The sequence below is a fragment of the Anabrus simplex genome, chromosome 12, assembly GCF_040414725.1.
Source record: "Anabrus simplex isolate iqAnaSimp1 chromosome 12, ASM4041472v1, whole genome shotgun sequence".
Lineage (NCBI taxonomy): Eukaryota > Metazoa > Arthropoda > Insecta > Orthoptera > Tettigoniidae > Anabrus > Anabrus simplex.
The window spans coordinates 44,777,948-44,838,895 of record NC_090276.1 but is presented as its reverse complement, the minus strand read 5'-3'; the positions used below and the strand labels follow the sequence as shown (position 1 = coordinate 44,838,895).

Here is a 60,948-nt window from a genome sequence, read left to right as displayed (position 1 = left end):
TGAGGAGTGGTGGTGGTGGTGATTATTGTTTTAAGAGGAAGTACAACTAGGCAACCATCCTCTATATAACACTAATCAGAGAGAAAATATGGAAGGGGTCCGACACTTCGAAAAATGAAGATATCGGCCAAAGAAAGACAAGGGCCACGAAGGGCGTGAAAATGAAAGACACCCTAGCCCTCGCAAACCTAATAGCGTCGGGGTCGGAAAAGAACAAGAGTTGACCAAGGGAGGTCGGATAGGCACAAGTAAGTGGAAGGAATGCCAGCACTCAGTTAAGGGCCCCGTGGTCGCCAACCCACACTCCAAAGTTCAGAGCCCCTGGGGCTCCTTTTAGTCGCCTCTTACGACAGGCAGGGGATACCGTGGGTGTTATTCTACCGCTCCCACCCACAGGGGGAAGACCCCTGGGGCAAATTCAGTCGCCTCTTACGACAGGCAGGGGTTACCGTGGGTGTTATTCTACCGCCCCCACCCACAGGGGGGTGCTTATCATAAATGGACATTCGTCAAGGAAACTTTTAACCATTGGCCCTCTAAGCAACCAGGAATCGAGGAAGAAGTTCGTCACTTACAAATTCCACTGGAACTGGAGTATATCGCTTACGTTTGTGCCAAACTTAGACGCCCTTTTGAGAAGGGTGCCATCCTATAAAAAAAGAAAGAGAAGAGAGAGGTTCCGTTTTCCGTCCCACGAGTGCCTGGGATAAGAGAGTCGACCTTCCACGCAGCCCTGACGTGCCAAAGGCAAGGTTATATCCTCCAGAGGGCGCCCGGTATCTGGAGGGGGTCGCTAACAACTACCCTCCCAGTAGCCATGTATCACCTCGCCACGACCCGAAACTTGTGATTGAGGGAGGATAAAACCTCCGTTCTAACCTAATCTACCCGAGGCAGAGAGTGGTGGTGATTATTGTTTTAAAAGGAAGTACAACTAGGCAACCATCCTCTATATAACACTAATAAGTGAGAAAAAATGGTAGGGGCCCGACACTTCGAAAAATGAAGATATCGGGCAAAGAAAGACAAGGACCACGAAGGGCGTGAAAATGAAAGACTCCCTAGCCCTCGCAAACCTAATAGCGTCGGGGTCGGAAAAGAACAAGAGTTGACCAAGAGAGGTGGTGGTGGTGGTTGTGATTATTGTTTTAAGAGGAAGTACAACTAGGCAACCATCCTCTATATAACACTAATCAGAGGGAAAAAATGGAAGGGGTCCGACACTTCGATATTCAACCTCGACCCCATGTATTCCCCGAGGCTGTGTGTCCCTGTCGGGTGGTGATACTGTCTTGTCCCTCACCAAGCTTTCTAATTAAACGGTAGACCTGCCTGCTGGGGTCATATCTTCCAAGGGGGCATGGCTAGAGGACTTATCCCGGTGCCCGTGGCTCTCCAAGAAGAGGTCTGGTGATCCAGGGATCACACCCCGATACTCCCCTTCGCGCCCATGCTTCTGTGGGGTGGTGTGTTCCCTGTTTGGTGGCGATCTTGTCTAGCAATAGACGATCGGTCTGCCTGCGGCCTTCCTGAGAAGTATTCAGCTCCCGTAGCTTCCTCAGCTGTAAGAGAGCCGCTGCGGCTGTGGTTCTACTGGTCCTGGCCCCCTCCTCAAAGGGACTTACCTCACCCCCTTCCCCCAAGACAGGGATCAGTGGATCGAGTAGCTGAGACCCTGTACTCCAAATCAAGTTTTCGCCTCCCCACTCTCCTTCCTATCCTATCACCCCCCACCTTCTTCTTCTTCTCCTTCGGCCCAAATTTCCGCTTCTCACCTCTCACAGATTTCAAGCAACATTGGGCGTGGTCACCAACTAACTAGGTGACCACCATCGCACTGGCTTCTGCCGTCATGAATTAACCTGCCCATTCCCTCTGGATAATCATGAAACCTGCGTTCACTATCACTAGTGTTCCCAGGCCTCCTTTTCTCACCCTTTGGGGTGCAGGTCATATTCTGACCAGTTATGACTCCAATCCACAGTACCACCTACCCCTAATACCATTCTGCTCCACCCTCAACTTGTCGAAAGTAGCACTTAAGACCGAAGGGATTTAATGCTCAAATGGACTTGGGCCCTGCCCAAATATGTCCGTTGAGACGCGTGGTCTACTTACCTGGTTGAAAATGGAAAACCACTCTGGAAATGTTTCAGCCCAACATTTTATGGATCCACATTTATTTGTCCTAGGGCACACCTCCAGGAGACAATTTTAGGCTAACGAGTTATCCCACTCAATCTGTTTGTTATTGTCTTTTCCCTTGAGATGCATCTGAAAGAAGTTCTAGTGTAGGCTACCGCAAAATGAAAGCCTAAAATAACAACGAAGTATTGTACAATAACGTGAGACTTCCAGTTTAGGTGGTAAAGGTAGCACTGTTTGAGGATACATCAGTAAGAAATAAAACAAAATTTATATAAAAAAGTAACATTTAATACAAAGGTATACGAAGCAAACATAACAATAACAAAAATATATACAAAACAGTTCTGGTTGTAACAAGGTATGACGATGGTGATGAATACGATGATACGATGATGATGGTGATATGTTAATAATACTTGTTCTCTTATATTCTAGAGGATGATTTGGTGTAGAAGGTATTGAACACATTATTTGATTTTATCAGGTGACAGGAGGTTATAAAATTATAATCCTCTCTAATTATACTGAGTGTCTATGGCGGTATTAAGAGGAATTTCATCTCGGATATTACTGTTCTCCATCTAAATGGGAGCCATTTGAATGTCGTGGCGGAAAAGGGGGCCTGAAAATGGCGGTCAGGTGCTGAAGTTCATGGAACAACTTCATGGTTGCATTGAGGAATTGTGGTTTCACAACGGCGGTTGCCTTACAGTGTTTCATTCTTAGTGGACTGAAAAGAATGGAGAATGAACATCAATGACTGTGTTGTGATAGGATGGGAGAAATAGTATAGTTCGAATCGTTCGAGCTTTCAAGAGAATACTTTTCGGGGCAGTATATCTTGTATGCTTGTCAAGGGAACATTCAACGTGGAGACATTCTGAATGCAGTGTATAAGGAAATAAGAATATCCTATTTCGGAGGCAATCGTGTTTTCTTATCAGTTCTGTTGCCTCAGATATGTACTCTGGAGAATCTTTCTGTCAAAATGACTTGGCACGAGGAACGATCAAACAGAGAATGATCATGAATGAGGCGATCGAGTTCATGATTATGGTGGATTTACGTTCTACAGTAACGAGTGGTGTTAGAAGCAAGGGATCATTTCTTGTCATAACCTCCATGGTGACCACCGCCGCCGCCATATCCACCTCCACTTCCACTTGAACTAAATCCGTGACCACCTCCGTATCCACCACCTCCTCCATGCCCTCCGTCGTATCCTCCTCCGTGTCCACCGCCGAAGTCACCGCCTCCAAATCCTCCCCCATGTCCTCCGTCGTATCCTCCTCCGTGGCCGCCGCCGTAGTCACCTCCTCCGAAACCTCCTCCATGGCCACCTCCATATCCACCTACGCCATGGCCGCCTCCGAATCCACCGCCTCCATATCCACCTCCGCCATGGCCGCCTCCGAATCCTCCACCGTGGCCTCCTCCCAAACCTCCTCCGAAGCCGCCTCCGTGGCCTCCTCCACCGTATCCACCTCCGTGTCCACCACCGCCTCCATATCCACCTAAGTCACCTCCAGAGCTTGAGAAATCACCTCCGCTGTAGCTCGTGAAGTCTCCACCTCCTCCACCTCCATGACCACCACCATGGTGGCTTGGCTCGTGGTAGATAATCTTCTTCTGATGATGCACCTCGTTGATCAATTGCGGGATATGCACTCTGATGTGGACACTGAAACAAGAATGCACGTTGATCAGTATTTTTTTTATTATTTACTTATCTTATGACATACACTCAGATTAATAAAGAAATACGAATAAAACTTTAATACGGTATTCTATGAAAGTTACGGTCTGTGAGGTGAAAAATTACGAATCTACGCCGAGCATTTCCAGCCACTGTTGGCCTTCGTCAGATCCATTGAATGTTCTCTTGTCATACTCAAACGTAATGTGCCAAACAGTTCGGTTCAGGTGGTGGTGATTATTGTTTTAAGAGGAAGTACAACTTGGCAACCATCCTCTGTATAACACTAATCAGAGGGAAAAATGAAAGGGATCCGACATTTCGAAAAATGAATTTAGTGGTGGTGGTGATTATTGTTTTAAGAGGAAGTACAACTAGGCAACCATCCTCTATATAACACTAATCAGAGGGGAAAATGGAAGGGATCCGACACTTCGAAAAATGAATTTATCGGTCAAAGAAAGACAAGGGCCACGAAGGGCGTGAAAATGAAGGACTCCCTAGCCCTCGTAAACCTAATAGCGTCGGGGTCGGAAAAGAACAAGAGCTGACCAAGGGAGGTCGGATAGGATAGATAAAAGTGAGGAGCCTGGCACAAGTAAGTGGAAGAAATGCCAGGACTCAGCTGAGTGCCCCGTGGTCGCCAATCCACGATCCAAAGTTCAGAGCCCTGGGGCCCCTTTTAGTCGCCTCCTACGACAGGCAGGGAATACCGTGCGTATTATTCTACCGCCCCCACCCACAGGGGGTCAGAGCCCCTGGGGCTCCAATTATTCACTTCTTACGACAGTCAGGGGATACCGTGGGTGTTATTATACCGCCCCGCCCACACAGGGATTACCCCTTTTGGTCGCCTCGTGCGACATAAACTTTCATCAACTTCCATCACAGGAAGTATACTTGTTCATTTATTATATTGGTGCTCATGAATACAACATTTATAAGAAAGCATTCAGCTGCTTACCAGGCTATACTATTTAAGGCTACATTTTGAATTTACTCCACACCATAGTGAGATGAATGGACACTGTCGATCTATAGCCTGTTTTTGTTTCTGCTCTTGAGAGCATCACCTTACTTTCACTGACGTCCTTGTACATTAATGTCATTACAGAGCCGGTGGTAGAAGCTCTTCTTGTAGGTTGATTCTTGTCCCCACAAATTGTTACAACTTTCAGTAATAAACACACATACCTAGTCTCGTTCTGTCATTGGAGCTTTCACTGGTCTTAGTTAAAGCAGGTACTTTTCTTAAACTTTAACTTCAGAATCTGTTCTACTTATTGACGTCTATGCTCACTTTTCTATGTCTTCTCATTTTTTCCAAGTAACCGAACCCAACAGACCTTGACTTTCGGCACATCAGAGAACTTCCATTAGACAAACTTTGCGACGGCCGTGCGGTTAGGAGCGCGCAGCTGTGAGCTTGCATCCGGCCGCTCCATTCCCATTCCTAGGCCTTTCCTATCCTATCGTCGTCATAAGACTCAGCTGAGGTGGTGGTGGTGATTATTGTTTTAAGAGGAAGTACAACTGGGCAACCATCCTCTATATAACACTAATCAGAGGGAAAAAATGGAAGGGATCCGACACTTCGAAAAATGAAGATATCGGCCAAAGGAAGACAAGGGCCACGAAGGGCGTGAAAATGAAAGACTCCCTAGCCCTCGCAAACCTAATAGCGTCGGGGTCGGAAAAGAACAAGAGTTGACCAAGTGAGGTCGGATAGGATAGATGAAAGTGAGGAGCCTGGCACAAGTAAGTGGAAGCAATGCCAGGACTCGGCTAAGGGCCCCGTAGTCGCCAACCCACGCTCCAAAGTTCAGAGTGGTGGTGGTGATTATTGTTTTAAGAGGAAGTACAACTGGGCAACCATCCTCTATATAACACTAATCAGAGAGAAAAAAATGGAAGGGGTCCGACACTTCGAAAAATGAAGGTATCGACCAAAGGAAGACAAGGGCCACGAAGGGCGTGAAAATGAAAGACTCCCTAGCCCTAGCAAACCTAATAGCGTCGGGGTCGGAAAAGAACAAGAGTTGACCAAGGTAGGTCGGATAGGATAGATGAAAGTGAGGAGCCAGGCACAAGTAAGTGGAAGCAATGCCAGGACTCAGATAGGGGCCCCGTGGTCGCCAACCCACGCTCCAAAGTTCAGAGCCCCTGAGGCCCTTTCTACTCGCCTCTTACGACAGGCAGGGGATACCGTAGGCGTTATTCTACCGCCCCCACCGACAGGGTGATAGTATCGGTGACGCAACACCTCTATAAACTCTAGCATTGATTACGCGTTACATTAAATATCAATAAAATTACGCTGCAAGCAAAACATTGTTTCGGTGGCACTGAATAGGGTGAAAAATAACAAAGAGACAATTTAACTTCATAACAAATTACTCTCATGTTAAAGAAGATGGATAATATTACTTACTGTTCGTGTCCGCCTAGTGACGCGTAGCTAATACCCAGTAGCGCCGCTAGGAGCGCACAAGTCCTCTGAAACAAATGATGATCATAATTAACAGTCTGTAAAAACAAGAAGCTATGATATTTATTTATTTATTTATTTATTTATTTATTTATTTATTTATTTATTTATTTATTTATTTATTTATTTATTTATTTATTTCTCACTATAGGATTTCTAATCCCAATTACAGTGGCAAATGTTTACAAGTGCTTTTTTAATGCTTCGAATCACTCTAATAACCTAATATCTGAACTATTCTAATATTATATTTACATCGAGAAAGAAATAATATTACATATCTAATCCTTACAAGAAACAAGTATATAAAAACATAATTTCGTATCTAAACTAGTCTAATAACCAAGTACATGAACTATTCTAATATTATATTTACAATGAGAAAGGGACAGTATTTCACACTTAATCAATAATGGACTACCGCAGGGATCCGTCCTATCCCCTCTGTTATTCAACTTGTATACTCATGATCTACCCGAAACTCTGTCTCGCAAATTCATCTATGCAGATGATATAAATCTTCACTACCAGATTCATCAGTTGACACTTAGTTTCTCTGGAGCATATATCACATTAATGGCCTTTGTCTACTAAGTCCACTGCTGCCCAGTCAGATTTTCTACAGATATTGCAGTGCCAAGTGGTCAGCCTAACGACATACTCAAATGCATTACTTAGTTTTCTTGACCGAGTCCACTGTCTCTTATATCAGCCAGCTGCTGAGCTTAACTCACTAAACTGAACCACATGAACCCACAATAGAGTCATAAAAACCCTGGACGAGCCAGAAACCAAACCCGGAGCGACCAGGTAAGAGGCTGAAACGCGTCTGCGACACAACGGGGGATAAAGTACCCTTACATGCCAACGAAATGCCGGCCGCATATTCTAAGGTGGTGGTGGTGATTATTGTTTTAAGAGGAAGTACAACTAGGCAACCATCCTCTATATAACACTAATCAGAGGGAAAAATAGAAGGGATCCGACACTTCGAAAAATGAAGGTATCGGCCAAAGGAAGACAAGGGCCGCGAAGGGCATGAAAATGAAAGACTCCCTAGCCCTCGCAAACCTAATAGCGTCGGGGTCGGAAAAGAACAAGAGTTGACCAAGGGAGGTCGGATAGGATAGATGAAAGTAAGGAGCCTGGCACAAGTAAGTGGAAGCAATGCCAGGACTCAGCTGGGGGCCCCGTGGTCGCCAACCCACGCTCCAACGTTCAGAGCCCCTGGGGCCATTCGAGGTCCATTCAGCCTATGTGAGGACAATTGAGGAGCTATCTGACTGTGAGATAGTGGCCCTGGTCCAGAAAGCCAGGAATAATGGCCAGTAGGATTCGAGCTCGCCCTGGTTCAAACTACTCTCTTATAAACCAACGTTGTCATTAAGTTGAGGTGGATGTACTCTGAGTTCTCACCCTGAAGGTGAATAGCTTTCCTAACAATTACGCCATTAATTGTCATAGAAAACCTGGTTATACTTAAAATGAGACGTGAGGTAGTTTCTCGTCGCTTTCCTTGCCAAAGGTGAAGGTTCTAGATGTTTCCCAAAACAATTCCCTGCAGAACATTCTGCCGTTCTTCCCAGATATTCATAAATTTGGAGGACGAAGCTAGTTGAATTTTGCACGCAGTGTATCTCCACCTTTTGTTTTACAGTGAAAGGTAAAAAGAAAGTCTTGATTTCAGCGAGGAGATTACTCCGGACAGGAACCCTTGACCTCTCAAGTGACCAGATGGAAGTGAAGTGAAAGTGAAGTTAGATAAGAGAGCAGGGAAGTCCAATAAAAGAGAAATTGTAGTGATGTTATTGTTGTCCTCTGAAGAACACGATAACATCCTCCTACCAACATCACTTGTTTTTCATCACTTTCACGAACACTGACCAGTCACGTACTTATTTCTGGTTCTCAGCTGGTTCTCTCAGCAAGAGTTAATAATCTGGGCCACTCGTGGGTTCCCACTTAATCACACCTTAAAGGCATAAGCAGAGGAGAATGTTGTTTTGCTGTCATTATTCCAGGTCGATCGAACGAGGCGAGATTCCAATGGAGAATAGCCAAACCCGTTTAATCTAGTATGTAGAGTGTGTGTATTTTAAACTGACTGAAATTAAAAAAAATGCTGTTAGATATTTTTGTGAAGGGAATTCATAGTCTTAGAAATGACATTAAATTGCAACAGGTTGTCAGGTAGATAAACAATTACATGCCATTCTTTGACCACCTGATGATGCAGCGAGACGCGTATTGGAGTACATCCTTTAATAAAGCTTCAGTGTTTGTTATTTCATAAAGAATTAATTCACTGTCAGGGAAAAGGATTATATAAAAAAAGGTTATGTTTTAAAATATTACTTTCTCTCATCACGGATGTCTTCCCTGAAATGAGTAACTATAGCCATATATACCTAATCTTTTCCTCAAGAGAAGGACAGACGGAAAGAAATGACGGTTATAAAGTTATCAGGACACAATACTGTATAAATTCTTAGGTATCTCTAGAGAAAAGCATTGCTGTTATTTACAAAGAAATGTAATTCCTCTTGCTCAGTATTCTAGATGGTTACACCCTACCGTTGGTGCAGATTATTAGCTAGCACTGAGTTTATTTCATTGCATTTTGTGTCTGAGGTTAGGAACTGCTGAGTCGATATGAGCACAAACATTAGGGCCTACATTTCTCTTTATCTTTATTTCTCTTGAGTGCTGAAAGAAATATGACGTTACCAGCATCACTTGAATGTCTATAACTTTCATGTAGTTAAAGTCAAGGATAAGAGGTGGTGGTGGTGGTGATTATTGTTTTAAGAGGAAGTACAACTAGGCAACCATCCTCTATATAACACTAATCAGTGGGAAAAATGGAAGGGATCCGACACTTCGAAAAATGAAGATATCGGTCAAAGAAAGACAAGGGCCACGAAGGGCGTGAAAATGAAAGACTCCCTAGCCCTCGCAAACCTAATAGCGTCGGGGTCGGAAAAGAGCAAGAGGATAGATGAAAGTGAGGAGCCTGGCACAAGTAAGTGGAAACAGTGCCGGGACTCAGCTGAGCCCCCGTGGTCGCCAACCCACGCTCCAAAGTTCAGAGCCCCTGGGGCCTCAAGAATAAGACAGACAGGTTTGATGAATGTATAAAACTTGCTACAACTCATACCACTTCTCATGGTAGTCCCATCTTGTATAAACTATATCACACCAGAGATCAATGTCCATATTAACTAGACATGCATTACTTAACCCTTTGCTGGCGAGACCTAGTGTTTACAGTGCTCTATGTGTTCTGGTATGGACTAGATCTTAGTTTCATAATTGACTTTTACAGTATGAAAAAGTGACTGAGGTATGAGAGTAGCTAGTAACGTCATTCCTTACGCAGTGCGTCCCTGTGATGAATGGTGTCAAAATGTCGCTCATATAGTCGGTTGCAGCGTGCATCTCAATAGGCTTGGCTAACTGATATGCAATAGTACCTTCTGGCACGATAAGGAAAGCAACGGGAAACTCTATCATTCCTCATTTCCCTAGTACCAGCATTCGGGCTGAGGATTGAACATAAATACATGCATTATTTAATAAAATTTAGGCCTACTTTACGTCGCACCGACACAGATACTGTAGGTCTTATTGCGACGATGGGAAAGGAAAGAGCTAGGAGTGGGAAGGGACATCCCCAGCACTGGCCTGGTGTGAAAATCGAAAACCACGGAAAACCATTTTCAGGATCAACAGTGGGGTTCGTGGTGGTGGTGGTGGTGGTGGTGGTGGTGGTGGTGGTGGTGGTGGTGGTGATTATTGTTTTAAGAGTAAGTACAACTTGGGTTCGAACCCACTATATCCCGAATTCAAGCTCAAAGCTGTGCGCCCCTAACCGCGTGGCCAACTCGCTCGGTATTATTACTTAATGACCTGAGCTAATTATCCTCTGATTCTCGACTGGGATTTAACTTGTAGCATAGTAGCCACTAGTCAAGTTGCCTAGCGTTCGATAACCATCTCTCCCACGAATTCCAAGATTGAATGTAATTGGTTTTACGTCCTTCTGATATGTTTTGCGAAGGCAACGACGTGCCAGAAATTTATCCCGCAGCAGATCTCTTACATGCCGATAAATCTACTGAGAGAAGGTTTTCTTTATAGTGCCTCGAGAAAACCCTGAGAGTAGAAGTCTGTTACCGAGTAAGATTGATTAAATTCGGGAGATGGTGGGTGTGAAACCCTAAAGAGTTTTGCCGTGGTTTCCTACTTTCACACAAGGCTAAAGCTGATTCTGTATCTTTAAAGGCTCGGGCGCTTCTATCGCAGACCCAACCCTTTCCTATTCCATCTTCACTTCTCCAGAAACTTGTGTGATTTAGTGCGAGTTTAAAACACTAGAAAAAAGTGTTAACAGTCCACGCTTAGCTAGAATGACTTGAATTTCTGATGGATTCCGATGTAGTGCATTATATATAGACTACTATTGTATCGTTCACTGTTACACTCTTAGTTTACAACAGGTTCCCGCACTGTTCCAGAAATCAAATGAACACCCATAGTGACTGAGGCACTTGGTTACCGTGTTTCGAACAAAACACTATTATTCTTTATGTTGTCCAAGTCTCCCTTCACCTGTGTGGAGTCGACATTGAATGACAGTGACATAACAAGAGCATTCAATAGAAATATCCGTGTTAGAATGCTTCATCATTACCACGTAATTCTTTATACTAGTCGTTGCTCCACAAACCTTTCATCCAGTCCCTTTTGTGTCGTAACTATTACGGTTCGTAAATCTACCATTACGACTATAAGACATCAGACTGTTGGTCATTCATTATATCTGAGTTATAAGAAGTATTACTGTGATGCTGCTCCAACAAATAACAACATTACTGTCTTATAGCTTTGTGATCTACTGAGTATCAGGTGACCATGACACTATAAATAGGGATGGTTTAGACCAAGAAAGTACATTTGTGAGTTACGGAACCAAATCGGTGAATATCGTGCATATTTTACAAATATTAATCCCCAGACAGGTGGTGGTGATTATTGTTTTAAGAGGAAGTACAACTAGGCAACCATCCTCTATATAACACTAATCAGAGGGAAAAAATAGAAGGGATCCGACACTTCGAAAAATGAAGGTATCGGCCAAAGGAAGACAAGGGCCACGAAGGGCGTGAAAGTGAAAGAGTGGTGGTGGTGGTGATTACTGTTTTAAGAGGAAGTACAACTAGGCAACCATCCTCTATATAACACTAATCAGAGGGAAAGGCGGAAGGGGTCCGACACTTCGAAAAATGAAGATATCGGCCAAAGGAAGACAAGGGCCACGAAGGGCGTGAAAGTGAAAGACTCCCTAGCCCTCGCAAACCTAATAGCGTCGGGGTCGGAAAAGAAAAAGAGTTGACCAAGAGAGGTCGGATAGGATAGATGAAAGTGAGGAGCCTGGCACAAGTAAGTGGAAACAATGCCAGGACTCAGCTAAGGGCCCCGTGGTCGCCAACCCACGCTCCAAAGTTCAGAGCCCATGGGGCCCCTTTTAATCGCCTCTTGCGACAGGCAGGGGATACCGTGTGTGTTATTCTACCGCCCCCACCCCCAGGAGGAAATCCCCAGACATTCTCTAATTAGATACATTTCGTTATTATAATTTTACTTACGACCAGTATTATATTCTATCGAAGAAAATAGCAAACATTCTTCGCTGTAGGTCATTAAAACCCTTCGAAGAAGCCAAAAGCTTCCACTATTCTTAAGCTCGGCTCTACGTAAGGAAAGTAGTTTAGTTAGGCCTGTGTCCCAGGAAATAATTTGATAATTATTTCTGTTATTCTGAAAAAAAAAATAGCTGCGGCCTATGGCTTTGTAGAATTAATAGTCTTATTCTTCATTTTCTCGAAATCTTGACAAGGTAATGCGAGTCACCTTCATTGCATTGGGTAGGCAGTGCCCATTGAGAATTTATCAACGAAACGAAAAATGTGTAGACGTATGGATGTATTCCGAATGACTATACTTTATATCTTTAGATCTTCAAGAAGTGATGGTGGTGGTGATTTTTGTTCTAAAAGGAAGTACAACTAGGTAATCCTCTTCTCTGAACAAATTTAATCGCGACAAAAGTTAAATTTATTTATTTATTCAACGGAGAAATTTGAAAAATCAATTAAAAATAAAGCCAAAGTATATTATTAAGCCGAAAAGGTCAAAAAAGTATCAAAAGGGAACGCAACATGATTGATTAAGCATTCACTTTCCACGCTAGAGATCACGAGTTCGAAAACAAGATACAGTTGTTTGACATTTGATAGCGCTTAAGTTCCAAAGACTTGTCTCAGTACTGACACGTTGAAGCTTCCATTTTCAGGTCCAAATTATTCTAAGACTCGTATCTCTTAAGCAGATGGATGGATAACAGACACGTTTTAACATATCCTTTTGGGGAGTACCGCAGGTTTAAATTAAATCCAAATACATGCATAAACTTCACCCCCATTCTTAAAAGATGCTTCCCCCACATATAGTTGGCGGTACGTCAGGATGGGCAGTTGGCCGTAAAACTGGAACAAGGCTACATGTACGACACAAACTGCATTTATGACACGGCTAGTGGGTGGTGGTGGTGGTAGTGGTGATTACTGTTTAAGAGAAAGTAAACTAGGCAACCATCCTCTTTAATTATAACACATATCAGGGAAACAAAATGGAAGGGATCCGACACTTCGAAAAATGAAGGTATCGGCAAAAGAAAGAAAAGGGCGACGAAGGGTGGTGGTAAGATCGTGGGATGTGGCTGCAGTGACAAGGCCTAGCCTTTAGATAATGGATGGATGATAATCTTCCGTACACTGCGTTATGTTAATATTGTAAGATATTTTCCCGTATGGTTTGTTGTTGGATTTTATGGTCTATACGTGACAGATTCCTCAGATTCCTAGTGAAGAAAAGAACCAGCTCATCAGACTTTAATACAACTGAAATTTCTAGCCAATGTCGTCGGGATTCGATCCTGGAACTATCCTGTTTAGGTGGTGGTGGTGGTGGTGGTGGTGGTGGTGATTATTGTTTTAAGAGGAAGTACAAGTGGGCAACCATCCTCTATATTAACACTAATCAGAGGGGAAAAATGGAAGGGATCCGACACTTCGAACAATGAAGATATCGGCCAAAGGAAGACAAGGGCCACGAAGGGCGTGAAAATGAAGGACTCCCTAGCCCTCGCAAACCTAATAACGTCGGGGCCGGTAAAGAACAAGAGTTGACCAAGGGAGGTCGGAAAGGATAGATAAAAGTGAGGAGCCTGGCACAAATAAGTGGATACAATACCAGGACTCAGCTGAGGGCCCCGTGGTCGCCAACCCACGCTCCAAAGTTCAGAGCCCCTGGGGCCAATTCAAGCATCTGAGCTCTGTATTAAGTAATACACATTAATTAAACTGTGTTTATCCTGATGAAAATAAATGTTGGACCTTAATATTCATCCTAAATTGGAATATATATATCTCTAAAAGGTTCTTGTGTTATGCCTTCCAATTTTGAAAGAGGTTGCATTATAAATATGACGTGAATTTAAGTGTGGATGCTTCCTTTTTGATCCCAGTTTGTAAATTGAAATTCTCACCTGGATCTATGAAGTTTGGAATTCCCTAACCTAAACCATTTTAAAGTTTGTCTTCGTTAAGATATCGTTTTGTTTATTAAATTTCACTATTAAATTTAGGAAATGGGTTAAATTGTCATCAAGTAAAAATTACGGACATCACAAAATTCTTTCCTGTGTGAATACAAAATTGGTGATTACTTACCGTGAAAGCAAGTACCATATTGCTGCGGTGGAGTTGTTGTGTCTTGCACTGGCTATCCATGGCCGGCTACACCAGTATTTATAGCGAGAGGGGGGAAACGAAAAGTGTTTCCCACACTAACCCTGACACTGAAACTAGTCTTCCCCCTCTCTCTTACGCGCACCCAGACACAACCATCCTTTCTTTCCTCTTTCACACGCGCTTTCATCCTGCGGGCAAATTACTCACTCAGTGCACATTCACCGCCTTAGCAGGTCATTATCAAAAGAAAATAACAGTCTAGACAAAAATATTTCATTCATTTCGGTGTTACATTCTCACCTTGTAGCAACTGCATTCCATTTCAACTTCCGTCCACTACTTGTGATTAGAAGACATCTGCAATCAATCTAAAGTTCTGGTGAATGTAAGTGTTACTTTTCATGATAGGCTGTCAAGTTCAAATATTTTTATAGAAGTTCATTTCGAAATACAGCCTTAAACACAAATTGATTTACTTTCTCGTTTTTAAAATTTATATTCCTTTTAAAACTAATCTGCTTCACAACTTATTTGACTAGCAAAATTTCTAGTAGATCTTCCTTTAGATATTTGTATTTTAGTGAGGAATGACGTATCGTATGACGGTGGTGATGGTGGGGGTGGTGGTGGTGATTATTGTTTTAAGAGAAAGTACAACTAGGCAACCGTCCTCTATATAACACTAATCAGAGGGAAAATATGGAAGGGGTCCGACACTTCGAAAAATGAAGATATCGGCCAAAGAAAGACAAGGGCCACGAAGGGCATGAAAATGAAAGACTCCCTAGCCCTCGCAAACCTAATAGCGTCGGGGTCGGAAAAGAACAAGAGTTGACCAAGGGAGGTCGGACAGGATAGATGAAAGTGAGGAGCCTGGCACAAGTAAGTGGAAGCAATGCCAGGACTCAGCTTAGGGCCTCGTGGTCGCCAACCCACGCTTCAAAGTTCAGAGCCCCTGAGGTGGTGGTGGTGGTGATTATTGTTTTAAGAGGAAGTACAACTAGGCAACCATCCTCTATATAACACTAATCAGAGTGAAAATATGGAAGGGGTCCGACACTTCGAAAAATGAAGATATCGGCCAAAGGAAGACAAGGGCCACGAAGGGCGTGAAAATGAAAGACTCCCTAGCCCTCGCAAACCTAATAGCGTCGGGGTCGGAAAAGAACAAGAGTTGACCAAGAGAGGTCGGATAGGATAGATGAAAGTGAGGAGCCTGACACAAGTAAGTGGAAGCAATGCCAGGACTCGACTAAGGGCCCCGTGGTCGCCAACCCACGCTCCAAAGTTCAGAGCCCCTGGGGCCTCTTTTAGTCGCCTCTTACGACAGGCAGAGGATACCGTGGGTGTTATTCTACCACCCCCACCCACAGGGGGAAGAGCCCCTGAGGCCAGTCGCCTGTTACGACAGGCAGGGGATACCGTGTGTTATTCTATCGCCCCAACACAAAGGGGGTGGTGGTGGTGGTGGTGATTATTGTTTTAAGAGGAAGTACAATTGGGCAACCATACTCTATATAACACTAATAGGAGATAAAAAATTGAAGGGGTCCGACACTACGAAAAATGAAGTGGTGGTGATTATTGTTTTAAGAGGAAGTGGTGGTGATTGGTGATATTTGTTTTAAGAGGAAGTACAACTAGGCAACCATCCTCTATATAACGCTAATCAGAGAGAAAAATGGAAGGTGGTGGTGGTGATTATTGTTTTAAGAGGAAGTACAACTAGGCAACCATCCTCTATATAACACTAATCAGAGGGAAAAAAGAAGGGATCCGAACTTCGAAAAATGAAGATTTCGGTCAAAGAAAGACAAGGGCCACGAAGGGCGTGAAAATGAAAGACTCCCTAGCCCTCGCAAACCTAATAGCGTCGGGGTCGGAAAAGAACAAGAGTTGACCAAGGGAGGTCGGATAGGAGGTGGTGGTGGTGATTATTGTTTTAAGAGGAAGTACAACTAGGCAACCATCCTCTATATAACACTAATCACAGGGAAAATATGGAAGGGGTCCGACACTTCGAAAAATGAAGATACCGGCCAGAGGAAGACAAGGGCCACGAAGGGCGTGAAAATGAAAGACTCCCTAGCCCTCGCAAACCTAATAGCGTCGGGGTCGGAAAAGAACAAGAGTTGACCAAGGAAGGTCCTATAGGATAGATGAAAGCGAGGAGCCTGGCACAAGTAAGTGGAAGCAATACCAGGACTCAGCTGAGGGCCCCGTGGTCGCCAATCCACGCTCCAAAGTTCAGACACCCTGGGGCCCCTATTAGTCGCCTCTTACGACAGGCAGGGGATATCGTGGGTGTTATTCTACCGCCCCCACCCACAGGGGGAAAGGTCGGATAGAATAGATGAAAGTGAGGAGTGGTGGTGGTGGTGGTGATTATTGTTTTAAGAGGAAGTACAACTAGGCAATCATCCTCTATATAACATTAATCAGAGAGAAAAATGGAAGGGATCCAGCACTTCGAAAAATGAAGATATCGGCCAAAGAAAGACAAGGGCCACGAAGGGCGTGAAAATGAAAGACTCCCTAGCCCTCGCAAACCTAATAGCGTCGGGGTCGGAAAAGAACAAGAGTTGACCAAGAGAGGTCGGATAGGATAGATGAAAGTGAGGAGCCTGGCACTAGTAAGTGGAAGCAATGCCAGGACTCAGCTAAGGGCCCCGTGGTCGCCAACCAACGCTCCAAAGTTTAGAGCCCCTGGAGCCCCTTTAAGTCGCCTCTTACGACAGGCAGGGGATACCGTGGGTGTTATTCTACCGCCCCCACCCACAGGGGGACGAAAAATGAAGGTCTCGACCAAAGAAAGACAAGGGCGTGAAAATGAAAGACTCCCTAGGCCACGCAAGCCTAATAGCGTCGGGGTCAGAAGAGAACAAGAGTGACCAAGAGAGGTCGGATATGATAGATGAAAGTGAGGAGCCAGGCACAAGGAAGTGGAAGCAATGTTGGTGGTGGTGATTATTGTTTTAAGAGGAAGTACAACTAGGCAACCATCCTCTATATAACACTAATCAAAGAGAAAAATGGAAGGGGTCCGACACTTCGAAAAATGAAGGTATCGGCCAAAGGAAGACAAGGGCCACGAAGGGCGTGAAAATGAAAGACTCCCTAGCCCTCGCAAACTAATAGCGTCGGGGTCGGAAAAGAACAAGAGTTGACCAAGGGAGGTCAGATAGGATAGTTGAAAGTGAGGAGCCTGGCACAAGTAAGTGGAAGTAATGCCAGGACTCAGCTAAGGGCCCCGTGGTCGCCAACCCACGCTCCAAAGTTCAGAGCCCCTGGGGCCCCTTTTAGTCGCCTCTTACGGCAGGCAGGGTATACCGTGGGTGTTATTCTACCGCCCCCACCCACAGGGGGTAGGATAGGATAGATGGAAGTTATGAACCTGCCACAAGTAAATGAAAGCAAAGCCAGGAGTCTGCTAAGGGCCCCGTGCTCACCAGTGCACGCTCCCATCTTGAGAGTCCTTGGGCCCCATTTAGTCACTTCTTTCATCGGGTATCGTGGATATTATTATATAGCCATTATCCACATGGGGAAAATAAAAGTATCTGTATGGCCGCATCCATGAACAGAGGTAACAAGGTAGATATTTTCTTATATTCTCCGAAAGTACTAGAAAGTGAATAAGATGGATGAGTTAGCTGAGAGGCTGCTTTGAGAGAACACTTGGCAAGACCTTCTGCTCCACGCGGGCTGGTCGAGTATACTTCACAGCGTGACAACTGATAAATGGAAGATTTCTCTACAAGTACTCCTGTTGTCTGTGGGAGAGAAATGCATGTTGTAACTGCCGCGTGACATGGCCGGTGAACTCGCCGTTATGATTCATGTTTGGCTTTTTATAACTGGTCTAGGTTTGAAAAGGAAATTTTCAAAGGATTCCGTTTCAAATTTCAGAGCACCTTCGTGTCTACGGATTTGTTTCTTCCTTCTACCGTCTACCACTGCGCTCCTTCAGTAGTTGAGGTCAGTTATTATTAGTTGCCAATAAGCAGTGGTGGTGGTGATTATTGTTTAGAGAGGTGGTGGTGGTGGTGATAATTGTTTTAAGAGGAAGTACAACAAGGCAACCATCCTCTATATAACACTAATCAGAGGGAAAATCGAAGAGATCCGACAGGTGGTGGTGGTGGTGGTGGTGATTATTGTTTTAAGAGGAAGTACAACTAGGCAACCATCCTCTATATAACACTAATCAGAGAGAAAATCGAAGAGATCCGACAGGTGGTGGTGGTGGTGATTATTGTTTTAAGAGGAAGTACAACTAGGCAACCATCCTCCATATAACACTAATCAGAGGGAAAAATTGAAGGGATCCGATACTTCGAAAAATGAAGATATCGGTCAAAGAAAGACAAGGGCCACGAAGGGCGTGAAAATGAAAGACTCCCTAGCCCTCGCAAACCTAATAGCGTCGGGGTCGGAAATGAACAAGTGTTGACCAAGGTAGGACAGATAGGATAGATGAAAGTGAGGAGCCTAGCACAAGTAAGTGGAAGCAATGCCAAGACACAGCTAAGAGCCCCGTGGGCGCCAATCCACGCTCCAAAGTTCAGAGCTCCTGGGGCCCCTTTTAGTTGCCTCTTACGACAGGCAGGGGATACCGTGGGTGTTATTCTACCGCCCCCACCCACAGGGGGAGGGGGTACAGACAGGGGATACCGTGGGTGTTATTCTACCGCCTCCACCCACAGGGGTGGTGGTGGTGATTATTGTTTTAAGAGGAAGTACAACTAGGCAACCATCCTCTATATAACACTAATCAGAGGGAAAAATGGAAGGGATCCGACACTTCGAAAAATGAAGATATCGGTCAAAGAAAGACAAGGGCCACGAAGGGCGTGAAAATGAAAGACTCCCTAGCCCTCGCAAACCTAATAGCGTCGGGGTCGGAAATGAACAAGTGTTGACCAAGGTAGGACAGATAGGATAGATGAAAGTGAGGAGCCTGGCACAAGTAAGTGGAAGCAATGCCAGGACTCAGCTGAGGGCCCCGTGGTCGCCAACCCACGCTCCAAAGTTCAGAGCCCATGGGACCCCTTTTAGTCGCCTCTTACGACAGGCAGGGGATACCGTGAGTGTTATTCTACCGCCCCCACCCACAGGGGGACCACCCACAGGGGGAGGTGGTGGTGGTGATTATTGTTTTAAGAGGAAGTACAACTAGGCAACCATCCTCCATATAACACTAATCGGACGGAAAATATGGAAGGGGTCCGACACTTCGAAAAATGAAGATATCGGCCAAAGGAAGACAAGGGCCACGAAGGGCGTGAAGATGAAAGATGGTGGTGGTGGTGGTGGTGATTATTGTTTTAAGAGGAAGTACAACTAGGCAACCATCCTCTATATAACACTAATCAGAGGGAAAATGGAAGGGATCCGACACTTCGAAAAATGAAGATATCGGTCAAAGAAAGACAAGGGCCACGAAGGGCGTGAAAATGAAAGACTCCCTAGCCCTCGCAAACGTAATAGCGTCGGGGTCGGAAAAGAACAAGAGTTGACCAAGGGAGGCCGGATAGGATAGATGAAAGTGAGGAGTCTGGCACATGTAAGTGGAAGCAATGCCAGGACTCAGCTGAGGGCCCCGTGGTCGCCAACCCACGCTCCAAAGTTCAGAGCCCCTGGGGCCCCTTTTAGTCGCCTCTTACGACAGGCAGGGGATACCGTGGGTGTTATTCTAGCGCCCCCACCCACAGGGGGAGGGGGTACAGACAGGGGATACCGTGGGTGTTATTCTATCGCCCCCACCCACAGGGGGATAACGGACGTCATCGTTCTTCCTGAACTCCCCTACTCCTCCTGCTTTATGGGCCCTAATGTTGTCTCTCTTTATCCTTCCTCATTCTAGCTTGGCGAGTTCCCGCTTCGAGGTGTTTTTTCTGATGTTCACCGTTTCTGACGCGTATTTAACCTTAAATGTTCATCTTTACTCTCCGTTTTTAGCCCGGGATATTGACGTATAAAACTGTGGTCTGGACTTGAAGATTTGTTACAACACATGCAGTGGCCTTAATTTAAAGAAACGGATATAGAGGGACTTGGAAAAAGTACCATTAACATTTGGTACAAAGGAAATGGAACGAGAGAAATGTGACTGGGAGAGGCGAGGCGAAACAGAGATATTTGCTGGTGTGAGACTAATGTTCCTACTGTCTCCACTAACGCTGTGAGAAATGCACAGTCCGTAAACAACTTCCTCCCTTCTTTCAAGTTGATAGGTTTTCAGGAACAACAGAGCTGAAATTGGACAGATATATGTGAGTAGCCTGGCACAAGTAAGTGGAAGCAATGCCAGGACACAGCTGAGGGGCCCGTGGTCGCCAAACCACGCTCCGAAGTTCAGATGGTGGTGGTGGTGATTATTGTTTTAAGGGGAAGTACAACTGGGCAACCATCCTCTATATAACACTAATCAGAAGGAAAAATGGAAGGGATCAGACACTTCGAAAAATGAAGATATCTGCCAAAGGAAGACAAGGGCCACGAAGGGCGTGAAAATGAAAGACTCCCTAGCCCTCGCAAACCTAATAGCGTCGGGGTCGGAAAAGAACAAGTGTTGACCAAGAGAGGTCAGATAGGATAGGTGAAAGTGAGGAGCCTGGCACAAGTGGAAGCAATGCCAGGACTCAGCTGAGGGCCCCGTGGTCGCCAAACCACGCTCCAAAGTTCATAGCCTCTGAGGTGGTGGTGGTGATTATTGTTTTAAGAGGAAGTACAACTAGGCAACCATCCTCTATATAACACTAATCAGAGGGAAAAAATGGAAGGGATCCGATACTTCGAAAAATGAAGATATCGGCCAGAGGAAGACAAGGGCCACGAAGGGCATGAAAATGAAAGACTCCCTAGCCCTCGCAAACCTAATAGCGTCGGGGTCGGAAAAGAACAAGAGTTGACCAAGAGAGGTCGGACAGGATAGATGAAAGTTAGGAGCCTGGCACAAGTAAGTGGAAGCAATGCCAAGACTCAGCTAAGGGCCCCGTGGTCGCCAACCCACGCTCTAAAGTTCAGAGCCCCTGGGGCCCCTTTTAGTCGCCTCTTACGACAGGCAGGGGATACCGTGGGTGTTATTCTACCGCCCCCACCCACAGGGGGAGGGTAAGATTCTGAGAGGTGGTGGTGGTGGTGATTACTGTTTTAAGAGGAAGTACAACTAGGCAACCATCCTCTATATAACACTAATCAGAGAGAAAAATGGAAGGGAACCGACACTTCGACAAATGTAGATATCGGCCAAAAGAAGAGAAGGGCCACGAAGGGCGTGAAAATGAAAGACTCCCTAGCCCTCGCAAACCTAATAGCGTCGGGGTCGGAAAAGAACAAGAGTTGACCGAGGTGGTGGTGGTGGTGATTATTGTTTTAAGAGGAAGTACAACTAGGCAACCATCCTCTCTATAACACTAATCAGAGGGAAGAATGGAAGGGGTCCGACACTTCGAAAAATGAAGATATCGGCCAAAGGAAGGCAAGGGCCACGAAGGGCGTGAAAATGAGACTCCCTAGCCCTCGCAAACCTAATAGCGTCGGGGTCGGAAAAGAACAAGAGTTGACCAAGGTAGGTCGGATAGGATAGATGAAAGTGAGGAGCCTGGCACAAGTAAGTGGAAGCAATGCCAGTACTCAGCTATGGGCCCCGTGGTCGCCAACCCACGCTCCAAAGTTCATAGCCGCTGGGCTCCCTTTTAGTTGCCTCTTACGACAAGTGGTCGTGGTGATTATTGTTTTAAGAGGAAGTACAACTAGGCAACCATCCTCTGCATAACACTAATCAGAGGGAAAAACGGAAGTGATCCGACACTTCGAAAAATGAAGATATCGGCCAAAGGAAGGCAAGGGCCACGAAGGGCGTGAAAATGAAAGACTCCCTAGCCCTCGCAAACCTAATAGCGTCGGGGTCGGAAAAGAACAAGAGTTGACCAAGGTAGGTCGGATAGGATAGATGAAAGTGAGGAGCCTGGCACAAGTAAGTGGAAGCAATGCCAGGACTCAGCTAAGGGCCCCGTGGTTGTCAACCCACGCTCCAAAGTTCAGAGCCCCTGAGGTGGTGGTGGTGATTATTGATTTTAGAGGAAGTACAACTGGGCAACCATCCTCTATATAACACTAATCAGAGGGAAAAAATGGAAGGGGTCCGACACTTCGAAAAATGAAGATATCGGCCAAAGGAAGACAAGGGCCACGAAGGGCGTGAAAATGAAATACTCCCTAGCCCTCGCAACCTAATAGCGTCAGGTGGTGGTGGTGATTATTGTTTTAAGAGGAAGTACAACTAGGCAACCATCCTCTATCTAACACTAATCAGAGGGAAAATTGGAAGGGATCCGACACTTCGAAAAATGAAGATGTCGGCCAAAGGAAGAGAAGGGCCACGAAGGGCGTGAAAATGAAAGACTCCCTAGCCCTCGCAAACCTAATAGCGTCATGGTCGGAAAAGAACAAGAGTTGACCAAGAGAGGTCGGATAGGATAGATGAAAGTGAGGAGCCTGGCACAAGTAAGTGGAAGCAATGCCAGGACTCAGCTGAGGGCCCCGTGGTCGCCAACCCACGCTCCAAAGTTCAGAGCCCCTGGGGCCCCTTTTAGTCGCCTCTGACGACAGGCAGGGGATACCGTGGGTGTTATTCTACCGCCCCCACCCACAAGGGGTGGAAGCATTGGGGTGGGGGCTGGAACCAATGGCAGTTCTTCAGCTAAGGGCTCCGTGGTCGGCAACCTACGCTCCAAAGTACGTAGCCCCTCCGGTCGCTGGTAGTCAACTCTCCCGACAGACAGGAGACACCGTGGGTGATACTGTACCGGCCCCAACCAATAGAACAAGAGTTTACCAAGGGAATACGGTAATAAATTGTGATAGTCTACGGTGATGTCCGCGTTAGAAACTCCTTCACTTTATAATCAGGTCAAGGACGTTTCTACCATCGACAGATGCATTCAATGGCTAATTTATGTTATACTTGCGTACGTTGGCTAAAATCCAAGTTCCATTCTTCAGCAGGTTCAACAAGTCAGTGGTCCTGCAGCGGAACGTAGATTTCTATCTCCATCTCTCCGGTCTGAAGATATTGTTAACAAGTGTGGAATGTGTTACGATCTAGATAGAAAAATTAATTCCTTTCTCTTTGAGATGACCGCATTGGGGTGATTTCAGTTTTGACACGAGATGCATCTCGGCAGCCATTCTGCATTAATGCTAACCAGTGGGAAAATTGGAAGAGTTCCGACATGTTGAAAAATGAAGGTATCGGTAAAACAAAGGGAGTGGTGGTGTTTATTATTATCATTTATAGAGGAAGTACAACTAGACCATGAAGGCCGTGTAAGTTACTGACAAAAACCCCATTGTAGGGGGTCACAGGTGGTGGTGGTGGTGATCATTGTTTTAAGAGGAAGTACAACTAGGCAACCATCCTCTATGTAACATTAATCAGAGGGAAAATATGGAAGGGGTCCGACACTTCGAAAAATGAAGATATCAGCCAAAGGAAGACAAGGGCCACGAAGGGCGTGAAAATGAAAGACTCCCTAGCCCTCGCAAACCTAATAGCGTTGGGGTCGGAAAAGAACAAAAGTTGACCAAGAGAGGTCGGATAAGATAGATGAAAGTGAGGAGCCTAGCACAAGTAAGTGGAGGCAATGCCAGGACTCAGCTGAAGGCCCCGTGGTCGCCAACCCACGCTCCAAAGTTCAGAGCCCCTGGGGCCCCTTTTAGTCGCCTCTTACGACAGGCAGGGGATACCGTGGGTGTTATTCTACCGCCCCCACCCACAGGGGATGTAGGGGGTCACAGCTTGATTCGTGAACTAGAATCAATTTATAGGAATGCAGCCCTATTTGCTATTTGTGATTTTCAGAAAAAAGTAATGTTAGGAAAATTTTGCAAAGTTTGGGCTGGAAGAATTGGATGCAATGAGACGAGCTGCTGGACTAAGCGGTATGTTCCGAGCTGTCTGCGGAGAGTGGTGGTGGTGGTGGTGATTATTGTTTTAAGACGAAGTACAACTGGGCAACCGTCCTCTATATAGGCCTAACACTAATCAGAGAGAAAAAATGGAAGGGGTCCGACACTTCGAAAAATGAAGGTAGCGGCCAAAGGAAGTCAAGGGCCACGAAGGGCGTGAAAATGAAAGACTGCCTAGCCCTCGCAAACCTAATAGCGTCGGGGTCGGAAAAGAACAAGTGTTGACCAAGAGAGGTCAGATAGGATAGAGGAAAGTAAGGAGCCTGGCAGAAGTAAGTGGAAGCAATGCCAGGACTCAGCTAAAGGCCCCGTGGTAGCAAACGCAAGCTCCAAAGTTGAGAACCCCTGGGGCCCCTCAGTCGCCTCTTACGGCAAGCAGGGGATATCGTGCGTGTTGTACTATAGCTCCCACCGGTATGGGATTTTGTATTGTGTTATGATATAAACAAAATAAGTGAAGTTTGAAGAAAAGAAATTTGGTACGCCTGAAATAACTTCAGGGACAATAAGTGGAGACAGCGACACTCTTGAACACGTCGTCGTGAAACACCAAATAATATGTTGAACTGAGAGAATAGTACAGCGTATTGACACAGTACGTCACCAGCATTCGTTCCCTTCACTCAGATTTGGCGCAATCCACTCGGACAGACGAGCGTCCATCACGTGTTTGCTTTCGAGATAGGTACCTACGGGAAGTTGTTTCCACTGACTGTTTCAAGTACCGCACCATTAGAGGGAAACGTTCAGCCGTATCACCGAGTCATTCTTTGCTTTCGCTGTGTCTGCCGAGTATTTCCTGTAGAAAGTGGTGACACAGCACAACATATGGCTTAGTCCTGGCTCTTTATGTGGAATGTCATTCAATTGATGCAATGCTTTATTACGTCTTTGTTCGGCAACGAAGCCTTCTTCTGTGTGAACGGTTGTGGGTTGTGGTAGGGGTGAGTTCTGTTTAAAAAAAATACAGACAGGTAACCATCATCTCCGACCAAATTAAGGGGAAACAATAATTTAAGAAAGCAATATCAACAGGAGAATAAGGAAATTACAAAATTATTTCATTAAGCAGAAATGGAAATATTATTATTATGGTGGTGGTGATGGTGATTATTGTTTCAAGAGGAGGTACAACTTGGCAACCATCCTCTGTATAACACTAATCTGCGAGGTGCTGGTGGTGACGATTATTGTTTTAAGAGGAAGTACAACTGGGCAACCATACTCTATATAACACTATTTTGAAGGAAAAATGGAAGGGGTCCGACACTTCGAAAAATGAAGATATCGGCCAAAGGAAGACAAGGGCCACGAAGGGCGTGAAAATGAAAGACTCCCTAGGCCTCCATACGTAATACCGTTGGGGTGGTGGTGGTGGTGGTGATTATTGTTTTAAGAGGAAGTACAACTGGGCAACCATACTCTATATAACACTAATTTGAAGGAAAAACGGAAGGGTGGTGGTGGTGATTATTGTTTTAAGAGGAAGTACAACTGGGCAACCATCCTCTATATAACACTAATCAGAGAGAAAAAATGGAAGGGTCCGACACTTCGAAAAATGAAGGTATCGGCCAAAGGAAGACAAGGGCCACGAAGGGCGTCAAAATGAAAGACTCCCTAGCCCTCGGGAACCTAATAGCGTCGAGGTGGTGGTGGTGGTGGTGGTGGTGGTGGTGATTTAGTGTTTTAAGAGGAAGTACAACTAGGCAACCATCCTCTATATAACACTAATCAGAGTGAAAAAACGGAAGGGGTCCGACACTTCGAAAAATGAAGGTATCGACCAAAGGAAGACAAGGGCCACGAAGGGCGTGAAAATGAAAGACTCCCTAGCCCTCGCAAACCTAATAGCGTCGGGGTCGGAAAAAAAAAAAAACAAGAGTTGACCAAGGGAGGTCGGACAGGATAGATTAAAGTGAGGAGCCTGGCACAAGCAAGTGGAAGCAATGCCAGGACTCAGCTGAAGGCCCCGTGGTCGCCAACCCACGCTCCAAAGTTCAGAGCCCCTGGGGCCCCTTTTAGTCGCCTCTTACGACAGGCAGGGGATACCGTGGGTGTTATTCTAGCGCCCCCACCCACAGGGGGAGAAGGGGTCCGACTCTTCGAAAAATGAAGGTATCGGCCAAAGGAAGACAAGGGCCACGAAGGGCGTGAAAATGAAAGGCTCCCTAGCCCTCGCAAACCTAATAGCGTCGGGGTCGGAAAAGAACAAGAGTTGACCAAGAGAGGTCGGATATGATAGATGAAAGTGAGGAGCCTGTCACAAGTAAGTGGAAGCAATGCCAGGACTCGGCTAAGGGCTCCGTGGTCGCCAACCCACGCTCCAAAGTTCAGAGCCCCTGGGGCCCCTTTTAGTCGCCTCTTACGACAGGCAGGCGATGCCGTGGGTGTTATTCTCCCGCCCCCACCCACAGGGGGAACAGAGCCGTGGGGCCCCTTTTAGTCGCCTCTTACGACAGGCAGGGATTAACCGTTGGGGTCGGAAAAGAACAGGACTTGACCACGAGAGGTCGGATTGGATAGATGAAAGTGAGGAGCCTGGCACAAGGAAGCGGAAGAAATGCCAGGACTCAGCTAAGGGCCCCGTGGTCGCCAACCCGCTCCAAAGTTCAGAGCCCGTAGGGCAGTTGTTAGCGAGTGGTGGTGGTGGTGGTGGTCATTATTGTTTTAAGAGGAGGTACAACTAGGCAACCATCCTCTATATAACACTAATCAGAGGGAAAAAATGGAAGGGACCGACACTTCGAAAAATGAAGATATCGGCCAAAGGAAGACAAGGGCCACGAAGGGCGTGAAAATGAAAGACTGCCTAGCCCTCGCAAACCTAATAGCGTCGGGGTCGGAAAAGAACAAGACTTGACCACGAGAGGTCGGATTGGATAGATGAAAGTGAGGAGCCTGACACAAGTAAGTGGAAGCAATGCCAGGACTCAGCTGAGGGCCCCGTCGTTGCCAACCCACGCTCCAAAGTTCAGAGCCCCTGAGGCCCCTTTTAGTCGCCTCTTACGACAGGCAGGGGATACCGTGGGTGTTATTCTACCGCCCCCACCCACAGGGTGAAGTTGTTAGCGACCCCCTCCAGATACAGGGCGCCCTCTGGAATATATCGCCTTGCCTTCGGTACTACTCCTAGGCTCTGCCGAAGTTCGACTTCATATTTTCGGAGTACTCGTGGGACCAAAAACCTAACCTCTCTCTTCTCTTCCTTTTCAAAGGGTGGCACCCTTCAAAAAAGAGCGTCCATGATAGGTAAAAAACGTAAGCGGTATACACAGGGTGAGGACACTGAGGCACCTTTTAGTCGCCTCTTACGACAGACGGAGAATACCGAGCGTGTTACTCTACCGTCCGCACCCACTCCGGAAACACCAGCAAGGACAATCCATGTTTACAAATTAAAAGCTCCTGGATCACCCATTAGTCACCTATTACGTCAGACAGGAAATACCGTTTGTGTATTCTGCTAACCCGAATCAATCAGGGATTTGCAGACAAACAAGTGAGCTCTGGGGTATAATTATTACCATTTATTAATTATGAGATATACAGAATGGGACGTTGACCTTGAAGTTAGGCTCCTTAAAACAACAATCAGCACCGTCAACATTATCTGCAGAATTAATAGAAATCGAACAAGTAATAGTGTAATGTATTTTATCATTGATTACATGAAAATATGCTGCTTGTAGGTAATATTATGATATTAATATATATATATTTCAGTTTAATGATTAAATTTAACGTACTTCGATCATAATGTTTCGAGTTAAGTTTCTTAATATTAATAAGCCCCTTAAACTTTTTCCTATAATACTCGAATATTCGTATACTCCAGCCTTGTTCCTATATTCTCTTTTTGAACATGATTAGGCAGTTTGATTTGCAACTTTCACACTGCTACATTTAATGTTTCCTCTCCATACTCGTCACCAGCAATTGTCGGTACTTACAATCACACAGCATTCCTTGTTCCGTGGTGGTGATTGTGGTGATTATTGTTTTAAGAGGAAGTACAACTAGGCAACCATCCCCTATATAACACTAATCCGAGAGAAAAAATGGAAGGGGTCCGACACTTCGAAAAATGAAGGTATCGGCCAAAGGAAGACAAGGGCCAGGTGGTGGTGGTGATTATTGTTTTAAGAGGAAGTACAACTAGGCAATAACTACGCAACCATCCTCTATATAACACTAAGCGGTGGTGGTGGTGATTATTGTTTTGAGACGAAGTACAACTGGGCAACCATCCTCTATATAACACTAATCAGAGGGAAAAATGGAAGGGATCCGACACTTCGAAAAATGAAGGCATCGGCCAAAGGAAGACAAGGGCCACGAAGGGCGTGAAAATGAAAGACTCCCTAGCCCTCGCAAACCTAATAGCGTCGGGGTCGGAAAGAACAAGAGATGACCAAGGGAGGTCGGATAGGATAGATGAAAGTGAGGAGCCTGACACAAGTAAGTGGAAGCAATGCCAGGACTCAGCTAAGGGCCCCGTGGTCGCCGACCCACGCTCTAAAGTTCAGAGCCCCTGAGGTGGTGGTGGTGGTGATTATTGTTTTAAGAGGAAGTACAACTAGGCAACCATCCTCTATATAACACTAATCAGAGGAAAAAAGGGAAGGGATCCGACACTTCGAAAAATGAAGATATCGGTCAAAGAAAGACAAGGGCCACGAAGGGCGTGAAAATGAAAAACTCCCTAGCCCTCGCAAACCTAATAGCGTCGGGGTCGGAAAAGAACAAGAGTTGACCAAGCGAGGTCGGATAGGATAGATGAAAGTGAGGAGCCTGGCACAAGTAAGTGGAAGCAATGCCAGGACTCAGCTGAGGGCCTCGTGGTCGCCAACCCACGCTCCAAACTTCAGAGCCCCTGAGGTGGTTGGTTGGTTGGTGATTATTGTTTTAAGAGGAAGTACAACTAGGCAACCATCCTCTAATTAACACTAATCAGAGAGAAAAAATGGAAGGGGTCCGACACTTCGAAAAATGAAGGTACCGGCCAAAGGAAGACAAGGGCCACGAAGGGCGTGAAAATGAAAGACTCCCTAGCCCTCGCAAACCTAATAGCGTCGGGGTCGGAAAAGAACAAGAGTTGACCAAGGGAGGTCGGATAGGATAGATGAAAGTGAGGAGCCTGGCTCAAGTAAGTGGAAGCAATGCCAGGACTCAGCTGGGGGCCCCGTGGTCGCCAACCCACGCTCCAAAGTTCAGAGCCCCTGGGGCCAGCCCCTGAGGCCCCTTTTAGTCGCCTCTTACGACAGGCAGGGGATACCGTGGGTGTTATTCTACCGCCCCCACCCACAGGGGGTTCAGAGCCCCTGAGGCCCCTCTTAGTCGCCTCTTACGACAGGCAGGGGATACCGTGGGTGTTATTCTACCTCCCCCACCCACAGGGAGGTATATAACACTAATCAGAGGAAAAAATGGAAGGGATCCGACACTTCGAAAAATGTACATCTCGACCAAAGGAAGACAAGGGCCACAAAGGGCGTGAAAGATAAAGTCCCCCTAGCTCTCGCAAACCAAAGAGCGTCGGAGTCGAAATAAAACAAGAGTTGACCAAGGAAGGTCGGATAGGAGAGTTGGAAGTGAGGAGCCTGGCACAAGTTAGTGGAAGTAATGCGAGGACTCAGCTAAGGGCTCCGTGGTTGTCAACCCACGTTCCATAGTTCAGAAACCCTGGGGCCCTTTTATTCGCCTCTTATGACAGGCAGGGAATTTCGTGGGTGTTATTATAAAGACCCCACCCACAAGGGGGCCCTCCTCAAGAATGCCCACTTGAGAATTTTCCAGTAATAATAATAATAATAATAATAATAATAATAATAATAATAATAATAATAGTAATAATACCATGTGTTCGTGGCACGAAGCCAACGAGAGTGCATTTCACTTCGTTGCGAGTTCGGTCTACGTGCATCTTCTTCATCGACCTACATCTGGGCTCAATTATCTGCGACTGATGGATCAAGATTGCAGGATACACATTCCGATAGCTGTAAAAGTACAGATTTCTTGGCAGTGACATTCCTTAACACTGATTGTTTCGCACGACTGGTGTTCAGACATCGAGAAAATCTTAGATGGTGGTGATTATTGTTTTAAGATGAAGTACAACTAGCAACCATCCTCTATATAACACTAATCAGAGGGAAAAATGGAAGGTGGTGGTGGTGGTGGTGATTATTGTTTTAAGAGGAAGTACAAATAGGCAACCTTCCTCTATATAACAGTAATCAGAGGGAAAAATGGAAGGGATCCGACACTTCGAAAAATGAATGTATCGGCCAAAGGAAGACAAGGGCCACGAAGGGCGTGAAAATGAAAGACTCCCTAGGCCTCCATACGTAATACCGTCGGGGTCTGAAAAGAACAAGAGTTGACCAAGGGAGGTCGGATAGGATAGATGAAAGTGAGGAGCCTGGCACAAGCAAGTGGAAGCAATGCCAGGACTCAGCTAAGGGCCCCGTGGTCGCCAACCCACGCTCCAAAGTTCAGAGCCCCTGGGGCCCCTTTTAGTCGCCTCTTACGACAGGCAGGGGATACCGTGGGTGTTATTCTACCCCCCCCACCCACAGGGGGAGAAAAAAAATGGAAGGTATCCGACACTTCAAAATATGAAGATATCGGTCAAAGAATGATAAGGGTCACGAAGGGCGTGAAAATTATGGACTCCCTAGCCCTCGCAAACATAATAGCGTCGGGGTCGGAAAAGAACAAGAGTTGACCAAGGGAGGTCGGATAGAATAGAAGAAAGTGAGGAGCCTGGCACAAGTAAGTGGAAGCAATGCTAGGACTCAGCTGAGGGCCCCGTGGTCGCCAACCCACGCTCCAAAATTCAGAGCCCCTGAGGCCCCTTTTAGTCGCCTCTTACGACAGGCAGGGGATACCGTGGGTGTTACTGTACTTCTCCCATCCACAGGGGGGTCAGTTCTGCGACTCCCTGCACGAAGACACGAGCATGACAGGTATTCACTACATTGGTATCTAGTAATAATTTGACTAGTACAGATCGTGTATTCATTCTATTTATAGAGCACTGTCTGTCTGTTAGGTCTTCAGCCCAGAGGCTGGTTGGATCCTCAAATAGCACCAGCAAAGGCTATGCAGTTATAGGGAAACAGCAAAAAATCAATGGCAGAGCCCAAATAAGGCGCACTAAGCAAGATGAGGAGTGAGATAGTTTGCCATTGCTTTCCTCACTGGGCCAGAATGTACAACTGCAGCACGACTGACCCTATGAGCAACACCTTCCCTAACACTGAGACACTGTTTGTGTTCCGAAAGTCATTATGCAGCCTTACAAATACCCCCAGCAACTTGCATATTGTCACAGCCATGGATGAGACTGGGACCTCAGTGGAAGCTACACTTTGCTCTGGCCTGTACCAAGAGACAAATACAAAAGTACTGCATTGGTCAAGAAATGGCAACAGGCGGAGAGCACATATTTACATAGCTCCAATTCTTGTATATTACACATAGCTATATATTTTCCTATAATACGTTGTATAGAATACATTAATTTTTAGATTTAGTATATTCTTCATTAGCTGAAGTACGTATATCGGGATAAAACCTTGGTGATGGTGGTGGTGATTATTTTTAAAGAGCACGTGGTCGTGTTTGTGATTATTGTTTCAAGAGAGGTGATGGTGGTGATTATTGTTTTAAGAGGAAGTACAACTAGGCAATCATCCTCTATATAACACTAATCAGAGGAAAAAAATGGAAGGGATACGACACTTCGAGAAATGAAGATATCGACCAAAGAAACACAAGGGCCACGAAGGGCGTGAAAGTGAAAGACTACCTAGCCCTCGCAAACCTAATAGCGTCGGGGTAGGAAAAGAACAAGAGTTGACCAAGGGAGGTCGTATAGAATAGGTTAAGTTGAGGAGCCTGGCACAAGTAAGTCGATGCAATGCGTGGACTCAGCTAAGAGCCCCGTGTTCGCCACCCTCACTCCATAGTTCGGAGCCTCTGGGGCCCTCTTACGCCTCTTACGACAGGCAGGGTACACCGTGGGTATTATTCTACTGTCCCCACCCACGGGGGGGGGGGGGGTGATCAATGCTCAGTTTCATATAGTGGAAGGAAGATTCTGCCAGACATCTTGAGGAAATGCACCGACGGTAATATTCGTGGTATATTTCGCAGGGCAGCAATGTGAGAGTGGCCGGTTTGAGCCAAGAAAGAGGAGTTGGAGAAACTCACCGTTTATGTTTCGATAATTTGGAGACAACCTAGGGTCCATGAGATGGACTGAGAACCTTTTATTTCAGTGCAGGACGGAATTTCGTGAAGCAGGACGAGACCCAGTGGCATTTTGAAGAAACTGTCTGTAGAAGTTCAGCGGATGCAGCATGGCGGTCTGTGATACTTTCAAAGTGAGGTTGAGATTCTTGAACCGATATTCAGTAACCAAGGAAGTGCCTTCGTTTCTACGAAATAGGCCTACTCACTTCTTCGGATTTATTAAATCTCCATGTGGAAGCAAAATGTATTGATTTACGGTGCTCTTTCATCATCTTGAGTTAGGCGAAGCTGATGTTATAGTCTCACAACTGGTATTCAATGAAACTCTGGTAGGTCTGAAGTGCATTTCCAACTCCAAATGCCATATACAGAATCTGGAATAAACCAGAGGGAGTTGTGACGGCTAAGTTTTGGGTAACTTATGATAGGCTCTCACAAGATCAATAATGCTAAAAATGGAACATTTTCCACGGCGTACTGATTATCTACTTGTGGCAAGCTATGGCTTAACTTTCTTCTTTCATTCCGAATCATAGCGTCCGGTTGGTGACAATCTTATGTCCACACAACACAACGCAGCATCTTTATTGCTATTGTGTTCTGAGGCGTCCATTACCACGCCGTGGTCACTAATGCGGAGTTGTAGTCGCTACACAATCACTACTCAACTCTATTGCACATCAGCACAACATGTCTTACACGGATACAGCACTCATTGTGGGATTTTACACACTTCAAACAATAAGTAATGCAATAAGAACGAATACAAAGCAAAACCTTAGTGGATAACGTAGCGATATGTCTAGTCTCTGCTTTGCTTGTGCAAGGAACTCACAACGCACAAGACGTTGCCATGGTAGTACACAAACATAGTCCAAGTAGTTGGCATGAAGCTGGTAGCCGACATTTTGGTCATCTGTGGGAGAAGTGCTGCAGCCCAGTCTCAACATAAAATTTCACAGGAAAGAATAATTAATACACAGGAATTTCCATTTGTGTAAATGATAGCACAGTCGCCGTAAGGGTTATCTGTGTAACCGCACTTATATGAAGAACAAAAGCGGTTCTTCCCAAGCCACACCTGATACGTTTGAGCCTACTCCAGACACACCCAGGTAGATTGAAGCCACCAAGTTTTACTATCATTCCACAAACAATGGAAAACATAGTGTTGATTTGTCTCCTCAGTGCCATCCCTGGAAGTCTAGAGGACCTGAACTCAGCTATTCCTGAAGCTGTGTATTGCATCAAGAGTTTGGATGTACGTATCTAATCTTTCAGTTGTGTGAAACCATTTTTGATGTATTTATTGATCTATATTATTTTCTGTTTATGTTGTATTAAATCATACGCTAAATAAATAAATAAATAAATAAATAAATAAATAAATAAATAAATAAATAAATAAATAAATGGCTCCGGGAATGAACCTGGGGGGAGTCCATGTGACTCCGGACAAAAGGGAGTGAAATGCGTCGTTGCCAGCCATCTGCAACATAACATATTGGATTCAGCAAGAGAATCCAACTTAGCCTCTTTCACCCCAACTCCAGCACGTAACCTGCACGAGGTGTCCCTGCTAAACTGAGCAACCCAATGGAGGTTGGGTAACCAATCCCAGCGGAAACTGGGTCAGTGAACCGATCAGTGCTGGGGGCTTCAGGGCTTACAACCCTGATAGTTAACAACTCGTTACCTTCGGGTGACCTAACCTAATCACTTGTGTGATAGACTGTATCAAACATGAAGTACAAATTTAATGAACATAATACCTCAGGTGGTAGACAATCCACAAGTAGGTCATCGGATTCTGGGGAACCTACACCTTCATGTGACCCAGTCGGATCTAAACGAAACTTGAAACGAAATATTACATATCTAACCACAATCAATATAAACTCCTTGATCAAGACCGGAAAGCTTAAGCATACACTTGATGTATAGTAATCGCCACGTAACGAAATACCCCAGAAAGTAAATATCGCCGCCCGATGCTCTTCTTTTCTCTTTTTTGTAATGGCTGATCACTGCTGCCAACCTGCCTGGTTACATATTAAAATCACCAGACATAACCAAACAAACTAACCTCAATGTAAACACCGATAATAAATGTTTCCCTACCCTAGTAAATGATAAAAGTTAAGATGAAATAAATCAAGATATTCATAATTAAGTCGGTTTCCACGCTCAATGAGAAATTTAGGAAATAAACACCCTTTCTCACTCAAATTAATGTTACATATATCTGTCTTTATTTTGATATGCAGTAGGCGTACTATAACCATATTCTTGAAAATAGGGGCGTGTTAAACGATGCAATTTGTTTAATAAGTCTTTGCAGTGTGATTTTCGAAAGTCCAATGACTTCCCTTTCTTTTGCGTGAACATTTCCTTCTCTCTTCAATACCGGTAACCCGTAGCCTAAGGAGAGAGATTGGGCATATTTTCAGCCTGCAGGCTGGTTATATCTTCACGGTTATCAGGAAACATATAGGAATACTAATGTGCCAAGCTACGTGAACGGAAATTAGGTCAGCTTCAAGCTCACTGCAGAATTGAATATTAGTTCTACTATCTACTTCTATCGTTTTCACATACACCGAGGTGCCAGTATTTCGTCCCGCAAGAGTTCTTTATGTACCAGTAGATCTAGACATGAGGCTGGAGTATTTGAGCACTTTCAAATACCGCCGAACTCGAATCCGCCAACCTGAGCTAGTCATACATTCTCTCCTTCACTCGCTTAAAATAATGTTAAACATTTCCTGCCTTTATTCTGATTCTGATGTATGCATTACTATAACTGCATTCTTAAAGAAAGGGGGAAGGGAATATAGATTGAATAATTCATTGCGATTTCTGCAAGTTCAAGGACTTACCACATAAGACATATGCCCTTCCTTTTAATAATAATGCTAACAGCTTTACATCCCACTAAGAACTTTTACGGTTTTCGGCATTTGGCATTTTAAACATATTTTCAGCTTACAAGTTGGTGTATCTCAAGCTTTCAACATTACGGAAACCAATGTACAGGAGCACTATGAGTCAAACAACATTACCAGATTTTTACATATATATTGGCTTAAATCACATGAAGACAGGTTGTGATGCAAGAATTGGATAGGAAAGAGGGCTAGGATTTAAGATGTAAATAAGCGTACAGACACAGCACTAGCCTGAAATGAAAATGACGGGCAAAAAAAAACTTCAGACCTGCCAACTGTGGGGTTCGAATACATCACCATCTCCTGAAACCAAGCTAACAGCAATGTGATCAAACTGCACAGCCAGTTCACTCAGTTTCCTATGACGCGTAATAGGCCTACCACATGGGCGACCCACTTACCTGTATATGGATCTTCAATTCTTCAATTATACATGTATGCAAAAACATTATGCACCTTAGTAAGAGGTACTTCCCTAGTTGGTTCTCTGATTGGTGCACGTATAACAAATATGTTTGGGAAGAAATACTTTTATTTTATATTTATTTATATCATAAAGAAGTCATGTTGTCATAGCAAAACGAATACGCAACGAAGAAATGAATCCGAAGAGATAAGCATTATTTACTGCATTAAATATTAGTTTATTTACATGTTAAGCGATATGTAGTAGTAATAACAATAACAACAACAAACGTGTGCAATAAGGAAAAAGGAAATAAATACAAGTAAATATAAATATAATTTACAACATTTAGAGCCATTCCATGGTCACTGAATTACAAAGCAGGGGTATGAATAAACAAACATAATAAACATGAATACTAATATTTAAAAAGCAAAAAGCAAAGTCATCTCCGTACAAACCATGAAAGCCATTGGAAAGGGGGAAGGTGAAGGCTTCCACTATCCATGACGTTGGCACTTGGTGGGGTGGGGTGGAGTGGTTAGCTCAACGCATGACCGCCTTTGCCCCCAATAGTTAACTGGTACTCATTTATCATACGCAAAACATTCCTTCCAAATTACGTTAAACCTCTGTCACTCATTATTATTATTATTATTATTATTATTATTATTATTATTATTATTATTATTAATAAATTGCAAATGGGAAATACCCCGGTGGCAACGGTCACTTACAGTAATGTGATAATAAAGTTAACATAATTACCCAACTACAACAAACAAACAAACAAACAAACAAACAAACAACAAGAGTACAAGAAGCAGATATATGGAAGGAAAATATAACAAGAATTACTGCTAGTTTAATATTCTAAATCGAGCAACATCATATACAAATTCACACACAACTTAAGTATTTACAGTGCTTAACAATTTGGCTTACAATATTATAGGTTGACCTTACTACTAGCTTAACATTATAAGTGATAATAAAGTGAAGTTAAACCGTAATTACCCTACAACAACAACAACAACATTACAACAAGCAAGAAATACTACTAATTAAACTTTCTAAATCCAGTGTCATTATATACATATTCACACACAACTTAAGTATTTCCAGTACTTAACACTACAAATTACAATACTATAGATTGAACTTACTACTAGCTTAACACTACAAGTGATAATAAAGTTAAATCATACTACCCAACAACTACAACAACTCAAGTACAAAAAGGAATTCCATGGAAAAAAATATTACAAGAAATACTACTAGTCATTCTAAATCCAGCATCATGTACAGTTTCATACACAATTTAATTATTTCCAATACTTGCTACTATGGCTTACAAAACTATAGATTGAGCTTACTACTAGCTTAACGTTACAAGTGATGATAAAATAAAGTTAAAAACATTGTTAATTAACCAAGAACAACAACAATTACAAAAACATGAGTACAGCAAGCACTTCCCTGGAAAGAGAAAACCACAAGAAAAAGCCTCCCAGTTTCACAATCGAAACCAAGCAGAAAATCACAAATTCAGTGCCCGTAATTTACAACTTTTACTTTTCATTTTACACAAATGGTCTTCTTAAATGACTTGATACCAGAAGGGAATCTATCAAAGACTGCCGCAGGTAATTTATTCCAATCCCTTATGGTCCTGTTGACGAAGGAAAACTTGCCCACATCCGTATGCTGGTTTCTGGCCCTAATTTTATGCTTATGATAATTTCTCGATAAGTATGAGGGAGGTTAGATAGATAGATAGATAAAGAATGGGTGAACCCTGCCTTCGCAGGGCTCCACACGTAGGTCTGTGAAGACCCTTTGTGTCCCTTAAACGGGTTTGCCTAGTCCAGACCTAGTGCTCCTATAAAGGATACCAGTGCCCGGATGTTGGCATTCCTGATGTCTTCCAGGCTCACGAAATGTGAGCCAAGGTATCGATGTCTAGTGCTTGCAAGAGCCTCACACTGACATAACACATGCGCGGAGGTCTCCTCCTCCCTACCGCATCTTCTACACATCGCATCCTGACTGATTTTCATGATGTGTAGGTGTCTCTGTAAGGTATTGTGGCCTGTCAACAGTCCAACTACCATTCGCATTCTGGTCCTATTCAAATTTATCAGGACCTTTTTATAACTTTGGCTAGGCCCTTTGATAAGTTCACGTGCCTGCCTTGCTATAGTTAACCTCTTCCAAATGTCTTAAGTGAGACTGGTTTGTCCACTGGGATATTACCAGTTTCACGCTTCGGAGTGACACTCCCAGGAAGGGCTCTGGTCCTATAAAAGGACCTTTTGAGCCTTGTTTCGCTAGTTTGTCAGCTTCTTCATTTCCACTGATACCTGTGTGCCCAGGGACCCGTAATAGGGTAACTGAGCTAAATTCACACAGCTGATCTAACATCCTTTGGCATTCCCATACCATTTTTGATGTTGTTTTAACTGCACATAGTGCTTTTAACGCTTCCTGGCTATCGCTGCAAATAGTGATACAATGAGGGAGGTTATAACCTATTCCTAATACAACTCCAAGCAGCCCTTCCCGTATAGCTCTTATAAAGACCACACAGGCGAGCTCTAGTTCTTCTAGATTCAAGACTTTCCCAATTAATGGTATTCCTTCTATTCCCAGTTACGAAACGCATCGCTCTTCTTTGAACTTTCTCTAGGGAATTTATTAAACCAACATGCAGATCCATATTCGAGAATGGGTCTTACAACGTATTTATAAGGTTTATTTAAACCTACTAGGGTGGTGAGCACATAAATAAGAATTCAATGAAAGTATTTTCCTTCTGGACCTTCATGCCAGACAGATTTTTTTTTTTAAACAAATTTTTTTTCACTATAATATGATTTATCTATAGAGCAAAACCGCTATGCAGTGTGCGTATCATAGCAATCGAGATGGAATTGGTAATGCACTATGTATCTGTAGAGCCTATATACGACTTTTTACAATTACTTCTAAAGTGAATTTCAGCTGTGTGACAACGCTGAAAAGACTATGGACTTAGAGATTGGCATTCCTGAAGAGGGTTTTCTACACTTTCCCATTTTCACACATTGATTCAAGAGTCTGTATTGACTTGTGACAAAACCACTGTATTCTTCCGAAAACCACTGATAGGGACAGGTTTGGTTGTGATCCACCGAAAACAAATTATAATGACCGGTTAGGTAGTGATCCATCGAAAACCACTGATTGTCGCAGGGTTAGGTTAGGTTTGACAGGATTTGTAATTGAGCGACTGTTGTCATTGAAAAAACTGTCGTAACGACTGAAGGCAATAAACATAAAACTGAATCCATTGGTCTACAAAGTTTTCATTCAGTAGATACGCTAGGAACTGGCGAACCAAAACCGTACATACAAAGTTTACAGGAATCAACAAAACAGGATATTAATTCGTGGTACTCATTGTTCTTTAAAGAGAGGAAATATCCTGTCAACAATAGCTGCAGTGAACATGCTTTTTCACTATTATTGTCTGGCCCCATGGCTAAATGGTTAGCGTGCTGGCCTTTGGTCACAGGGTGTGGGTTTGATTCTCGACAGGGTGGGGAATTTGAACCACCGTTGGTTAATTTCTCTGGCACGGGGGCTGGGTGTATGTCGTCTTCATCAACATTTCACTATTATTGTGTAAAATAGAAACTTACTAGTTTTGACAAGTACAGTATGTTCAACAGCGACTCCTGAATGATGACGGGCAGGATGTCCAACCTCACTAATCTATGTTCCAGACTATTTCTACTTAAAAAATTGTATTTGTCCTTTAATGTGATTTTGCAATTTTTGCTGAATATTTATGTGGCTGAAATGAAGGTGGATAAGCTACATGGTCTCCTTTATATAGGAAGAATGTATCGTGGAAATTAACTCAATTTCGGTTTCATGTACATTACAGTTTCTCTAAGATATATTGATAGTAATTCAGTCATGTACGACGACGATGTATTTCATGGTAAAGACAGCTGCCTCTGTGGATCAGTGGTAGAGTGACGGCCTCCGAATCCCAATATAGCGGGTTCAAACCCGGCAGAGGTAGTCGGATTTTTGAAGGGCAGAAAAAAGTCCATTCGACACTTCATGTCGTACGATGTCGGCATGTAAAAGATCTCTGGTGACACATTTGGTGTTTACCCGACAAAATTCATTAAATCTCAGCCACAGACGCGCAAGAGAGTTTCGGTTTACTCGGTCTGCCATCTAGTGGGCCTAGAGTATAACGGAACGTCAAAATTGACGAGCAGACAGCCAGATGGCGTCAACTTGAAATGTCTGCACATGGTAGCTGAGGCCATACGATTATTATTATTATTATTATTATTGTTATTATGGTAAAGACAAATTACTTTGCAATGCTATCTATCTTAATGGTAATGTACTATGTACCTCTACTAGTGTAGGCTACTGAGTGCTTGATTCGAAGCAGTGTATCGATTCATTCAGTGTCCGAGTGAATCGATTCACAGGAACGGCAAGCTCACGGCACACAAATCATGCACAATCACGGCTCAGTGAGCCACACGACACACACGGCTCCTTATAGGCACACTGGACACTGGCGGGGAGTCGAGCTTTCGCTGCAGCGAGCCACAGTGAATCATGGCACACTGAAAGAATCGTACGCAGTCATGGATCAGTGAGACACAACACACACATGGTTCATTATCGGTACACTGGACATTGGCGGGGAGCCGAACTTCCTCTGAAGCAATACATACAGAGTCATGGTACACTGAAAAAATCGTATGCTATAATGGACTCTCGAGCTCAGCTCATTTGAAAATAATACCTATTCGCATCCACTGTCCTCTTCTTACAGGGAGTTTTAAACAATACATGGATTTATTTGCAGTGTTAAAAAGATAGAACACAATTCCAAAGTACCTAGGTTGTAAGTAGGTAGTCAATTAGGTTATTCTAATTACTGTATTAGTTTAATCAATCAGTATCTTTATAACTAGTTGACGTTCGACAATTACTTAAACTCAGCTCTCTAGCCTCCACACCTGGCTGAGTGGCTCAAACGGTCGAGGCGCTGGCCTTCTGAACCCAACTTGGCAGGGCCGAGCTCAGTGCGGTGGTATTTGAAGGTGCTCAGCCTCATGTCAGTAGATTTACTGACACATAAAAGAGCTCCTGCAGGACTAAATTCCAGCACCTCGACGTCTCAAAAAAAACCTAAAAGTTGATAGTGGGACATAAAGCCAATAACATTATTATTTAGCCTACCCTATGACTATGAGTCATGCTCATGACCACTCGAAATTGTCTGTTTTATATTTGGAAGAACCACTCGGTATTCTCTTAGTTTGTATGTCGCATCATTGCACAATACTTCAATAATCGAATCACGAGGTTACCGATGTACGTGGACAGTGAGTATGTAAGTAGACTGATGCAATAGATTAAATAAATGATGTTTAATCAGAAAACCAGTGGGCTACTGTACATCTCCTGTAGCCTATACAAAATATGACGATTTTAAAAAAGCCTCTGCTGATAGAAAAAGACATTTTCAAAGATGACCGAGTTAGCTGGCCATGCGTTTAGGGTCGCGTAGCTATGAGCTTGCATTCGGGGAATGGTGGGTTCAAATCCTACCGTCGGCAGCCGTTAAAATGGTTTTCGGTGGTTTCCTATTTTCACACCAGACACATGCTTGTGCTGTACCTTAATTAAGACCACGGCCGCTTCCTTCCCACTTCTAGCCCTTTCCTATCTCTTCTATCCTCTTTGTCGCCATAAGACCTATCTGTGTTGGTGCGACGTAAAGCAAATTGATTTATATTTAATATGTGGGCTACTTATTGTGTACACAGGTATTTTTATATGTAATTCTCTCTCTATATATACAGTATACGTGAGTTGTGACTTTCAGAGAACTGTGGAAAACCATTAGATAGTGTATAAAATTTAAGTTATGTCAGTATTTTAACAGGCGTACAATGTTTACATCGTGTATTGGTGACAGAGTGCTGTCTCCCTCTCTCTCTCCCCCCCTTGCCCGCTCCTCATCACATTGCGCCACAGCAGTTCTAGATAATTCCACTCCGATTGGACACTGATCCCCACCTGCACATCTATACCGCCCTGTAACTTGTAGATACACAATTCCCACAATTTTGAAATGTAACTTCGTTATATCAGAAAGGACGGGGCAATCAGAAATGTATTATTTCCCAGCAAAGTTATAACATTCTTAATCTCATGGAATGGCTCTTACAATGGTACAGCTAACTCCTCGGCTTCTCTTCTTTCTTCTTCTTCTTCTTCTTCTTCTTCATCTTCTTCATCTTCCTCCTCTGATTCACTGCTTCCATGATGAATGACTAGTTCCTCCACTTCAGGAAGACCTCTCACCTCATTATTGTAGAACTCGACAATCTTCTTCTCAGTGTGTTTTACTTCATTTCTCCACATCTCTGCTGTCACCTATAAGATATATTGAAGTATCACAACCTGACAAGTATATTATAAACTCCACTTGCATATATCCAATAAATAACATTTCCACTTGGCCTACCTGATCAAGAGATTCTTTCCACACAGCTGTAGCTCTGTCCAATCCGTGACCAGGTCTTGAAGCCACTGTTTTGTTATAATACTGTTTTGCCACAGACCATACAAATTCGATGGCATTGAAAAATGAGTGGTATGGAGGAAGTCGTAAGACAGTATGGCCTTCACTGTGCAGCATCTCGTCAACAATGTACCTGGTTTTAAAGAAACAGAGAAATATTGTTATGCATACATGAAAGTCAAATACACGAGTGTAAACAACATTATCTAAACTTATGTTTACGTGCTTCTGTACCTCTTTAAGTGACTTCGATTCATATTACACAACCTTTGCAGCTCATCTTTTGTGGCATTTTCTGGTGGAGAAACTCCATTCTGCCTTAACCATGACTGTAAATTAAAGGAAAAATAAAAATTAATTTCTGTAACATCATTAAACATCATTCAGTAGAAGGAAATATTCAATTAAGTATAATTACCACTAATTGATCCTTCCTCCATTTCGTTGTTGGTTGATGCTCAACAAGCTTACAGTGATATGGTGCATTATCCATTACAATAACACAGGGTCCTATATTTCTTAATCCTACGATTAATTGCGTCTTCACCCACATCTGAAATTTCTCGCTGTTCATAGCACCATGGTAATCCTGATTTCTCTTCAAGTTTGTAGCAAATATCAAATCAGCACCTGTAAGAATTTTAAGTTTTAGTATGAAGTTAATTGTTCTAAAAAAAGTATAGGCCTATTAATAAAAAATGTGATTTCTGTTGAATGATACAAAAAGCTGTCTGATTTTAAGTAAAACCAACTACTGTGTAGCAAAGTCATCTGATGATGAAGTCAATTAATTACTACTTACACTACTTTATCGTAACATCTCTCATGAATGTATCTCCATTAGTAGGCCTATATCTGGATTAGAAGTCCACGATCACTTGCATAAAAGATATAAGTATAAACACCCATTTCAATACCTTAGAACAAATGTAATTGCTGCGAACACTGAACCTATATCAGGCAGTAAGAAATAAGAAGCTTGGAAGGTGTTCAACAGTCAGGTATCAAGCACTGATTCAGGTGGAGATTGTCGAATGCAGAATAAACATAATAAATAGGCCTACAATACAAGTAATTTACTGATACAAATATCCAGTAATATTATATGAAAATACACTGAGTAAGTTTTGATTGAAATACCTCTCTAAGGTTAATCATTGGCCTAAAGTGAATACCTGCAAGTCTTTTTAATAACAGTGGAGAAGTCAAAATCAAAAACCACGTACAGAGCTCAATGAGCGGTAAGTTATAATGCCACTTCCGACCTAGTGCCAGTCAATTTCAATCAATCAGTCACCACTGATCTGCACTTAGGACAGAAGATGTAGTTTCAGGGATAGGCCTAGTATTTTCTTCAATAATTGCAAAGAATTTGGAAATTTATTGAACATCTCCCTTGGTAAATTATTCCAATCCCTAACTCCCTTCTTAAAAAAAAAACAAATATTTGCCCCACTTTTCATCAACTTTATCACTGTACTGTGATCTTACCTACTTTTAAAATACCACTGAAACGTATTCGTCTACCAATGTCATTCCACACCACCTATCCACCGACAGCTCGGAATATACCACTTAGTCCAGCAACTTGTCTCCTTTCACCCAAGTCTTCCTAGCCCAAACCCGACAAAATTTTTGTAACGCTACTCTTTTGTCAGAAATCACCCACAACAAATCGTGCTTCTGTCTTTTGAACTTTTCCAATTCTCAAACCAAGTAATCCCAGTGAGGGTCTCATACACAGGAACTGTACTTAAGTTGGGGTCTTATCAGAGACTTATGTGCCCCCCCCCTGCATCCGTACTACAAACCCTAAATACCCTCATAACTATGTAAAGAGAGATCACCTCACTACAATAAAATGAAGTAAAATAAATTAAGAACATACCAGGTACAAAGCCATCCTTCGTTCCAGCATGAACAATAACCAGTCTTCCTCCCTCAGACACAGGTCGACGAATTACTCCTTGAACATCATGTCCAGATTTGTGTGGTTTATTCCAGGAGTATGTGGGTGACCCTGAAAGACAAATGCACAATTGAAACCAAAGACACCTGATGAAGATAAATTATTCCAAGATTTTTTAAATATAAAATGTAATATATAACATATATATTCACCATTCATAAAAATCCAAGTCTCATCCAAGAAAACAACAGGTTTTGGTTTCTCACTGTCCTTATTACGCATGTATTCCCTCAGAAAACAGGATCTCTTAAAACAAATGTCTTCATTTTCTCTAACATACGCATAGGGATCACCTTTACTCCACACAAACCCCATGGCCTTCAAAATTCTTCTTAATGATGTTTCGGAGCCCTTGTACAAATAAGTGTCATAATTTGCTTTCATGTGGTCGAAAACCTTTCTTACAGTTACGACTTCTCCTGTGGGAAGAAAAAAGAGAGTTACAAGGGACTCAAAAGAGCTGTATGACAATACATGCACAAAACATTTCTGGGAGCTTATCTCACCTGCGTGCCAATTTCTATAAATAATGTTGCAATAGATTCCTTATGAAGTCACCTTACCTTTATGTAATTTATCATAAATAAACCTTGCTATCGCTTCCTTAGAAAAACTGTCTATGCCGGTCACTGGATGTTCACGCTTTCGGCGTTTACCTGGTGTAGAAAATTCAACTCCCTTCTTGAAATTTCCTATTACTTTTCGGACTAAACCGAAACTACACTGTAAGAATACACACACAGAAATATATTACATACACATATACCATAAGTCAACATGAATACACAAAGGTTAAGTCTACGAACCGTATCGAAGTCGACACAAGACATGGTACCGGTATAGGCCTAGGCCTACATGATCAGGTTAGGTTAGGTTAGGTTCAGAATGAAATACTGCTCCTTTTCAACTGATTGTCATTATGCCAGAAACTTATCATAGAAACAAGATAAAAACGAACACTTACCCCAGTTAATAATGAAACTCTTGCCATTAGCTTCGTATCACTACGACTGATGCCTTCTTCGTCGTCTTCCTGTTTCAATTGCTCGTAGCAATGTACAAGCATTTCTTGACCTGAAGCTTATAAAGGACGTAACCTTGGTTTCCTTTTCGGAGGAGTTTTTGCAGATTTTTCTTCCTTCTTAGACATCCCAATCGAATTCTGTTCGTATAAGTATGGGACGAAATAGGAACGTAATTAATAAAATGATGTGCTCATCATTTCACACAAACTATGTTATTAAATGCATTATCCGAACATGCCACAATTCTACTTACCTGGTATTAGCCAAATAGATTTACAATCCCACAGAAAAAGAAAATATGCTTTAAATATTCTCGCAAATGTATCGCTAGTGACTTTAGAGGCAATGCGGTGGCAACACACAATTCACGCTAGAACAGTGACTGAACGTTGCCAACGTGCCAGATTAACGGTAACAGTAAGACGTCGTATCGGCAAGTAGGGTCCCTAAACTGTATGGTTACCGACACTGAAAAAGACCCAACAGCAAGAAAAGTCACTATAAATCAATACCTTAATATTACAGGGGAGAAAGGGTAAGGTTGCACCCTTAGTGTACGTCCTTACACGGAGAGGACTTTACTGAACGACAAGAACATCAGTATAACAGCTCTCCAAGAGACTAGGTTTCCGGACGAAGAAGTCATAGAGTCTCAAGGATATACAGAATATATAGAATATATAGAATATATAGAATATATATATAGAATATATAAAGGGAAACCTGGTAATAGAGTAGTGGAAAATGTACCATTCCTTGGGACTGGGTTTGCAGTACACCATGACTGGTTACAAGCATACTTGACTTTTCATCACCAAACGATAGAACATCGGTGCTTTCCTTCAGATGCGAGAATAGGGGATACTCTATGATTAACTTCCACGCTCCTACCAATGACTTTAACAGGAAAAACCCAGAAATGACAAACCAGTACTGGGATGCCCTTGAGGAAACACTAGACAAAGTACCAAATCACCATACGACTATATTGTTGGAGATTTCAATGCCCAGATCGGTAGAGAACAGATATACCAGAAGATTGTAGGAAGATATCCTGCCCCATAAGAGAACCAACACAAATGGGGAACGCTTAATCAGCGTCTGCACGAAGTATGGATTACTTTTGATGTCTACAGCTTTCAAACACTTTCCCAGAAAGGCAATGCCTTGGCGATGCCCAAATAGCATGATGCGTGAATTCCAAATCGACCACGTAGCAATAGACAAGCTGCACCACAGGGATATTATGAATGTCAAGGTGATACGAGGAGCCAACATTGACTCTGATCACTACCTGTATCTGGTTAAAATGAACCTGAAACCACTAATAAAGACCACGCGTATGTTAGCAAAAAACACGAAGATCCCTAGGTTTGATATCACCAAACTAAAAGAAGACTGCACTAGTTACCAAGAGAGACTGATTCATAATACCAACAGGATTCATCTACAAAATGGGATCAACTTAGGGATGTCATAACAGTAGCGGCTCAGGAAACAATCCCCAATAGACCTAAAGGGAACAAGCATCCGTGGTGGTCCAGCGAATGTGATAAAGCTATAGAAGCTAGGCGGCTAGCGTCGATCAAATGGAATGTACATAAGAACGAAGCTAATTTACAAGCCTTTATTGCACAAAGGAAAACTACGTCGAGCATCATAAGAGGGGCCAAGAGGAAGCACAACCAGGAACAGATTAAGCAAGCAGAGGAGGATTTTGTAAGGAACAACTCTAGAGATCTATACAAGGGCCTCAAGCAACAAACAATCCAATTCGGTTCCCCTGCCTTACATCTCCTGAGACCAGATGGATCCCTGTGTCTTAATGACAGCGATTGTACCAAGATCCTAGCTAACTACTTCTAAGGACTCTTAAAAACAGAAGAACCTATTGAACGTCTCCAAGTTACAGAACCGACTAACCCTAATACTGAGTTTATCCCTCCCCCAACCTATGAAGAAGTCAGAGATATAATTAAACTACTCAAGAATAATAAAGTTTCTGGGGAAGACGGGATAGTAGCAGAAATGCTAAAACATGCCGGAGAACACACCTTCAGGAGCATACATAAAGTAATTCTCGACATATGGACAAGTGAGAAGCTCCCAGATGATTGGACGTCAGCTATTATCCATCCAACCCACAAGAAGGGAAGCAAAACAGATCCCAGTAACTACAGAGGAATATCACTCCTTGCTGTTACCTATAAGATATTTTCTAAGATTCTGGAACGCCATATAACAAGACAGTTGGATAAGGAGTTAGGAGAATATCAAGGAGGGTTCAGAGCATCGAGGTCCTGTACCGAGCAAATTCAAAATCTGAAGACCATCCTTCGATACAGCAAGTCAAAAGCCCGACAATGGGTAGCTATATTTGTCGAAGTCCAGAAAGCATACGACTCAGTAGACAGAATTACTCTTTATAAGACATTAAGAGAACTAGGACTTACCGACAAGATCAACAGGCTGGTGCAAGCCACCTTGCACAATACCACAGCGAGAGTAAAGTTTAGAGGACAACTCTCGGAGAGTTTCGCCATTAAAACAGGGGTGAAACAAGGAGATGGAATCTCATGCATATTATTTAATTGCGTTCTGGAAAGGATCATCATAGAGTGGATGAGATTCCTTCCAGAGAACTCTGGATTACGGATGGGGATTAAAGCCGACAACCTAAGGATACCATGCCTAGCCTTTGCAGACGATCTGACTTCATTGGCAAATGACATACAAGAGGCTACTACTCAGCTCCAAACACTGCACTCAATAGCGCATAAAACGGGTCTTTTGATCAACATAGGAAAGACCGAATTTGTTACTAACATCAAAGATGCCCCTGGAATGATGAGTCAGTGATAATATCTATATCAAGAGAGTCAAAGTGTAAAGTACCTTAGGGAATGGTTCTCAGAGGACCTCAGGAAAACAATGGCTCTTGAACACAGGAGACTCAAACTAGATAAGGCTTACCATGCCTGTAGAAAACTACATGTTTCAAAAAATCTGTCGATGAATGTCAAACTAAGACACTACAATGCAGTAATCAGACCTTCAGTCCTCTATGCAGCAGAGTGTCAATATTTCACTAAGAAGACCCCACTAAGAGCCCTCGAGATACAAGAAAGAAAGTTCCTGAGACGAATAGTGGGACCAAGAATTTTACCAGATGGAAGCCGATGGTATCAACCAAATCGTGAGCTATATAAACACCAAGAAAATCTTATAGATGCCATCAGAAGAAAGCGACTGGCTTTTTACGGACACCTATCCAGAATGGACTCAAATAGGTTATCCCATAGGATCTTCAAGGCTGCTAACAAGGGCAAAGTACTGGATTTGTGTGGATGAAGCAAGTGGAGAAGGAACTTTCGGAACTCCATATAAATCAAAATGACATAGCTGATTGGAATAACTACCATACAACTCTTAAAACTAAATCCTTTGTAACATCCCTCACAGAAGTTGCCCACTGACCAAAAGACGAGACCAGAAATGGTCTGAGGAACGTAAGATTGAATTTAGCCGGAAAATGAAGGACTACTGGGCCATCAGAAAAGCTCGAGGTACCAACAAGAAAACAGCTGCCAAACCAACTGCTAAGAACCCCAATGAAATGAAATGTCGTATGGCTTTCAGTGCCGGGATATCCCAGGACGGGTTCGGCTCGCCAGGTGCAGGTCTTTCTATTTGACTCCCGTAGGCGACCTGCGCGTCGTGTTGAGGATAAAATGATGATGAAGACAACACATACACCCAGCCCCCGTGCCATTGGAATTAACCAGTTAAGGTTAAAATCTCCGACCCGGCCGGGAATCGAACCCGGGAGCCTTTGAACCGAAGGCCAGTACGCTGACCGTTCAGCCAACGAGTCGGACAGAACACCAATTGTGGCAAACAACGACGATGAGATCAGGAAACAGCTAAAACACAAGCACCGTGGTTCATAAATGGCCCTAACGAAAAAAAAAATTGAAGTAAATTCGTGTAAATAACACTTTTTTTTTTGCGTTTGGTCAAGTGATACATAAAACCATGCAATTGGCTACGTAGGCCGAGTCATAAGTCATGGCACCTAATTGTTTTTCTCGCGAACGGGCGACAAAACGGAAGATATGCATTTGGAAACGTACGATATGTACTTGCGTATGATGCCACTAGATGGTGTATGTAAACAACAGTGTGGGTCTAAGCATGCCCCCAAGTTCAGCGTGTGAGTAAGAGCGTCACAAAATGGAAGTCAACAAGCAGGAGCAACGATCGTATATTAAAATAGCAGTTCTCCGCGGCAGAAATGCACGCCAATACCATGCAGAGTTGCGGGAAGCATTAGGTGTGCATGCCATGCCCTATAGAACAGTGGCGAGGTGGGTCGAGACGTTCAAACGGCGTAGAGTATCAACTGCCGATTTGCTTCGCCCGGGCCGTCCAGTGTCCATGGACAAAGATTTACGGATAATGGTGATCGATTAGTGTTTACATGAATGTCTGTAACCAGTGGAGACCTGTACTTTGTACGTAGTCTTGTGTATTTGCTGTCTATACCAAAATAAAACAATGTTTACCAATGGCCTGTGTTCTGTCACTTTCTTACGAGAATCTCCGGAAGTCAGAATTTGTCTTCAGGCACTATACATAAGTACATGCCCTATATTTCGAAATGTATATCTTAGATTTTTCGTGTTGTCTCTTGTTCGCCATGACTCGACTCTCTGCGCTTGGTCAAGTGATACATAACCGAGCTCGATAGCTGCAGTCGCTTAAGTGCGGCCAGTATTCAGTAATCGGGAGATAGTGGGTTCGAGCCCCACTGTCGGCAGCCCTGAAGACGGTTTTCCGTGGTTTCCCATTTTCACACCAGGCAAATGCCGGGGCTGTACCTTAATTAAGGCCACGGCCGCTTCCTTCCAATTCGTAGGCCTTTCCTATCCCATCGTCGCCGTAAGACATATCTGTGTCGGTGCGACGTAAAGCAAATAGCAAATTAAAAAAAAAGATACACAAAGCCATGCAATTGGCTAGTGGAAATATATATATATATAAAAGAAATTGGTACATACAGGGAAACTATTTAAGATTTTTAAAAACCGGAAGCCTAATACACAATAATATACAGAAATGAAGTGAACGAACTGATGAAGAGATAGTAGAAAGAAAAGAAGAACAGTGCTTAGATAAGTTCTAACATGCTATGTAGCAGAGCATAATGAAGCATAAATCCTGATATTTGTGACAGACTCAGACACATAGGCCTGTGTAACTAGGATATAACAGTTTGTTACTCCATGGGCGAAATGGCATTTTGTTTTGTGTCATCTATGATGTTTTTATTTTATTTGTTGGCGTCGAAGAAAGGAAGGAAAATGTTGTGTAATATCAATTATTTTTAAGGCCTTCTTGCGAATTAAAGTCTTTATCTAAAGTCGTTCGGAGTTTCAATCATTTAGGCTGATACACTAAATCGGGCAGATTAGTGTCCCTTGACAATGTTAATAAAATTTCGAAGAGACTATTATGAGAATTTTCTCCGGAGGAATTCCACACGCCCCGCGAAAATTTTGAGATGGTGTCTCTATCCCACTTTAAGTCCCAGTCGAACTACTCACATGTTGGGTCTAATTATTACGGTTTCGTCGCTATAAGACCTATCTGTGTCGGTGCGACGTAAAGCAACTAGCAATATATATATATATTACGGCAGCCACCATACGAATATTACTCGTCCGAAAGTAGAGTTGGGCAAAATTAACACTACATTTCTTTTGGAACTGTTCTTAATATGAACAGTAAGCCGCAGCATCCTGTTCCGAAATAACAGTGTTCGGTACCTACCGTATGTCCAAGCCTTTTTGTCAGGGGGCTCTGAAAAGAGTCACTACAGTAGAGTTTGAATGATGTTGCCGGGATATATACAGAAGATAAACTGCCTGTCAAATGCTTAATTAATGGCGAGTGGCCTCCGAAGGGGCCTGGTGCAGGTCTTCCGCGTTGACGCCTTATAGGCGACCTCCGCGTCTGTGAGGATGGGGCCTACCGATGATGAATTAATTCTTATGATGAAGACGATACACACACGCGCGCGCAGCCCCGAGCCATCGGAATTAACCAATAAAGGTAAGAACCCCCAAGCCGACCGGGAATAGAAACCTTGACCCCCTGGACCAGAGTCTAGCGCACTAACCATTTAGCTATGGAGGCGACGTGAAATGCTGATGATCAGTTCAGTCCTGGAAAATCGAATCCAAGTACCTATGCAGGGGCACCACGTGCAGGATTCAGCTTCACCTCCAAAATTGTAAATAATAATGTACGTACAGTATATACTTATCTTTCCTGCTTTTCTTTTCGTCATACGATAAAAAAAAAAAAGTGTTTCGTATCTCCTGCTCCTGCTCTGAGGCGAGATTGGTCTAGCAACGCCACGCTCGAGGTGTTTGAGAACCTCTCAAGCACCATTAGGTGACTAACGTGAGTGCTAGTTCTGTAGCCTGGTTTCGAAGTTTTTTGAAACTACAATAGTCACTGTGTGCAATGAACAGCAGTGGACATTAAGGGACCAGCAAAGGCAACCCGCGAAATATGATAATGAAAGAGGCGGGTGTCTTAGTCTGCAATTTGGCAGACAGCGAATTCGCGGTTGGTATCCACGGCATAGCACTGATTATTAACGTTTCTTCTTTTTAATTCTCACTGCGTTTAACCATGTGCATCGTCAACGATCACTATTTTTTTAGCGCGTTTGACGGCTGTTCGTGTTGTGCTGTCTACAGGCAATTGTAAATTAGAATATTAGAATATAAGTAAGAATTATTTTAAATGTATAAATACCATCAAATGAGTAAAGGTAATTATTTAAAAGGCTTATATCACTCAATGCAGATGTCTTGATCCACAGATTCAGTTTCGCCTAACAAGTCTCTTTAATCACGTTGAACCCTTGAACTGACCGTTCCATCGTTGGTCGTCTGCCTCGGCTGCTTCAGCAGAAAATATCGAACTCTTAGATCTTGAGGTCGTTGCGAAGTTTTTTCTGTCACTTCATCGACCAAACGATAGGGTTCAGAAGAGAGCCTAACTACTTTAAATGAGGAGCAAAAATGTGCTTACTAAAAAATGTATTCAAAGCAAAGCAAAGTCACCTCCGTACAGGCCATGAAGACCCTTGGAGGAGTGGGAGGTAAAGGCTCCCACCATTGTTAACCTCGGCACGTGATGGGGTAGAGTGGTTGGCTCTACGCTCGGCCACCTTTACCCCAAGTAATTAACCTGGTACTCATTTTTGGTGTAGGCTGAGTGAATGTCAGGCCCATATGCACCTCCGGAAGTGGAAATCTCGTTTTTTAAATTTTACGACTTCCTGCCGGGGATTCAAACCCACGTCCTTCCGGGCGAGCCGAGCACACCTTTACCGCCTCGGCCAGGCGCCCCAAAATATTTATTCAAATTCGCTTGCATCACCAAACAGATGTCCAGAAGGAACCAACAACAACTTGATCCGAGTGGATCTTACGTTACGTCGTCCTGAAGGAACAAAACTACTAAATGCAGGAAAACATTAATTCATTATGCATTTAGAAGAAATGCCAAACACTGAAGTTAAAGAAATATGATAAGTCACTTGAAAATGTTCTTACTAAACCAACTTTCAGGTTATAAAACAATTATGTCGTTAAGTTTGTGAAAATACAAGTTCACAATATAACACAAATAAAAGGAAATCTTTCCAATATTCTATAACTACAGTACGACTACCATTACAAATCTGTCTACCTACACTTGTCCCATTAAACTAAACTACAAGTAATCGGTAGATCACCGTCTCGCCTACAATAAAGTGAATAACGAAAAATGAAAATAAAATATATATATTAACAGCTGACGAATCGAAACCGCATTCGTAGTGCAAATCCTGCATAAATCAACTAAGTGTCAACACACAGCATTATCAATCTATACCGGACATCCGAACAATAAAATAATCTGAAAATACAGAAAAAGTAAATAGAAAAATACGAAAGTTCATCGAACTTGAACACGCGCGGCTAAGCAGTAAGGATCAGTCTCCATTAGTTGAGTTTCCACGTGGGACAACACTTACATTCATGCCACTACCGATGCAACGCTATTATGGGAGCACCCTCTGGCTAGTAAGAATTATGCCGAAACATGACTTAAATAGTACCTGCTAATACCTTTCACATTCATATCCACTACTGCAAACATTAACATCGTTCAAGTCGATTCGCAAAACTGACTGCGATGCTACACAGAATCGTCACTTAGACTTAATTACCAAAACCTACGGTCTCATATAAACTAGTAATCATGGGAGAATATCAACCTGTACTTAAAATAGGCGTTACAACGAGCTCACTTGGTTTTGACCACCTTCAAATGTGTCAACTGTTCTGGATTGCTTACAAGACATCAACATCTTACAGAGACTGTCTCAGAAATATTACATCTTAAAAATTCCTCTCCGTCGAAAAACAGGGCCTCTTATTCTCAGCCTCCTGTTCATTATACATCACTCATAAAATTCTGCCTTTAACATCTTCCTAACTATTCTCATAATATTTCATTTCCATTACAATCCTTTTCTTCTTGTTTGAAACTTTTTTAAATACAAGCAATCCCATGACCAAACAACTTTATAAGGATCTCACTATTAACTTCTTTAGATTTTCCTGACCTCAAGAGAAAAATAGCATAGCGTGATTTTCTGTATCACAAATACACGGTGACATAAAATTTAAGTTTTCCAAAATAAATGCCAACTTTATCAGACTTCACTGTATTTCGGTACAAATCGCAAATCTGGCTTGACAATACGGCTGAACAATAATTTATCATTTCAAATTTATCATGGCGTGAATATTTGTTTTTTTGCTAGGGGCTTTACGTCGCACCGACACAGATAGGTCTTATGGCGACGATGGGATAGGAAAGGCCTAGGAGTTGGAAGGAAGCGGCCGTGGCCTTAATTAAGGTACAGCCCCAGCATTTGCCTGGTGTGAAAATGGGAAACCACGGAAAACCATTCTCGGGGCTGCCGATAGTGGGATTCGAACCTGCTATCTCCCGGATGCAAGCTCACAGCCGCGCGCCTCTACGCGCACGGCCAACTCGCCCGGTGGCGTGAATATTATTATTATTATTATTATTGGATAATTTAATATTTGACTTTATCACGCTCACAACGACTATTTTACCATTATTGTAACTTCTTTCGGCCTGAACATTATTTCACTGATTTTCATTACAATGTTTAAAACTTCACCTTCTACATTTTTCTAAAGAAATTTAAACACATTTTTAAAGGTTTCGCGCACTGACGTGAATAATAGACAGTTCGCCTCAACAGTGTCAATACATCTAATTTTTACACACGCCACATATTAATTTAACGGGACAAGCATGTACATTTCTAACTACAAAACATTAAATTAGACAGACCTGTAACTGCGTCGTGGGCATGGAGTTATCTTGGCTCCATTTTGTGTCAGCTTGTCTCAAACTCAGCCACTCATGATTGAAGAGCACATTCTTCTCTTATATATTATTTATAATAACACAGATTCTACATTTTAATTTATCCAACACACGTAACTAATACGTTATTCTAGACACACATAATATGTACAACCGCTCCGTTTCGTGCCGAGAACATCAACTCTCGACTGTGGGAATCTCCACCTCCCCCTTAGGCCAGGTGTTTTAAAGATACGAAACCCGAAGCTTATCTCTGCCAGTCTACAGTTCCTTTTACCGATTACAAAAATACACCATGTCACAGTAATTCACGAAGGCTATCTATGAATTCGCTGTTTTCAATTGAGAAGTTCAGGAATCCTATACTAATTCAGTTAATGATTTTCTTTACTGATTATGATAGATGTCATAACTACATTGTATCAATAGCTAATTGAGTTTTCAGTTGTCATTTATCATTTGGTAAAAGTCTTCTATCTCGAGCCAACCAAATTTCACAAGTTTATTGAAGGAACGGTTCAAGACCTCTACTCGATGTTGCCCGACGCAGGTTCACCCTCGCGAACCATGACAAAGTGAGTGAGTCTGTCTGAGGTGGGGGTATTTAAAGACTTTGTAGGGACGCTTTACTTGTCGTGATGTATGGTGGTGTAATCATACAATTTGATAACCACTGGACAGAATTCTTCGAAACTCACCCCAAACATTCCACCTAATTTTCAAGTCTTGATTGTGTTGTTTGCTGATTTTTCTGTTCCTTTAACGGGGGCAATTAATTAACTTCGTGCAGGCGATTTCGCGCGCATTTTGATTGCGTGCTCTTGACACGTGCCTCCCTCACGGCTAACATAAATACCACTTCTCTCCAGACCTAATTAAACACATTTCCACCCTGTGGACTTTAGCTTCATAAAATATTTCTTAAAATTCTTAATTAGTTATTTCTTTGTTAATGATAGTGCCAAAATCTCTCACAATAAGGGTTATTATCTAGAAGTTCATTATTAATTACCCGAGGTCTGCCGAAGTGTTCCGACCTCGTTCGAATGGATGGCTCGCTTCCCACTTCGACTTGTCACGACACGGGATGTGAGATGAACTAGCAATAATGAATTACGGTTGCACTCGTACTTGCATCTTGTAGTTGCAATTTTCTAGCTGCAATATTCAGCAAGGTAGAATTATGGGTTCAAGGTCATCAGCTAACTATTCGCTCTGAATCCTGCGACCCTACTCACATTGCTCCTTGTACCGTCAGGATAAAGCTAGGTACCAGTTTATCTCGTTTAGACTCAACTACCCTAAAGCGGATCCAATTAGAACAAAGCATGAAACTCGGAGTGAGGAAACAACTCAGGAATTAGCACACACGAGCACAACGTTTGCTAGTATTTCCTAATTTCGCCACCTCCTAAATCCAGAACGTTTATTTTGGAACTGTTATTTGGACCGTAGTACTTTTCTGTAACAGAAACAACCGAAACAGATTCACAAAAAAGAAAAGAGAACAACTTCGTCAATCTCTACCCAGAAGTATTCAGTCACAATCACCAACAAAGCCAAGAATGTTCCACGAACAACAATAGAAATACCGTGTTAACAATACTGTAGTTGTCATAGAATTGACTAACGGAAAGCGAAGAAGATGATGTGCGAGAGAATATATTATATATTTTATGTGTTACTTATTAATTTTATATGCATAATTTATTGTATTCCAAGAACAGAGGCGTGGTTCGAGGAGGAGGAAGTTAAGAGGTTTACAATTGCGGATTCGTGCACTGCAGAAGAATGGATGCAACATTTTAAGCAGTTTCTTGATTACGTCCTTCAAGATACTGGTGTGAAAGGTATTCAACGTAGTGACTACTATGCTGCTTGATATTTCCTCGTTAACGACCGGCAAGCTTTTGAAGCCTAGCTGGCCGGCAGTGTTTACATTACTTGTCCACAGAGTGCCAGGATTGTCAACTCTCCACCGAACATTATAGGTTGGAGGACAGTTTGAATAGCAGTTGATGGCTGGCCACTGAGAGTGGTGGTGGTGATTATTGTAGTAACAGGAAGTGATCATTGGTAGTAGTGGTTACGTACCATACCTCCGGAGATACTGGGTTTGCGACCAATGTTTATAGGAGATTTTCTCCTTTGTTTGTTGAGTGCTGCCTCCTCGATATTGAACTTTATTCAAGGATACAATCAATCAACCAATCAGTGATCTGCATTTATGCCTATCGCCCTGGAGGCAGATACCCTGTCAATTATTTACGTAGTATTTTTCTTTTTGCTAGTGGCTTTACGTCGCACCGACACAGATAGGTCTTATGGCCACGATGGGATAGGAAAGGGCTAGGAGTTGGAAGGAAGCAACCGTGGCCTTAATTAAGGTACAGCCCCAGCATTTGCCTGGTGTGAAAATGGGAAAGCACGGAAAACCATCTTCAGGGCTGTCGACAGTGGGACTCGAACCCACTATCTCCTGGACGCAAGCTTACAGCCGCGCGCCTCTAACCGCACGGCCAACTCGCCCAGTAGTCTTTTCTTTAAAGGTGTCGATATTGTGATAGTACATCATAGAGACCACCGTAAGTGCCTAGGTGTAAATACAACTGTTAAATCTAACACCTTATTAACAGAATTGGATGCTCTTATACGCTGCAGGGCATACATCCTTAGATCAAATACATGAAACAATAGTGGGTTACGTAACTTACCTGGTTACATGTCCATAAAATAAATTTCACCTGAGTGCTGCAACCGGCGAATGGGCGTTTCTGGTTCTTGTGACGAGAATATAATTGGACAGGGATACTACTCTAATAATTTTAACTTTGGAAATGAGGAACTTATTGATTATTTAGCTATTTAACTGACAAAGCATAGTCAATTCATAAATATTTAACAATATTTCTTTATAATATACCACACTCGTGGTGCAAAGATAAAATGACATTCACGGCTTAGATTTATACTTTACAAAGACAAAGGTAAAACGATGTCGCCGTGCTGACGGATGGATGAATGAACCACTTATAAAGTCCTTCAGTGAATGTCACCATTGGAGCTACAAAATAAAAACGTGGTGTTAGAATTAGGGACGTTTCGCAGAAGTAAATTTACTGTTAAGGTTCCCTTACATTTGGGAGATATTCACATATAAACAGAAACACTGAACGCTATAAAAACAACTAAAATAAAACCGAACACTGTAGCTACATATTGCCCGATTTCACATAAAATCACAGGGATGTGAACTCATGTCCTCTGGGTAAACTACCTAATTACTGTACAATCTAATAATCCAGATCGAATCCACTATTACACAAAGATATCACATATACAAATGGACTAATATGGACAAGCAAGTGGAAAAAGAAGAGAGAAACAAAAAATCGTTGTCACAAATAATTCTCGGCCTGAAAGAAAGAATCCATTACAGTCTACGGCTTTTAAAATGGCCGACACTTCCTGGAGTGCAGTATTTGGGCCAATGACCTAGCTGTCTAGCCGGTGAAGGTACCCCCCCCCACACAAAAAAAATTGTAAACAAGGCTAACATTGACTTCGTTCCCACTGCGTTTCTGGACTCGACATCACAAAAAAGGGCTGTCATTTTCGTGTTCTCTCGACAAACATATGAGCCCCGACAACTTCTTACGACAAGTAAGGAACCAATTCTCATTCTACATATCTGGCTCTTTGAGCAGACCATCACGGGTCTAATTCATTTCATTCACACTACAGTACTATACCGTACTCTTTCTCATAAAATCACAACACTTTATACATATGGTGTAACCTGACACCCTCCAGACCCTTGGTTCCATTGTAAAGCTTAGTCAGAGATTTTGATGACATTGCTTACAACGAGGATTTAATTTCTCATCAGAATTTAATAAAATGAAAACATGCAAATAAATCATGCTCAGGCAGCATGCAAATACTAGGTTACACAGATCTTTATATCCTCCTGATAAGAGAGATTGATAAGCTTTCCAAAATGATCCTTACAACAACATTTAACCTGAAGACAAAACACTAGGGAATATTCTCATCTAACTCTAAAAAAACAACCACCTTAAAGTAACTCCTAGCTCTCTTTTCACCCATAAAATAATATAACGCACCCTACTATTCCCTAAATAATAAGTTCTGTACATTAAAAACATTCATGATTAAAAGCCATATTGATAAATAGTCTGATGGGATATGATCATGTCGTATTCTAATTGCCAAGAGGGCTCAACTACTAATATTTACATACTTAATTACTAAATTTCTGCGTAACTCTCGCTAATCCTACCACATGCTTACAAGTCTGGTTCACTTATATCATATTCGGTGACCTTCTCCTCCCTCCTTCAGAGCTTAGCTCTGCCCTTTCAGCCCATCATGGTGACGATGTCATCCTGGGTTGATCCTCTTGTTCCAATCAGCGTAGATGGCTCCGTTCTGAAGTTGTCCTCCCGAAGACCAGCTTGAAGATTTCTTGCACTCGGCCTCGAACTCGTTACGACACTTACTGGAATGAGATGTTTAGTTAATAACCCGCACATCACAGTACTGATGCCCTTTCCTGCATACACTAAGCAAGTTTGAAACGAACTGACTTTAAGATGTTACTTACTATAATGTTAAAAATGAAACCCACACTGGGTATGTCTAGGCTTATTTCTACCTGAGTTCATAGTCTATTCGTGGAGTTAACTAATTATTCTGACTCTACTACACACGTGCGTTCTTCTGACACACACAAATAATTTCAATTTGCAGATTACAGTCTACTGACGGTCTGAATCCTACTACGAGCTGACCCGTACCACATCTATGACGAAGTCTATGCCATAGGTAAAATTTCAAATCAAACAATTACACGCTCATGACCACACTATGGCGAATTAAATCTAATCTCACTAGAAAACTATTACTCCCATATCTACAGTTCTAATGAAATTATCGAAATACTCCATCAGTAACCGCAGTCTTTGTGTTAGACAATGGTTTATGGCGCAATAACACAGACAAACTCGCGATACGCACAAGCAGCAATCTTACTGTCGAATGAGCTGCCTCCTTCCACATCTCTCGTCTCTTATAGGGAGCAAAAAGTGAAGCCACGCTGGGGAAACTCCCTCCAAACACTCTTGAGTTAGGTATGCAGCCACTAAACAGCTTCCCACGGTGGTCGGATTAATGCGAAGTTATCAGTCTCTTTACTTATTAGTGGCGTTAAACATATCATTCGCTTCCTAAAATTCTAGAGATAATTTCCATCATTTTATTATCCTAGAAAACCCTCAGGTAGTGGAGATATAACTCAATTCCCGTGACGTGGTAAACCTGACTATTCCCGATTTAAATATTGTTAGGGTGGCATTGTACTTCCCAAAACAAAATTCTTATCTCTCTTTCCTTCTCCAACATATCTTCTGTTTCACTCATGCATGGTCACACCCTGCCTAGGGAACCACCTCCAAGCTCCCGCGTTCTATACTGCATCGCGCCCTTATATTTAGCGTCATGTTGCGCAATATTACAACTGCGTTAAATATCGCCTATTAATTAATGAACAGAATAGTTCACTCTGTCTTCAGAATATTCTTCAGGCTGGAGTTTTATTCTAGAAGCACTAGGGTCATTATTAATATCAATTTCCTTAGAAACATTAAGTACATTACCACCACAAGTTTAGCAATAATCCAGCCTAGATAATCTGTTCTTACGTTTTTTGTACAAACGTGTGCACTGTGGCATTGTAAGATATACGAATTAATAAATAAAAAATGAGAGAAATTGGTCTAAAATCCGTCTAGTGTGGATGTAAAAAAATTAATTTCAATAAGAATTTATATGCAAATACACCAAAATGTACATACAAAATGGCAAGATAAGTCAAAAAACTATTTATTTTTCAGATTTTGGCTTTTAGTCGTGCCTTAAACCACGCTGATAAATCGAAATGTTATTTTTATCGTCGACTGCACAACGCTGAGTGTTCAGTAATTATTTTAAGGCCTAGTCCGATGAAAAATAATATGGCTGTATTTATGAATTACACATCTGTTCCAGAAACTGAAGAAGGAGGAGAAGAAGAAGGAGGAGAAGAAAA

At 42.9% G+C, this 60,948-nt stretch overlaps 1 protein-coding gene across 1 annotated transcript; it reads right to left on the bottom strand.

The window, feature by feature from the left end:
- Positions 1 to 2,640: 2,640 nt before the first annotated feature.
- On the bottom strand, positions 2,641 to 14,158 carry LOC136884304 (uncharacterized). Its single transcript, XM_067156379.2, has 3 exons — positions 14,126 to 14,158; positions 6,276 to 6,340; positions 2,641 to 3,829 (listed from the first exon to the last, which is right to left on the bottom strand). The coding sequence occupies exons 1-3, from the start codon at positions 14,141 to 14,143 to the stop codon at positions 3,250 to 3,252; spliced, it is 663 nt and encodes a 220-aa protein (XP_067012480.2). The 5' UTR covers positions 14,144 to 14,158; the 3' UTR covers positions 2,641 to 3,249.
- Positions 14,159 to 60,948: the final 46,790 nt, after the last annotated feature.

What these genes read in the sequence shown, in the direction of transcription:
- LOC136884304 (XM_067156379.2), bottom strand. An exon ending in TCACTAGGCGGACACGAACA is followed by an intron (nt 3,830 to 6,275) that starts GTAAGTAATATT and finishes TTCTTGTTTCAG; the next exon opens with TGTCCACATCAGAGTGCATA.